The 72089-nt window shown below is 43.1% G+C and overlaps 1 protein-coding gene and 1 pseudogene across 1 annotated transcript; one reads left to right on the forward strand and one right to left on the reverse strand.

The window, feature by feature from the left end:
• Positions 1-10557: 10557 nt before the first annotated feature.
• On the reverse strand, positions 10558-43495 carry LOC147452307 (thioredoxin F-type, chloroplastic-like). Its single transcript, XM_086518056.1, has 3 exons — positions 43038-43495; positions 10957-11056; positions 10558-10851 (listed from the first exon to the last, which is right to left on the reverse strand). Exons 1-3 carry the CDS (start codon positions 43343-43345, stop codon positions 10717-10719), a joined length of 543 nt encoding a protein of 180 aa, XP_086374182.1. The 5' UTR covers positions 43346-43495; the 3' UTR covers positions 10558-10716.
• Positions 43496-44084: 589 nt separating this feature from the next.
• On the forward strand, positions 44085-52947 carry LOC147452308 (uncharacterized; annotated as a pseudogene).
• The last annotated feature ends 19142 nt before the right edge of the window (positions 52948-72089 follow it).

The raw sequence follows: 72089 nt of genomic DNA on the forward strand, positions 1-72089 counted from the left end.
TGTAAGCACCATTAGTTCATTGCAATTAAGCCAATAAGAAGCACAACACCAAGATATTCCACATATACATTTGATCCTAAAATGAACAAGGGACTTATAAGTCCACAACTGGGAAAATTCTTTGAGCCACCAAGTTCTGCTCTTGTGAGATTCCAAGCTTTGGGTATCTAAAGAAGATGTTGTCAAGGCAGCGAGTAGAACTTATTAATGTTAGAAGTATTTTTTCAATTTTTATATATATTACAAGAAGATTCTAGTAAGGAGCTTTGTATGATTATTATTTGAACTCATATGTATAAACTTCCACCCCAAAACAAAAGGAATTTGAATATTTTGATTTCCATATGCATTATAGACATTGTATATATCTAGCACAAGCTTAGTACACAAATGTTGGACCTTAAATATTACCATTACCTTTAAAAATGCTCTCTCTCTCTCTCTCTCTCTCTCTCTCTCTCTCTCTCTCTCTCTCTCTCTCAAGCACACACACACACACACACACACATTGGGAATCCTGCCTTGGAGCTGAGTTGTCAAAGTTGAGCTCTCTCCCTTGCTCTGACAAAGACCTACATATATGGAGAACCAGCATACAACATTATTTCCACTAGCTCTAATGCTAGAAATCGAGGCGCGTTGTAATATGATAGTAAGCAAATTTTGTGGGTATTCCACTCACTCCAAATGAATTCATTCATTTAGTTGATAACATCATTGCATGTTTGGAGCTGATATAATTGGAATTACAGCAACTGTTGACAAATATTAATTTAAGTGATTTCAAGTAAGTAATATATTATGCACGTTTATAGTCCTCAGGAGAAAGAAGAAGGGATCCATTACAAGTAATGAATTACAACTCCTAGGATTCAGCTCTTTCTATTATCAAGAAACATGTGAGAGAAAGAAAGAGTAAAGAGTGGGAGTGCAAGTAGATGAAAGCTGAGCGAGGACATCATGTCATCCGATGATGAGAAAAAGAAAGTCTCCTCCGAGATTGTGAGAGCTTTCAAAAGTAGTACTGAAGGTTTTAGTACAGAAGCAAAGTGGAAAATTTGGAATATTGTTTCTCAACATCTGCTTGTTTGGACAATCCATGATCGGTCTTTAGTGAAGGAGGCTATTGTACAGAGTGCAATTGTCTCCAATGTCTACAACACACTGGCTACCATCAAGCAACAAGATTTTAACAAGGAATTTTTTTTAAAGAATGCAGCATTACAGATGATGTTGAATTCAAAGGAAAACATGCCTATTGCAAAATTCTCTAGGGTCCTAAAAGGCGGCCATTGTGACTTGTTCAAGGAAAAATCATGGTGGGCAAAGCCTAGTGTTGATGGTCTATTGTTTTCATTGGCTGCATGTCACAAGAAACACCATCATAGCCCTATCAGAGATGAAATTAAGGAATTGGTCTACACATTTTGTAGCGGGAGACTCACGTCTCACCCAACAAGAAGGATGTTTGTTGAAAGAGAGTGGGGAGAAAAAGCTACATAAAACACCATGTGCACCTCCTAGACGAGCCTCAAGTGATTGACCAAATACTTATGCCATAACTTATGTGTTCTATGTATTACATCTCTAGTGCATGATAACATGTATATGCTGATCAATAGCATACTCATCTGTAGATTGATACTAGTAACCACACTCTACATGATTATCAGAATCCTTGTCAGCACTCTAGGTAAGATAGGTAGCATTCCATGAGTATGCTAGTTAGCATGCCTAGTAATCTACCTAGCACACAAAGTGTGTTGGTTAACATAATATGTTATTCTAGTTAGCATACCTAGTATGTTGTTAAGCATGATGAGTATGATGTTTAACACAATGTTTATGCTAGTTAGCATTCCTAGTATGATGGCTATGATGTTTAACACAATGAGTATGCTAGTTAGCATGCATAATAATCTACCTAGCATATAGAGTATGCTGGTTAACACAATATGTACGCTAATTAACACCTTTTATACTAGTTAACATACCTAGTATGCTCACTAGCATTATAAGTATGTTGTTTAATACTAGGTTTATGCTAGTTAGCATTGCTAGTATGTTGGGTGTGTTGTTTAGCATAATGAGTATGCTAGTTAGCATGCTTAGTAATCTTACAGAGTATGCTCGTTAACACAATATGTATGCTAATTAACACCCTTTATGCTAGTTAACGTACCTAGTATGCTCACTAGCATTTATGAGTATGTTGTTTAACACATGGTTTATGCTAGTTAGCATTCCTAGTATGTTGGGTATGTTGTTTAGCATAATGAGAATGCTAGTTAGCATACCTAGTAACCTCCTAACATGCAAAGTATGCTAGTTCACACAGTATGTATACTAATTAACACCCTAGTAGTTCTACGGAGTATGTTGGTTAACACAATATATATGCTAATTAACACCCTTTATGCTATGCTATTTAATACAAGATGTATGCTAATTAAGACCCTTTATGCTAGCTAGCATATCTAGTATGCTCACTAGCATGTTAAGTATGTTGTTTAACACAAGGTTTATGCTAGTTAGCATTCCTACTCTGTTGGGTATGCTATTTAGCAAAATGAGTATGCTAGTTAGCATGCCTAGTAATCTACCTAGCATACAAAGTATGCTAGTTAACACAATATGTATGCTAATTAACACCATTTATGCTAGTTAACATACCTAGTATGCTCACCAGCATGGTGCATACGCTTTTTAACATAATGTTTATGCTAGTTAGTGTCCCTAGTATGCAAACTAGCATGTTGAGTATGTTGTTTGACGTAATGAGTATGCTAGCTACGTTTCCTAGTATGCCAACTAGCATAATGGGTATGCTTGTCACAAATTTAAAGAAAAACATCCAAATTGCAAGATTGGCATGAGATTGTTTGAGATGTTGAAGCCATTCTTTTGCAGGCAGCCGAAGGATAGATACACATGATGTTGTGAATACCATGTGTAAATGTCTTTTCTAAAGGACTCACTGAACCACATACGTTGTCGTGCCTTTGGGCTGCATGATGCGTGTTGCCAATGTCCAAAGCATGCAGTATCTGTGCCACAGGCAAGAACGTTAGCAAGTGTTTCTTGGCTTCACATCACAATTTCAAAGGTGTCACGCAAATGTGGGAGTTGGTTCTCTGTCCAAAGCCAACATATGCACTTTTCCATAGAAGAGAATGCCTGATGCGAGACTGTAAGATGTAGAGTCAAGAGGTTAGAATTATGTTGCTTGGAGATAGCAAAGTCGAGTAAGAGTATTACTGTGAAAGTATTTGCATATGTAGAAGAAAAAGACAAGCATGGAAACATTAGAAAAAGAAAAAAAAATGCACAAAGAAATACAGTGATGGGAGTTTTTGCAACTCTTGAAGACCAAGTTGAAGCTCTTCATCACTCATGACTATGTAGCTCGATGGCAAGGACGGATTGTCTACTTTGGGAGTTTTTGCAACTCTTGAAGACCAAGTTGAAGCTCTTCATCACTCTCATGACTATGTAGCTCGATGGCAAGGACAACAATTGAAGGATTGTCTATTTTGGTTTTTGGATGATGTTGTCTCAGTTGTTGATTTTGCAAGAATTACACCTTCAAGGAGAAAAATGAGATTCAGCCAATTCTTCATACTACACCTTAACTGGTTACAGCAAGAGCGTGTCACTCCTACGCAACATAGGGTGTGGTATGATGGTGTGGCCTTGCAGTTCAAGGGAGCCATGCCTATCTATTTTGTAACCAGATATTGTGGACTCACAGGTATTGGGATGAGTTGGTTCTTCTTTGGATCAGGGCACGGCAAGGGTGAGCATGATGGTGCAAGAGGATTTGTGAAAAGAACCTTAACTCATGATCACTTAAAACCATATGGAGCTATTTTGCGGTGTGCATCAGATGTGGTTGCTTATTGCCAAGACAACCTATCGTAAGGAGCACATGCATCATATCCTTCAAAAGAAAGGGAATGTATCCGTGTGTTCTGGGAGGTTAGAGAGGGGGATGGTGAATAGGGAAGTCAAGTGGAATTGTGCCATTGTGGCAAAATCTTGCTCTCTCTATGCTTTCTGTGGTCACAACCCGCATGATCCAACTGCCCTTGCAACAAAACTTGGCATGCTTTCATGATGCATGCATGCATTGAAGGTGGAATCGTTGCATCATGGTCAATTTTTCATTGAAGGTGGAATCGTTGCATTGAAGGTGGAATCGTTGCATCATGGTCAATTTTTCACCAAAAGTGTATATCCACTAATTTGAAACCTCATTGGACCCTCTGGTATCAGTTTCTGCCTGAAATGACACACGGGGTCATGGATCGTGATCCATGTTCCTGCACAAATTAGCTTGAAACTTTTCAAATCAGCTCTCCCTGGCTTGGTTTACCCCTTGCACTTATTTTTGGGTTTGCATCAACTTGAGTTCTAACCATTTAATTTTCAAAATTTCACAATTTATGGTCTCAGCTACCAAAATATGGTTTTGACAAACTTTCCCCTAATCTTTAATGCCCAATTTGATACTTTTAGATGTTACCTAACCTACTCCTAAGTACTAAAGTGAATCCTATGAATAAAAACCAACAAATGGTGTAAAATTGAAAGGAAAACGGATGGTGGAACAGTACTTTCAAAGCATTAAAAAAAATGCCGAATGAAAAGCTTTTGTATCTCACTCACAACTCCCAATACCTCTCAATAATAGACCTAGCAAGTCCTCGACTTCTAGCCTCTACCAAGTACTAAGCCACGTCCCATTTCTAGCTGCCCGACTGCTAAAGTGTAAATGGAATGGAAATCAAAATCAAAGGTCTTTAAAGTAAAAGCTACGACTAGGTCACTCACCACCTAAGGATCACTATCCCCAGCAATGGCGCCAATGTTGGCAGTTCGTAACAAGGCTCAATCCACCGACATAATGTCAAACCGATGGATCAAAACTCGGCTAGTGCATGGAGGCATGGAGTCAAAGAATGTGCAAGAAGCAGACCCTAATCAAGAGAGAGAAGAAGAAGGGAATGCAATGATAATAGCGTAATACTCAATGCCTACTCTATAATCTCACAATCAAGAGGACAACGGTGTACACGCTCATTAATCACTCACACACATAGATCAAAAGCTCAAAGAGCTCACAAATCAAGCGAAGGAGAAGAGAAATGAGAGCGGGAAGCAATAATTAGAGACTAATTAACACTTAATCACACACCATTAACACAAATGACAAAGAGATAGAAGAAGAAGATCACTTAACTTTAAATTGCATGCCATCAAAAGAGAGGAAACACAAGAGGAAGCTCCACTACACGCATCACCATATCCACCTTCCTCCCAAGCTTTCCATGAAAACTCTACTTTCAAAAGGACAAGCGAAAAATGATCTAATTTTCACCTAGGCATACAAAATATCTCTGGCCATCCATGAGATGCATAAAATTGTGTGCATCTCTACAACTCTTAGGCATCATGGTAGCGTCAAATATAAAATCTGGAACTCATGTAGAGCCTGTAATTACATCAAAAGTGCATATACAAATGATATGTATGTCAAACAATTAGCATTGTATGCTAAAAATAGCCTCACTGAATGGTTTTCACTGTGTACTGCTAACAGTAGGTTTATGCACTCATATTTGCACCAAAAATTGCTTGATTTTTCTCTCCAATTGACGCTTCCATTGAGGGGGAGGTTAGTTAGAGAAAAATTATACACCTAAATCTACTCGTAAACACTCATTCTTGCTCAAAAAATCTCTAACTCAAGCTACCATTCTTGACAATGGTGTCAAAATGTTAGCTCCACTTGTAGCATAGCTTCAATGAATCAACAAAAATGTCAATCCGGAGATAGTAGCACCCCAGCTAGGGCATGGAAGCATCGTACATGGGTGAGTGTGTGAGAGCTATGAGTTAGGAAAGACTAGGAATATCATTGGAGGTCATTTGAAATAAGAAGAAGAGAGAACCAATGAAGGAGATTAGTGGTCACACACATGTTAACCCTTATACTAATCACACAATGCTAATTGTGCATTCTCTACTAATCCTTGGGGTGGGCACATCTCACAAGCTCACCCAAGCTCATGGGGTTCTAAATATGCACAAATCCTACTCTACACACTCTTCCAATCATGCACACAACACCATAGTCAAACACCCAATACACAATCAAGAGATTACAAAGAGATTATTTCTTACCTACACACATTAAGACAAAATACGCAACTTAATGAAAAGAAATAAAAAAGAAAGAGAATTAACTTTATAGCATGCATTAATCGATTCATGAAGCAAGTACATGAGGCTCCAAGCTTCCACCTCCATAGCCTCCTCCTTCTCTTTCTCCACTCTAGATTATCCTCACAAAATGATATCTCCCCTTTCACATGACCTACACTTCACTTATATGTATAGAGTTTTAAAAATAAATGGCCGTCCACCCAAGGCACATAGAGTAAATAGAAGATACAAATTGGAACTCATGAAAAAGCTATCAATCTATACATATTGAATAGAAAATGTGCTTTATGGAGAAGGTGTCACAAGAAGAATATGATTTACAATAAAAAATCTACCATCAAAATAAGCTATAAGACCAATTCAAATTGTTGCTTAACTAATCTACATCAATGCAAACAGGAAAATCCAAATATTTGCACTTGCCAAACTAGTGAAGTGATCACGCGTTCCCAATTGATGATCTTACTCAAGTCAAATTGAATAGCTTGTGTCATTCGATAAGAACAACACTATCCATTGTCATCTAAGATGATATAAAGTCACTCTATACCCATTAGTGATCTAAAATGTGCAAACCACTATGAAGATAAGTTGTCATCAGGGTTATCACTAGTGTGCACCTTGAAAAGGTGGATATGCTTATCCTCTAGCACCACTTCGGATGAAAATATATATAAGCTCAATATGCTTTGTCTTTGCATGGGAGACAAATTTATGCCATTTCTATGACCCTCTAGCTATCCTAATGCAAAATAGAAAAATCTATAGCCATGCCAATGTCTCCCACTAGCCACGAGAGCCATAGGGCCTCTTTGGTGGCATCCGTGTTAGCCGTGTACTCAGCCTCTATATAGGCAATGTGCATCCCCACATCCACCACTTGACCATTCTAAACAAGTTATGGAATGGTGGATCCATTCTAGATTTGCAACTTGGTCCTCCTAAACAAGTGGAACAGAACATAAGGCACCCCTAGATCCACCATTGTCCAAACTCACCGCTTGGCTAATCTAAACAAGATGTGGGGTGATAGGTGCATCCCAAATTCACCACTTGGCCATTTTTAACAAGTTGTGTGGAATGGGTGAATGCTAGGTCCACCACTTAGACATTCTCAACAAGATTTTGAAGGTGGGTGCATCCTAGTTCCACCACTTGGCTTATCAAAACAAGTTGGAAAATGGTGGTTGTATCCAAGGTCATCCACTTGGCTATTTTAAACAACTTTGTGGGGGGTGGGTGAAACTAGACCTACCATTTGATCATTCTAAACAAGTTTTAGTCCACCACTTGGTTGTTCAAAATAAGTTTAGACAAGCAATGTACATCTCTCAAATCCACCACTTGGCCATTCAATAAATTAAAAAAATCAAATGTGGATGCAATCCAAATCCACCACTTGGTCATTTTCCAGATGTTTTGGAAGCTGGGTACATCTCAAATCCACCACTTGGTCATTTTGAACAAGTGAAAGAAAGATTGGTGAATCCTAGATCCACCACTTAGCCATTCTGAACACTTTAGAAGAAAAGTGTATCTTAAATTAACCGCTTGGCCATTCTAAACTAGATGGAAGGCAATGTGAATATAAATCCACCATTTGGCGACTCTAAACAAGTCTTGGAAGGTGGGTGCATCCCAGATCTACTAGTTTATTTATTTAAACAAGTTGTGACATGGTGGGTGAATTGAAGATCCACCACTTAGCCAATATGAACAAGTTGTAGACGGTGGCTACATCCAAGATCCACCACTTGGCAGTTAGCGAATCAAGAAGGGTAGTGGCTCATTGGTATTCCCAAGAGCATGCCCATGCTCAAGTAGTGATTAAAGGCGGAGATAACACAAAATAAACTAGCTTTGCATTAGAGATAGAAGTGTCTACACGCTTTCTTGTTATATATAAGAGACAAATGGCCTATAGGAGTATTATATGAGATGACATACAAGGGAATAATGTCCCCTACAAATGTGGGTCAAACCCTACAAGAAAGGAGTCCATTTGGCCTCATGTACAACTAGGCATTGTCACATAAGCATCACATTGACAGCCACATAAGCTCCATTTAGACAAGAGGGGTAAGTCTAAGATAACCAAGGGAAGGGTCATAGGACAAAGCAACAACAAAGACTTCTATGTGCCTAAATTTACACCTAATTATTATATTTTTTAAAGAGTGTCTATATCCTCTCTTAACTCCAACACTCCACTAGCGTAAGTGCTTGGTGATTGCTAGCATTAAAGCACCACATGAGCACCAACCCAAGCTAGCAGACACTCAACTCGAGCATCGTTTTCTACAATTGGTGCACAACGCATTGCAAAGGATGTGGAATCCACAAGCATAATCATCGTCTTGCCTCCACTAATTTGCAAGACTTCCATAGGTGGATTCAACAAGCCATGTCCCCAATGGCATGCTCCAACAACAACTACCACCCAAACCATGCTTATTAGTGTCCCACAACTAAGAGTTCCCTATGTTTTACTATAAAGGATATAGCAAGATATCATCAATGCCCCTAGTGCATTCTTCAAATTATGAACATCATAACAGCATAATTTAGGATATACCACAAGTCCCCATGGCGCTATCAGTGACTAATTTACCATCAAAGCTCTCTCAAAACATGTAACACCACCAAGTTAGGGGTTACTACCTTTGGTCAAAGTTTATGAGTCCCAATAGAGTGCAGTTGTATATTGAATCCAGCTTACACCCTTGTAGGAAAATGTTACAAGGTTTTTTAAAGGGATACGCCAGGTTTGCAAAATAATCATGGCATCAATCAACAAGGCTATGGGACAAACGGCCAGTATTTGCCATGAATAATTGGAACTTGCACCTTGAGGCATTTGTAAGGGGGGTAACTTCATACTCTTGCCACAAAGAGGGAGGGGTGTTGGGAAGAAGAGGGGGGGGGGGGGATATATTGCTTCCAACCCTCTGGCTACAAATTTCTTTCATTAAGCATAACCATCACAAAAATGCATATTCCACTCCCTTTCTTTCTGTCTACCCTCCTCGTGTCAACACCTTCAATGTGGTCATGTACATATGAGTGGCATCCCACTTAAGCCTTTGCTAAAAGAGTAGACCCTCCCTTTGAAAAGACACCTAACAATGTATTAGTGTACCTTAGGTGGTTATTGCCCACATGTCAAACAAGGCGTCCGGAGACGAGCACCTGCACCGCCTTTCAATCCACACACACACACACACACACACACACACACACACACATATGAGAGTGACTCTCACAGAAAATAGGCTAGAGAGGGAGAAAATCATACCTTTAAAATAGCAAGGGTTCTCTATTGTACACAAACATACACCCTCCATTTACACCAAAAGGCAATGGCAATAAATTAAGGTTGTAAGAGAATATCCTAGTGTAAATGTAGTATTTGACAAATAATTGTTACAAGAAACTCTTCCATCTCATTCATGGAAATCTTTTATGTACCAAAGTCCCCATAACCATTAGCTATGGGAATAGAATACTCGCATTATACTCTCATGCAGTGTTTGAGAATGTGGAGCCTGTGACCATTAAAAGAATGAGTGCCCTAAGCAAGAGTAGAAACTCATTCATCCTTCTGCTTACCCCAAAAACTGCATGACAACACTGTCTCAATTGTGCCACTTGAAAATTCAATAATGCCGGTTAAGAGCAAGGAGAAAGAAAATGTTCCGCCTCACATTTGACAAAACTAGGGTAAAGCTTAGAATCATTCAAAAGTTAGTTCAAAAATCACAATTTCCTCTTTGGAAAAGCACAGAGAGAATTTGTGTTTGGTTTAGGACACTGAATTTCCCGAACATTGCTCTCATGGTTATAGAAAACCTGAATCACCACATCCAAATAAGAAACTGGACTGCTAACACGTCTGTAAAAGCCCAAACCACCCTTTACTATACCACACAGGCATATTCAAATGGGATAATGTTGGAGTAAAAATCAGGGTGCACGTAGAACATGGGCCATCTCATCAGGAGACCCAAATTTACAAATCCACCCACATTTACAATAAGACACCCAAATTCCCTACGTTTAATAATCACATGCGGGCATAATGGTTACGGCACGTGGCTTGCTAGGGAGAGGTCGCAGGTTCAAGACGGTGGGATACAAAATTACCCGAATTTACTTTTAGCCCCAAATTGACAAAGTTTCCCGAGTTTACAAACGTGCATCGGATGGCCCACATACTCCCAACTGTAGATCCCTTTGAAAGATACCCATGTAAAATAGTGTAGAAAACTGTCGAGGCTGGCCCACCCTTGACACATGGTGCTCGGCAGTAACAGTCTTTAACAACATGCGAAACTTCAATCAGCTCATGAATTAAGCCTAAAAAGTACACTGTACAGATTTTTATGGTAAGCCAAATAGAACAAACATCATGAACTGAGAACTGGTATAACATTCGTCCTCTGAACAGTTGATGCCTAAGGGAGGGCCAGACGGTAGCAAAGATCGAAGTCAGCTCGTCCTTGCCTCGATAATGCTTTGTACAAGCTCATCAAATTTTGCACCTTTCACCTCAGCAATTTCTTCCCGATTCCGGAACAACTTGAATGTTGGAACCACCTTCACTCCAAGCTTCTTTGCTAATGCCTGAAGTGAATATTTATTTTAAAATATATATATATATATATATAAAAAGAGACCTGTAAAACTTCCGCACCATTAGGACACAAATAGTCCTCACAAAAAAGGTACCTTGTTCTCTTGATTGCAATCAAGCTTTAGGAACAAAACATCTGCATACTTCTGTGATAACTCCACTATCTTGGGATACATAATCTTGCAAGGGCCACACCTGTAGAAGAACAAAAGACCAATCATGCTCTCTCTCTCTCTCAAAAGAAAGATGGGCTTGTACATATACTACAAAGGCCAAAGTGGCAATTATAAAACACAGCCGACACCAGATTTCAACACCCAAAACTACGGAAAAACCCCTCAAGATCTTCAGAGATTGAAAATTTAGGGATCAGTATGGGATAAAAACTACATGCAAATGGGGTGAAGGAGGAAGTCGAGAGATGAAGACATCCAGACAAAACACTTAATACTACGACCTAAGGAGTTTCCCAGCTTAACCAATGGCCGCACCACTAGGACAGCTCTTGGGCTGAATCTCCATCCACAACTCGAAGAGCAGCTAATACTGAAGATTTTTGAGAGAACCGAGGAGAGAAATCTTCCTCAGGGACCATCCCTTGTAGAAATCAACATGGCTATGATACTCCTGTAGCTTCCCAAAACGAAAGGCATCGAAGAGAAGCAAGTTGAGGGCGAAGGAGATTCTTCTTTTTTTTTTGGAATTGGGGGGCCAGGGAGGGGGAGGGGTGTGTGTGTGTGTGCCACATGCGCACCCGCCCGCGTGTATGTTCTCCACACCACCAGCTACAAACCTGCAGCAGTCCACAGCGGTGGCGGCGGCAGCAGAGGGCATGTGGCAAAATGTTTGGCAATAGGCAGACAGGTCACAAGGGAGATGCAGGGTGCTGATATCTGGCTTTGGCTGTGTGTTACACGACCAAAGTGGCAATTATATCTAAGGCAATGTGTCAATTACAAAAAGTGACCAAAGCCACATTACAAGATACAACCACAGGTGAACAAACCCCAGGAGAAATACAGAAGGATCAGGACAAAGGGAAAAATACATGTAAGTGGGGCCGAAATGGAAAACCACAGTCCAAGAACCACAAACAACCACATAAATCTACCTAGAAACCTCTCCAGCAAGCGCTGCAGCACTCTAAAGAAGACTATCGCAATAGATCGGACCCGTTCCAGAGAGGAGGTTTGCTCGACGTTGCAGAGGAGATCATCACCCTATTCACCCTTTTCCGCTACACTTTGACATGGCCACCTTACAAAGCAAGCAAGGCCCAGAATGAGCAACCAAGTACTTCGCCTTCATGTTCTGCAGTGCTTGTTTTGAAGAACGATGGATATTGAAGAATGTGCAATGACTACAGGGCTCTCAACAAAATCACCATCAAGAACAGGTTTCCAATACCCAAGATTAATGACATACTTGATAAGTTGTAAGGTTCTTTGTGCTTTAGCAGAATCAACTTGAAAAGTGGCTATCATTATATTAGAATTGCTCAAGGACATATGTACAAGACCGCGTTCAGGACATCCTTCAAAATTTATGAGTCATTCAGCAAGATGATCGCCCAAATTTTCTGAGATCATAGATAGTTTGGTGACACTTTCTTTGACAACATCAATGTATTCTCCAAGAATGAAGAGGAACACAAGAAACATCTCTTAAAGGTTTTTGAGGCACTGCGGAAACAGAGGTTGGTCATCAACAGGAAGAAGAGTGAGTTCTTCTGGCACATCGTCTCAACAGAAGGTGTACACATGGACCCAACAAAAGATGAGACTATTCGGGATTGGCCAACACTAAAGAATGTACATGAAGTTACAAGTATTTCTTGTCCTATAAAGAGCTTTCAAATAAATAGATGAAATATCAGGTGCACCGGAATTGAAATGGTGACAAGATCTAGACTTTACACTTCCACAAATCTTTACTTCTTTCCTTGCTTGAATGTGTAGTAGTTAGCACGAGAGATAGTTCCTTTTATTTCCTTATCGAGAGAGAGAGAGAGAGAGAGAGAGAGAGAGAGAGAGAGAGAGAGAGAAGGAAAATGACACCCGACGGGGTCCCAACCAACCCTCTCAAGTGCCCCCCACACCATTGCCGATGTGGTATTTGCTTTTAATTGCGCAAATGGAATGTACACACATACAATACCACGACGCCGATTCTACCGACTCCAATGGGGATGTCGCCACGGTAACTCTTCAAAATGAAGCACCTCCAAGGCTGATTTGATGCACCTTCCATCTCGATGAGGGGTTGTTGATGGCCACCAAGGGGTTGATCTGCGCTCCCAATGTGAGAGGAAACAAGGGCTGAAAGCTGGTGCAAAAACGTAAGGACTGAAAACGCAGATGATGATGGTGCCGATGATGGACAGCGATGCGAGCACTTGATGCGGCGAGGGAATGACCGAGAAGAGGCTCAATGGGCTGCCAAAGTACCGGGCTGCAGCAAAGAGGCTAGCGTTAGCAAATCAGGCCGTATCCGGCCAGCAGAAGGGCTGAAAACTGAAAACACTGGGCTGATCTGCTGCTAACTAAAAATGCTGGACTAATCTACGTAGTTGGATGCGAAAAAACGCGAGGGACAATTGTTGCAAAACGCTTGGCTGAATTTTGGCACTCCCAAATCTTACGCAAAAACGCTAGGTATGCTGCTCCTTTTATAGAACTTTTTGAGGTACCAGGTCGGGGAAAATTGTGCAAATGTGTGCACATCTGAGTTTTCAAGTGATAACTCACTACTCTGTAAACCATTTCACGAGCCGACTGGACCGACACGTTCCTCTAGCCTAGGCCTACATGCTCGTCATGTCAAATGCCCACCAAAGTGTGATAACATTTGTCAAAACGCTTGTGCAAACCATTTATCCAAGAGGGTTCCAAAACTAGAAAACCTAATCTAATAAACTCATGCAGGGATGCAGGTCCTCCAAATAGGCTCACAAAATTGCCAATACTAATCCTCCTAGGATTCTAGACACTCCTATCCAAGGATAGGTACAAAATTGGCCCTGGAAGTCGATGTAACATGTCCACTTGGCGCACACAACCATGTGCACGTAACATCTCCTCTTGTTTAAGGTGAGGTACGGGTACCAAACTCCATGCAGGTCATATGATGATCATGAATGAATGGCCTTCTAGATGATGTCCTCCACAGCTATGTTAGAGAGAGGCTCCCCCGGGTGATGTGGAAATGTCGAATAGACAAGGATGGTGATGATACATCTATTCACAAGCACTGGACTACCTCCTAGATCAACAATTCTCTTGTTGGTTGCCAGCCAGCCTTTGCTGCCCCAACTCGGATGGTTGTGAACCAAACTGCAAACCGGATGGATACTCATAGAGTGAATGGCTGGATATGCAAACGTTGATGCGCACGAAAATTACCAGCCAACCTATGTTGCCCCTACGCGGAAAGATTGGCAAGAGCAACACCAGATGGGAGATGAAGATGCATATGTCCTTTGGAATGCCCACGAACCAAAGACAGTCCTCTGTATAAAGTCTTATGAAACCGCCAAATAACTCCTCAAAGATAGTGGCTCCTCTTGGGGCTTCGACTAGATTGTTGTATGATGGAAGCACTGGATGAATCTTCATCTCTACAACGGATGTGGCTGCAAATGTAGGCTTACGATGTCTACGAACTCTCACGGTAGTTGCATCTGATTGGAACCATTTGGCTCCGGATTGATGGCCACCGATTGCTAAGGAGATGCAGATGGTGTGGACTTAATGTGCTGCCAAAGATGTGCACAGATCAATGATGCAATGCCTCTTCTGGAATGATGGGATTCTCAGATGTGGCTGCAAATGTAGGCTTATGATGTCTACGAACTCTCATGGTAGTTACATATGATTGGAACCCTTTGGCTCCGGATTGATGGCCACCGATTGGTAAGGAGATGCAGATGGTGGACCCAATGTGCTACCAAAGATGTGCACAGATCAATGATGCAATGCCTCTTCTGGAATGATGGGATTCTCCAAGCAGATGGGAGAGATGGTTGTCCAAACAATGCCAAGACTCCAAAGCTAATAGGCTGATGTGGATGGTGCCTTTCTTTGTCGTTAAAGGCCGCTAACAAATCCTAATACTCGCAATCAACATCTTCATGTTTCCAGTGCATGTCTTCAATGATACCATATGTTATGTCGAAGAAGTTATGATTGCAAATATCCATGATAGGATTTCGTTATGTCGAGGTGTCGAGCGTGCACACAGAATCAACTACCCTCTCGCAGGCACATCACAATTGTAACTCCTGATTTCCTACACTCAAGGGGAATGGTTGTTGGGTGCAGCAAAAGTGTTTATGGATTTAGCTCAGATCTAATACTCCGTACAAACACAAGGGACACTTTACTTCCCTTGAAGAAATTGAGCTGAAAGAAAGAGAGAGGCACAAGAGAGAAGAGAGAGAAAAGAAACGACACAGGGATGTCGGGTCCCAAACCCTCAAGGGTCCCCCTTGCTCTATTGTCAAAGCAAGTACTTTCTTTATTCTTGCACAATGTTGATATAATGACTAAATGCTGAGATGTTGATGCTAATGGGTACTCGTGCTACTGATGCTAGCAACTAGAGTGATGCTATTGATGCTGGGTACGATTGAGTACTAAGGTACTGAGAGGTTCTATGTCTACGATGATGATGATGACGACGACGAAGTACTGCTGGCGTCTATGTCGACGACGACGATGTCGACGGCGAGATACTGATGGGGTCTATGTCAACAGCAATGACTGTGAAGAACACCTTGCTATGTGTGTTTATTCATGACTGAACTTAGAAAAAAATTGAAATTGAACTTATAACTAGAGACAAAGACTCAAGAGACTGAATGTGTGTTGATTAATTGAAATGTGTTACAAGGGCGTTCTTATATAGAAATTGAAAAGACACGATGAAGAGACATGATCATAGGTCAAAACACATGACTCTAGGCCAATAGTCGTGTCCCTCTGCTGGAGAGTCATGACCCTTCGGTGTAAAGGTGCAGCCGTTCGTTGAAGAGGCATGGCTATTCGCTGAACAGATGCGACTCTTAGACGAAGATACGCATCCTTTGGAGAATCGGGAGTCTCGGATCTGGTGCATCTTCGTATCTGCAAAAGAATCAAGTGAAGAAGGTAATACCAAGACAGAATACGTCACAATCATCACATTCCCTCCCATTTAAAATAAAACCTTCTAAGTTAAATGATTGTCATGCGTTCATCAAAAAATTCTTGTAGGAGGTTAGGGTATTGTTGCATTTCTTCGTCCGCTTGCCAAGTAGAGTCGAATTCCTCAAGATCCATCCACTTGACTAGGAATTCTGTAATAATCTTCCGTCTTGTCTCCTTCTGACGAACATCAAGTATAAGTTCTGGGACTAAAATCAAGCGCTCTTCTTCAATTTCTAGGAGATATGATCAGACATATGGAATAATTGAATCTCTTGGAATATATTTCTTTAGCCAAGAAATATGAAATGTTGAATGAATTTTTTCCCATGCTGGTGGAAGTTCAAGTCTGTAATTGATTGTAGAACACTTCTTCAAAATCTTGAAAGGACCATAATATTTGGGCCGTAACTTCACAAAGACAGACTTTACCTTATATCATGCAAAGGAACATATAATAACACAAAGTCTCCTTCTTGAAACTCTGTATGGCGACGATGTTTATTTGTTCGCTTTTGAGAAGTTTGTCGAACATGTGTCAATTTGTCCTTGATCTGAATAAGAATATCTTGCATCTCATTTACCAACTAATATGCCAAAGCAACCTTATGTTGTATCACAAAGTTTGTAGGAATCAATGGATATATTTGAAGGCTGCTTGGAAGGGAGTCATGCCAATTGCTGAGTGAAAGGAATTATTATAAGCAAACTCCGCCAATAGCAAATATTCTTCCCAGGAATTAAGGCGAGTCTGTATGTACTGTCGCAACATTTCCTCTAATATTTGATTCACTCATTCAGTTTGCCCATCAGCTCAACTTAATAAAAGATTCATAACCCAATGATTTGAATAAGGAGGTCCAAAAATGTCCTGTGAACTTTGGATCTCGGTCTGAAATAATTGATTTTGGCAATTCATGGATTCAAAATATATGTTGCACGAATAACGAGGCAATATCTGGTGCTGAAGTGATAGTTCTGCAAGGTATAAATGTGCCATTTTGGAAAATCGATCCACTATCACCAATATCTCAATATTGTCTTTTGAAGATTTGGGCAACGTTGTAATGAAGTCCATGCTAAAGCTTTCCCAACGTTCAATTGGAATTGGTAAAGGCTCTAACAATCCTTGTGGTAATTGTCTTGATGCCTTCATAGTTTGACAAGAGTGACAAGCTTTAACAAAGGTCACAATATCTTGCTTCATTTGTGGTAAATAATATAAAGTTGTGCCAACAATTTATACGTTTTGTGGATGCCAGGATGAGCAGCATTAGGCACGTCATGATGTTCTTCAATAATCATCTTTCTCAAGCGCAAATTGTGTGGTACGCAAATTCTATCTTCATAATAAAACAGATCATCGTGTATTGTATATGATGTTAGACTTACACCACTCTGCTGCTTCACAGGTCTAGGGCATACATGTACGGCTAGTATGTCTCGGGCTGGCCACCCATAGTCTAGGTTATACCTGGTCCGACCACCCGACTTTGGGGCCGGCCGCCACTTTTGTCCGGGCGCCCACATAGATTTTCATATATCATTTTTCTGTTGGGTCATGGGGATTTTTATCAAGCCTTGCCCTACCTCCCCTTGGGCACCTATTTAGGGGGCCAAGGAGGTACCCACTTCCACATCTCTCATCTCACAGAGATCACACATCTGATTATTGTGTAATGGGTCTTTTGCTCATGGTAGTCATGAGGGGCTGATCGCCCCATCTTCACCATCTCTAGCGTTTGTGCTCTACTCTCTCTCTCTCTCTCTCTCTCTCTCTCTCTCTCTCTCACACGCGCACTCTCACATGGTATCAGTAGCTTAGGCTTTCCATGGCCTGGGACAGCACATCTCAGCATACCGTTCTCATCCCAAGATCAATATAACCAACGTTTTCATGCAAAATCTGCCAGCGTTTTGCAAACAACCAGGCGCGCGATGAGATCTGCATTTTTTCGTCGCGGAGGATCCCCCTCCACCTGCGTTTTTGCAGATCAGGCTGCTAGCACTTCACTTCTGGGAACATTTCATCGCCGGAAACCTTCTCTACTATATCTGCGTTTTTGGGTTTTCAACCCATTTTTGGCGGTTTTATTGGTCACTTTGTGTTTCCACAAGTTGCTAGGTACCTAGGGTACCCATCAAGCCTTTGTTTTTTCAGCAAACAGAAGGTTTTTGGTGCCAAAAAGTGCAGCAAAAGTGGGCTGTAAATTGACCTACGTTTTTGCAACAGGAGGGCGGCGCTTAGCTTCTGGACCCCGGATCTCGCCACCACCTATTTGGCCTTGCATCTGGTGCATTGCTTGCGAGTATCCTCTCCGTCTTCATCAAATTTCAGCCATTACCCCTTGCTGTTTTCTCTGTTTTCAGCCCATCAGGGGCAGTGACAGTGATTCACCACCCTTCCCATACTCCTCTGCACCGCTCCAGACCATGCCGAGAGCGTACGAGCACGCTGAAATTCGATGGACAGCAGCGTTTGCAACACCTCGCAGTTGCGTTTTTTGGGTGGACAGCAGCGACATGGTTTGTGTTTTTCACAGAGGATGAAGTTATGCCAGGACACCATCCGATGGTGGTCCATGCGGTCTCTCAGTGAGACTGGTGCAGTACACGGTATCTTCAACATCACGAGCATACGATGTTAGACTTACCCCACTCTGCTGCTTCACAAGTCTAGGGCATACATGTACAGCTAGTATGTCTCCAGGCTGGCCACCCGTAGTCTAGGTTGCTCCTAGTCGCTGCCCTTGTTTGGGGCCGGCCGCCCCCTTTTTCCAAGCACCCTCATATTTTTCCATATATCATTTTTATGTTGGGTCGAGGGGGATTTTTATCAGGCCTTGCCCTACCTCCCCTTGGGCACCTATTTATAGGGCAAGAGGGGTACCCACTTCCACATCTCACAGAGATCACACATTTGATTGTAATGGGTCTTCTGTTCATGGCAGTCATGGGGGCTGATCGCCCCCTCTTCACCCTCTCTTGCGTTTGTGTCTACTGTCTCTCTCTCCTCTCCTCTCTCACGCTTCCGCACATGCGTACTCTCACATGGTATCAGACGCCAGTTCACATGGTATCAACAGATTAGGCTTTCCATGGCCTGGGACACCGCATCTCCGCATCAAGTTCTCCTCCCAAGTTCAACATAACCAGCGTTTTCATGAAAAATTTGCCAACACTTTGCAAACAACCAAACGTGCGGTGAGATCTGCGTTTTTCGTTGCGGAGGATCCCCCTCCCCCTGCGTTTTTGCAGATCAGGTCAACGTTTTTGCATCAAGCTGCTAGCGCTTCACTTTTGGGATCATTTCATCGCCAGAAAGGTTGGATCAACACGTACGTAGTACGGATCGGTTCCGTACTTACCGTACGGACGTTCTGTACGGATCCGTGCGTTTTTTTTTTTTTTTGAGCTCGTACGGTGCTGATTTAAAATAAAAATCTAAGTCTCTTGCAATAGTTACACAGTATGTGGTTGTCTTGTAAAACGTGTCTTTGAATGTCTCTATAAGTTGTTGGCTTCTCTCTTGTTTTTTATTGGAAATGTCCTAGATTACCCTAAAGCACTAAAATTACCCTAGATATGGCCATGCTCATGGCATATGGGATTCCGACATTACCAGAGAAGACACCACCATGTTGGGTGGACAGACACTTACCACTTGATCTCGACACGTCAAAACACTTGCTTACACAAGAGCATCTACATGGCCTTAGGGAGAGGATCTTGAATCTCTTCTTGGACAGGTTCATTGCTTGGATCTACAGACTGGAGTGGGACTTCAGTGCTTTGGACTTTCTTGGAGAGTTTACCCGCGAGATACGGGAGATCAGGCATCCCGCGACTACATCCGGAGTCACCCAGAGCTTGGCTTGGATGGTAGCGCAGTTGCTCTTCTACACTCCTGATCATTTGGATTGCTACCTTCTGAGTTGCTTACACTCACCCTTGGTAACCTTACAGCAGAAATCCCCCAACCTACAGTAGCCCATGCCAAGCTCATTCACATTGAGAGCCACACCGACTTGCGGTTGGTGGCGTTGTTGGCGAGGATTCTGTTTTGGTTGACACCGGAGGATTGGAGGCAGGAGATACAGGCAAGACGGTGCAGACAGATTGGTCTAGCCTTTCCTCTTCTCATAGGATATTCACAGTGCAGACTCTCAGTCTGGCTTCCCTACTTCATACAGGATGATTATAGTCTGACCACACCTCTTCTCAGAGGCCCTTCACAACACACACTGTTGAGTCTAGCTTTTCTTTCATCTTGGATTACCCTACCTACTGACAGGACACCATCCGGTGGTGGTCCGTGCAGTCTCCCGGTGACTGTTGCAGCTTACGGTAGCTTCTACAGTGCAGACTGCTTAGTTTGGCTTTCCTTGATTCGGAGGAGTTTATGGCGCAGATTACTACATCTGGCCTTCCTGGAGTTTTTCACAACTTAGCCACCTTGCCACACTAGGTTACAGGTTCATGCATTGACAGGCTTCCGGTCATGCTCGTGACGGTTCCTGGGTTTCCCCATTTACTCCAAACGGTTTGACTATAGACACCACAGATCCTATTGGACAGGACACTTGCAGGCCTATTGGCACTTCTTTTACGACAAGGAGTTGTTTTCACACTCAGTTCGGGACCTTCACATAGTATCTTCACCTTGTATAGACGGAGTACAGCAGTTTACTACACTGCTCGTGACGGCACCACACCATGGAGATTTCTTGGCGGTCCGGACACCCTAGACTGTTGCTACACTCGTGGAGTTCGCCGGAGTATTGTCCTTCACTGGACATCGCAGCAGACATCTTCATCATTTGCCTCACATCTTCGGCTTCATGCGGTTTGTTCAGCATCCGGTGTTGAGAGGGGGTGTTAGACTTACACCACTCTGTTGCTTCACAAGTCTAGGGCATACATGTACGGCTAGTATGTCTCCGGGCTGGCCACCCATAGTACCTGGTCCGGCCGCCCGAGTTGGGCCCGCCGGCCGTCCACTTTTGTCCGAGCGCCCACATATATTTCCATATATCATTTTTCTGTTGGGTCGTGGGGATTTTTATCAGGCCTTGCCCTACCTCCCCTTGGGCACCTATTTATGGGGCCAAGGGGGGACCCACTTCCACATCTCTCATCTCACACATCTGATTAGTGTGTATTGGATCTTCTGCTCATGGTAGTCATGAAGGGCTGATCGCCCCCTCTTCACCATCTCTAGAGTTTGTGTTCTCTCTCTCTCTCTCTCTCTCTCTCTCTCTCTCTCTCTCTCTCTCTCTCTCTCTCTCTCTCTCTCTCTCTCTCTCTCTCTCTCTCTCTCTCTCTCTCTCTCTCTCTCTCTCTCTCTCTCTCTCTTTTCCGCACACGCACACTATCACATATGCTACAACCAAGTTCATTTTGCCTGTGTAAGAGTAGCCATTCGAATTATCCATCTTAGAGAAGAGTTCATAAGTCAATCTTAGATTCTCAAGGATTACAAGAAATGAGCCCAAATCTCATATTTAAAGGCCCTTGGCCTAAAAAGCAATTGCAGTGAAGAGCCTTCAAACACAAAAGTATCTGGTCCAAAAGCAAAGCCAAAAAGCTGCCAGCGCAATTTACGAAAATCCGTATAGTCCTGCCACATTAGCACCGTCAACGTGAAAAGCGAAAATCCGTACAGTTCTGCCACGTCATCAGCCAGTGTGATTTTCAAAAATCTACCACATCATCAGCTTGCTTCGCAAGTTCTTGTGTGTGTGTGTGTGTGTGTGTGTGAGAGCCTTGCTTTATTTCATGTTGCTCTGCCTCTTCACTTAGGGTTTAGGCCCCTCGGCTCACATCTGCAAGTTGGCTCCCTTCTTCAGGGCTTTGACACGTCATCAGTTTGTGACACCTAAGCTAGGCTAACTGAACCCCTGTCATGAAGTAGCTTGTCCACACACACATAGGGTTAGATGTGTCACCTGACACCCGTCCCCTAACGCGTCCCTTGTGACTATGTTGCAATTGTCTCCCCACTCTGTATACAGTTAAAGGTTAGAGATGTTTGCAAAATCTGTATCTGAAGCATACTGCTTGAGCATTTCCTCAAAAATCTGATGATGCAGCATCGTGACTGCAGATACTTGTGGCTTTCGAGACAACGCTTTGACCCCTAAATTCTTCTTTTTGGTGATATAAACAATTTGGAAATGGAACTGCGACAATATATTTGACCATCTCATGTCACGTGCACATGGCTGTGTGCACCATGTGGACATGCTTCATCGACTTCCAGAGCCAATTTTGTATCTATCCCTAGATAGAAGTGTCTAGAATCCTAGGAGGATTAATACCGGCACTGGCATGCTTCCTGGAGAAGGTGCAGAGTCTAGAGTACCGGCTTGTACTGTGTTGATGCAATATAAAGAAATACCGAAAGGGGCGCCAAGGTTTGGGGCCAATACTCTCTAGGGTGGAATTCCGCCACTCCGTGTCACGTGTCGTCTCTCTTTCAGTTCAGTTGTTATTGAAGTGCTAAAAGTCTGTTCAGTCTGTTCTTTTCTATTGGCACGTGGTGCCCGTCTTGTGACATTAAGAAGTGATCTAGCACTTTTGTGAGTCTGTTCGCAGACCGTGCATGTCCAGACACTTAGAGTAGATGCATATCCTCTGGTTGCACACAACATGATCATCAGATTACCATCAGATTCCATCAGGCGCATTTTTACAGTGCATAGACCTATTTTCCCTATTTTTGACATTTTTGACTTATTATTTTTAAGTGACTTTTGTTGGGAACTAGGTAGGGCAAATTTACCAAGCATGTATATAAGAAACCTAGCGCTAGCACTTTCTGTCAGAAGAGGCAGCAAGAACCAAAGTGCTCAACGGGCACCTTCTCAGCAGGACCCCAACACCTAGCGTTTTGGAGCAGCAAACCTAGCGTTTTTTGCATCACCAAGCCTAGCGTTTTCAGCCTTGCAGACCTTCCAGCGTTTTGCATTGCAGATACCACCTGGCGACAGCAGTACAGCACACTCCCTAGCATTTTGGCATAAGACAGCAGATCAGCCCTAGAGTTAGCAGAATTCCACAGCATGACAAAAATCAGCCCTAGCGTTTTTCGTTTGCAGATCAGCCCCTAGCGTTTTGCAGATTCATCGCGACAGGACATCAAGAAGCACAAGTGTTTTCAGTTTTCAGCAGTCAGATACCCGCAGTAGAACCCCCGAACCTCGCAGATCTCACCTTCCCGCAGCAGATCCTCACCGCACGATCAGATCCAGCGTAGTTTGCAGATTCAGCCCGGAAAACGCAGATTTCAGCATCTACGTTTTCAGCACGCCGTCGTCGCATCATCGCCATCAACATAGTCACCAACATAGAGTCAGAATTCAGCAAATAAAGATTTGCAGATTTCAGCCATTAGCATTTTCAGATTTCAGCCCGTCTCGTCGTCGTCGTCGTCGTCGTCGACATCGTCGGCAAGTCCAAGCATTGTAGAGATTTGTGCAATCAATAGTAGACCGCTCTCGCCATAGAGAGTGGGGCCTTCGGAGTAGGGTTTTGACAACATTCTGGTGTCGTATTCTTCTCTCTCTATCACTCAGTCTCATGCACCTTCATTCACAGTGTTCACCACTTTGTTTGTGTCCATTGCACTCTCTCACTAAAGGAACGGAAGGCTCTCCCTTCTGTAAGTAAAAGGAACCCTTGAGCACAGTTCGGAGAACTCATCTTGAGCTAAGTTCAACATTCACTTCCGCTGCGCACCTTACAACGGGGGACGGGGCTCAAATGGATTTTTAGTGTAAAAGAGAGGGCGGGACGGCAGGTGGGGATGCAAACGTGGGGACGGGAAGCCCAAAAATGGGCGTCTCCTGTGACTATGAATTGCAAGAAGGAAGGTTATCTGATGCGAAAAAGGTGTTGAAAAAGTGCCACAATCGTCCTTTTGTTGGGCACAGAGGAATCAAGGGTACCTGGTGAAAAAGTATTTCTATTGGCCTCAACTCAAGAAGGACGTGGTCATCACCTGGACGAGTTTGTGCATACTTGTGTAGTGTGTTAGAAGGTAAAGTTTGATAGGCATAAAATCAACAAAGAAATGGAGAAAGAGAGGGACATGCCTCAAGGCTATAAGCGTGGTTTCCATCTAGAGGACATGTAGGCCTCTGCACTTCTACGCCTACACCTAGCACCAGGTGCTCTGAATCTGTATCGAATGCGCATTGGCAAATGGGCTGCCCTCGGGAGGAAGCTTAGAGGGAACGTGTTGTTGCCCATCGCCCTAATAAAGAGACGCTGCTGGAGTCTAAAAACGCAGGTAGCAAGAAAAAAATGCTAGCATACCTGGTACCTACAAGCCTCAAGTTGCAACCCCATTGGAGCACCCAAGAGAGGGCGCCCTCCTCGGGGGCTAAACTATTGTGCTCTAGAGGTCTCGCCCTGGGCCCCTATATAGGCCCATCTACACCCAACCTCCAAGCTCCACAACTAGAAAAAAGGGCCCCAATAAATGGGGGAACAACTAGAAGTGGGAGCTATTGGCCCAAAGGACCTTGGGAAAGCAGGGAAAATTCAAAAAATACCCTGGGGACTGGAGCCTACATGACCATGAAACTAAGCCAAAACCCTAAGCTAAAATTGCCTGGGAAATCTCGGCATGAGAGAGCTCCCTCGCACTCACCAGGCATAGCCACAAAACATCCGACTCCCTAACACCTATCCTTGGGAGAGACTGGAAGTAACGAGGACGGGCATGACGTGCCAACGGAAAAGAATAGCCTGAACAACTTCAAATAACAACTTCTCTTTGGTAGGACCGATATGCCTTCAAAACAGCACACGCCTGAAGCTCTGATACCACTATAACAGGGACGAGCACGACGTGCCAACGGAAAAAAATAGCCTAAACAACTTTAAGTACTTCAAATAACAACTGAACTGAAAGAGAGAGTGTATGACACACAAGACGGGGCATGGCAGAGTTCCACCCCAAGAGAGCACTGGCTGTCACAAGACGGGCACCACGTGCCAATAGAAAAGAACAGACTGAACAGATCTTTAGCACTTCAATAACAACTGAACTAAAAGAGAGAGACGACACGTGACACGGAGTGGCGAAATTCCACCCCAGAGAGTATTGGCCCCAAACCTTGGCACCCCTTTTGGTATTTCTTTATATTGCATCAACACAGTACAAGCCGGTACTCCAGACTCTTCACCTTCTCCAGGAAACATGCCAGAGAATGAGCCCTAATCTCATATTTAAAGGCCCTTGGCCTAAAAAGCAATTACAGTGAAAAGCCTTCAAAACTCAAAAGCTCCTGGTCCAAAAAGCAATGCCAAAAGCTGCCAGCTTTTCAAAAATCGCGCTAGTGTCCGTACAGTAGGCCACGTGTCAGCCCGCCACGTCAGCAAATCAAGGTTAGGGTTAGGGTTAGCGTTAGGGTTAGGATTTCGGACAAATTTAGGGTTTTTTATTTTAGGGTTAGGGTTTCAACAGAATTAGAGTTCAACAGAATTAGGGTTTCAGACAGAATTAGGGTTTCTAATTTTAGGGTTTCGACACGTTAGCAGTTTGTTACATCTCCCTTCTTGAAAGAGAGTAATCGTCCGCGATTACAGCATATCTGCATAAGAACTCGAGTTAGCTCAAAATTTTCCGAGGGTCATTCTGAGGGACAATCAGTTTGCTCTTTTTATTAAGAAGTTAGCTTCTCCTTTCTGCTCTTCTGATCAAGGAGTTAGCTTCTCCTTTCGGTTGTTTAACGAGTTAGCTTCTCCTTTCGTCCAAATCAAAACTCTTGATATTCCGACGTAGTAAATTAGCCATCACACCCAGACTGTACTGATCTTCCACGGGTGTCTTGATGCACTAAAATTACATACCCAAGCACTCTCATCCAATTAGGAATATTCAGTGGTTGGCACATCGCAATGCAACACAAATGCTTACATATGCATGTTACAAGACATAGAAACATAAAGCCACCAATGAACACTCCTCCCGCATAACCTAACAAGGTCCGGGCCGGGAGATATTCAACGACTCCCTCATCGCTCCTCCCGCATAACCTAAAAAGGTCCGGGCCGGGAGATATAGAGGCCTTTTACAACCAAACGCCCCCCAAACCGCAGCCTGCGTCGTTTGGAGGTGCCGAGAGTTACCACTGCTCAGACTTCTTAATACTCCTCTCGCATAACCATCCAGGTCCGGGCCGGGAGTCACAACAACAATTATTTTACAAGCATACAACCAAACGCTCCCCCGGCATCGGCCTGCATCGTTCGGAGGTTTTCAAACATACAACGAAACGCTCCCCAAGCATCGGCATGCGTCGTTCCGAGGTTCAAACAATACCAAAACAATATTTCTCACTTCTCCACTCGGGAATAAAATCACCAATCATTGAAACCAGTATCAAACCAGAGTCAAACAATTCAAATCGGCACCAAAACAGGTTCAAAACAGATTTCAAACAATGTCCAAACAGGATCACCAAACAAGATCAAACAGAACTCAAACTTAAAAAGCAATCTCGATATCAATCGAGCTCGAAAAGTCGACTGACTTTCCATCTTGAAACCTGCACCAAAAATTAGGGTTAGGTTCCTTCCATGAGGTCGTAGCCGAGCACAGCATGGTCCGTCAACTCTTGGACAAACAGTGTTTTCATTGGCGGCGATGGTAGTCCCAAGATAGCAATCGCACTAAACCTCCAAGGTCATCTGCTCGTGAAGAGACATCTATTGAGAGATGTCGAGAAATTTCAAAATATAATCTGCTAGGGTTTCTATGGCAAGCATTTCAGGATACCCCACTGTGCCAGAAGTTGAACTCCAAAGGAAGATGTCAGAAACCATATAACTTCGGGCAAAAAATTTCTTGAAAGCTTGCCAAGTACTTTGAGTATGCTGCTTGGTAGCTATCAACATCTGCATGGCACTGCCTCTGAGATAAACAGTGACTCGAAACAAATCTCGGATCCTTCTTTTGCAAGTGATCTTAATGGCTTATGCCCTGTAAAACATGAGCGATGAAGACGGGAGCGCGCCCGATGCGCGATGAAGTAAGGGTGGGAGTGGCTAACAAGATCCCTCAAATAAAATTCCAATGATCCCTCAAATAAAATTCCAATAGCTCTATCTGCTCTTTTGTAGGACCGATATGCTTTCAGAAAAGCACACGCCTGATGCTCTGATACCACTGTCACAAGACGGGCACCACGTGCCAATAGAAAAGAACAGACTGAACAGACCTTTAGCACTTCAATAACAACTGAATTGAAAGAGAGAGAGAAGACACGCGACACGGAGTGGCGGAATTCCACCCCAGAGAGTATTGGCCCCAAACCTTGGCGCCCCTTTCAGTATTTCTTTATATTGCATCAACACGGTACAAGCCGATACTCCAGACTCTGCACCTTCTCCAGGAAACATGCCAGAGAATGAGCCCTAACTCATATTTAAAGGCCCTTGGCCTAAAAAGCAATTACAATGAAAAGCCTTCAAAACTCAAAAGCTCCTGGTCCAAAAAGCAATGCCAAAAGCTGCCAGCTTTTCATAAACCGCACTGGTGTCTGTACAGCAGGCCACGTGTCAACCCGCCACGTCAACAAATCAGGGTTAGGATTAGGGTTAAGATTTCGGGTAGAATTAGGGTTTTTGATTTTAGGGTTAGGGTTTCAACAAAATTAGGGTTCAACAAAATTAGGATTTTTTATTTTAGGGTTTCGACACGTCAGCAGTTTGTTACACTGGCCCCAAACCTTGGCACCCCTTTCGGTGTTTCTTTATATTGCTTCAACTCAGTATAAGCAGGTACTCCACACTCTACACCTTCACCCGAAAGCATGCCAGAGAATGAGCCCTTGGCTCATATTTAAAGGTGTCACAAACTACTGAGGTGTCAAGCCACTGAAGAACGAAGCCGATTTGCAGATCCTAGCCGAGGGACCTAAACCCTAAGAAGCAGAAGAAGTTGAAGTTCCCACCAACTTATGGAACCTTGTCCGATGGGGCCAAAGTGACGCAAAGGATATAAAATAAGGCAAGATCCACTTTGCGTGGAGAGTTGATGACATGGCAGAGCTATACGGAAAACCCGATTTTTGCGCTAACATGATGACTTGGCAGACTATACGGATTTCCGCATTTTGCGCTGATTGGTGACGTGGCAGTTGTATGGATTTTCGTAAATCACGCTTGCAGCTTTTTGCTGTAGTTGTCTGGACCAATTGCTTTTGAGTTTGAATCTTTTCATTGTAACTGCTTTCCAGGCCAAGGGCCTTAACATATGAGGCTAGGGCTCATTCTCTAGCACGCAATAGTGTGAAGGTGCATGGATTGGAGTACCGGCATTGTACTCAATTGAAGCAATATAAAGAAATACCGAAAGGCGAAACGTTTTGAGGTCAATACTCTCTAGGGTGGAATTCCGCCACTCCATGTCACGTGGTGCTCTCTCTCTCTCTCTCTCTATCAATTTAGTTGTGATTGAAGTGCTAAAAGTCTGTTCAGTCTGTTCTTTGCTATTAGCACGTGGTGCCCGTCTTGTGACAAAAGGCCCTTGGCCTCTAAAAAGCAGTTTACATGAAAAGCTATAAACTCAAAGGCATCTGGTCCAAAAGCATCTTGCCCAAAAGCTGTCAACACGTATGATGGAAATCTGTACACTTGCCACGTCAGCAACGCAATTCACGGAAGTCCGTACAAGCTGCCACGTCATCAGTGCAAATTGTGGGTGTCCTTACTAGCTACCACATCATCAAGTTTTTATGCAAGCTTCTGGGAGCTTTATTTTGATGCCTTTAATCACTTGGGCCCCATCAGACGGGGTCCCTTGAGTTGGTAGGAACACTTCTTTAAAATAAGGCCTCTCGGCAAGACTTTGCAAGTTGGTAAAACTTGTTCTGCTGCTTCTTCTTCTGCTACTGTTTCTTCTAGGATAAAGTTTAGGCTCCTCAGCCGTGATTTGCATGTTGGCTCCGTTCTTCAGTGGCTTGACACGTCAACAGTTTGTGACATTGGAACCGCCTGGACGAATCCAGAGAGATACCAAAACTCTTAACAAAGAGCAGCGTTCTGAGTACTTCAAAGAAAGCAAGTGTTATGGCTGTGGTGAACAAGGACACATCTTCGCGAAATGCCAAAGAAAACAGCTGATTATCTGTCACAAATGGGTGACGTGAGCATGACCCGACACACTCCTAGATTGGGGCAGCAGACCCGGTGCAGTAAGACAGTCTCGTGAAACGCGGAAATTTGCTAACGTGGCAATATCATACGGACCTCCGTGATTTGCGGCGCAAAAAGCAGAAATCTGTTGACGTGGCAAAGTTGTACGGACGCATGCTTTTGCGCTGGCTAGCTGAATTGGCAGCTTTCGGAATAGTTGCTTTATTTTACAAGCTTTTAAAATTGGAAGCTTTTGGGGCTCTGCTTTTGGGCATCCCTTGTAAGCTTTAAATACGTGGGCAGGGCCCTCACAACTCAGAGCATCTGGACGCAAAGTATGAGAGTGAGAACCCTCCCACTCTCTTGTACTTTGAACACAGATTAATACAAAAAGAAATACCGAAAGGGGCGCCAATCTTTGGGGCCAATATCTCTAGGCACGGAACTTTGTCGGGCCGTGTCAAATCAATTGTGAACTGTGAACTGTTTTGAAGTGAATCTCTGCTGTGTCACGGTAGAATCTTGACTTGGAGTGTCCAAGTTTGTTACAGTGGTATCAGAGCACAGAAAGATTCTTCTTCTACGGAGAGGATCCGATCCTTTTTGCAGCGCACACAACTTTTGGGAAAGAATAGTCGTGCCCCGACCCCAGACTTATTAGCGATCATACATCACGCGTCGGGCACGCTCCCGTCTTCATCGCTCTGTCTTACAGGGCATAAAGCCATTAAGAATCCCAAATTACACATGGGTTCTCGTGAAGAATCTGACAGAGATGACACCTCTCAATGGGAAGGCATAGAAAAGTTGAAAATCTGGCGCGGGAATTGAAGAAAAGAATGCAGATTTGGGCAAAAAATAAAATCAGACAAGTTTGCCAGAAAGGAGTACAAATGTCAATTGCAGATTGACATATGTGTGAACAGATTGATTAAGTACTCCAGGGATCCGAGATTGGCAAAACACCTAAAGAATTACCGGAGTGATAAGATTTAATGGAGATGGCGTGTGGCCTCTCAAGTAGGGAGGAAAACCGAAAAGGCAGACGAGTACAGAAAGCCAGAACCTGTACTCGCCGAAAGACATGGACAAGCGAAGCAAAAAGCAAAGCTTCGGAAAGGGTAAGAAAAAAGCAAAGAAGCCTAGATTTCGCCCAATTTCTGACAGTTCTACAGAGAAGTCATCCTCAAACACTTCGAACTCCGCCAATCACATGTTTCATACAAAGAAGGAACTTTTTTTTTTAATTATAAAGCCAACCAATATGACTTTCTCGAAGATAAAAGCAAAAGAGCAAAAGAATTAAAAGAAGGTGGACAATCAATTTGAATCCTTTTCTCGGTTCCGAGATGCTCGAACATGGTGGTCCACTCTTCTGCTCAGAAAGGAAGCTCCGGTTAAATGGTTAAACTTCAAAAGGCTTTTTCTTTCTTCTTGGCTGACTCAGGAGTACGAACGAGACATACGAACCACTTGGAATCATCTTCGGATGACCAAGGGAGATTCTTTGGACGCTGATTGCGAGAGATTTTGGAGCTCTTTTCTACCAGCTTCTTCATTTAAGAAGGTCTCGTTTAAAGAACAGATTGAGCGGTTTTGCTGCGGACTTCCTACAGAGATCCGAGAATACTGCTTGGAACAAACATCAAATTCTATTCAAGAATTGATGGGTCATGCAAAAATGAAAACGCGAAGCAGAAGGTACCAGTAGGTGTCGCGATGTAGTGCAGGATTGGGGCAAGAAGCAGGAGGCGGAGTGCAGCAGAGAGGAAGCGCTAGGGATCGAAGCACAGAGAGAGAGAGAGAGAGAGAGAGAGAGAGAGAGAGAGAGAGAGAGAGCTCACGTTTTTGGGGAAAACTCAATAGGTAAGTTTGGGTTTTCCCACTTTTATTATAAGTGACTTTAAAAAAATGTGTCAAGGTTCAATATTATTGAACCTGGACAATGTATAAAAATGTACAAAAAGGGGTTATTTAGGCCTTTAACCCAACAACCTCCCACTTAAAGACATGAATGACGCCTTTAAGTTAACCAACTCCGACCAGCTGTATGCAATGCTCATGTTGAGCCTTAGCAAGACTCTTGGTGAGAACATCTGCAGGGCTAACCTGTGTATGGATCTTAGTCAAGGTGACTAGACCATCCTCCAATACCTGTCGTATGAAGTGGTACCACACTTCTATGTGTTTGGTACACGCATGAAACATGGCATTTTTTGCTAAATAGACAGCACTCTGGCTATCACAACCCAACACGGATCTATGAGCAGGCATGCCAAGTTCTTTTGCAAGTTTGCCCAACCAAATGGCCTCTTTTGAAGCCTCTGTGGCTGAAATATATTCAGCCTCAGTAGTACTCAATGCCACAATTTTCTGTAACCTAGAACACCAAGAGACTGCACCACCAGCAATGGCAAATACATATCCACTAGTAGATTTCCTGGTATCCATATCACCTGCCATGTCTGCATCACAATATCCTTGCAACTTTAAGTCGCTTTTGCCATTACAGTTACACTTTGATTGTGTACCTTTCAAATATCTCAGAATGCATTTGACAGCTTCCCAATGTTCTTTGCCAGGATTCGACATGTATCAACTAACAACTCCCACTGCATAAGCAATGCCAGGACGAGTGGCAACCATAGCATACATAAGAGAACCACAAGCTGATGCATATGGGATTCCCTTCATTGCTTTCAATGCCACCTCATCCTTTGGGCAATCTGCTTTGCTAAGCTTAGTGTATGGAGGTAAAGGTACGCCAAGAGGCTTAGCATCAACCATATTAAATCTGTCAAGTACTTTTGCAATGTACCTTTCTTGAGATAAAAACAACAAATTCACATTTCTTTCTCTTTTAATACGCATGCCCAAAATATGCTTTGCATCACCCAAATCCTTCATAGCAAATGTTGAATTTAGCTTACGTTTCAGAGCATCAAGACTAGTCTTATGTTTCCGTGCAAGCAGCATGTCATCAACATAGAGAACAAGTATGATGGGACTACCATCTTCATCCCTTTTCGTATACAAACAATGATATGCATGGCTGCGTTTGAAGCCTTGAGACAGCATAAAAGTGTCAAACTTCTTATACCACTGTCGTGATGATTGTCTCAAACCATTCAGAGCCCTTTTCAGTTTGCGTACAAGTTCCTCACGTGTAGGAACTACAAAACCTTCAAGCTGTTTCATGTATATATCCTCTTCAATGTCACCATGCAAAAACGTTGTCTTTACATCCATTTGATTCAATTCCAAATCAAGCACCGCAATGAGAGCAAAAAGGACACGTAAAGTCAAGCTTTACAACAGGAGAAAAGATTTCTTGAAAATCAATTCCTTCTTTCTGTGCATATCCTTTTGCAACCAATCTTGCCTTGTACTTGGGTTTTTCATCCACTATCTTTATCTTGTATACCCATTTGTTAGGAAGAGCCTTTCTCCCTTTACGCAATGGCACAAGATCCCAACTATCATTTACATACAAGGATTTCATTTCCTCTTGCATCGCAAGCTCCCACTTACTGCTTGACTCACATGATTTGGCCTCTTTATATGTAGGAGGTTCACCCTCATCTGTCAACATTACATGATCCACAGAGGGGTTAAATCTCTGCTGTTGCCTTCTCAAACGAGTTGACCTGCGTATCCAATGATATACATTCTGAGGCAACGGTTCTACATCATAAGGCAACTCATTTTCAGCTCTATCATACTGCTGAAAATCATTTTCAGCCAATTCAGATGGCTGTCCATCCTCATTAGAAGCATCAAAATCATGTCCTACCTCTTCTGGCTCAAGGTTAACCAGCTACTTATCAATTTCAGCTTGCGGTAATGTATCATAAGGCTCTTTTTCAACATCAATGGGTGGCACAGAAGGCTAAAATATGACTGTTTTCTTGTCAGCATCAGATTTTGTAGCATTCTTAAACAATTTTGCCTCATTGAACACTACATCTCGGCTGCGTATTACCTTTCTAAACTGTGGTAGCCACACTCTATAGCCCATTTCACCTTCTTCTCCATAACCTAAGAAGACTCCTTTAATGGACTTCATATCAAGCTTTGTTCTCAAGTCATTACATACATGAACAAAAGCTTCGCAGCCAAATACTCTCAAATGATCACTGTGGTAACCACACTCTATAGCCCATTTCACCTTCTTCCCCATAACCTAAGAAGACTTCTTCAATGGACTTCATATCAAGCTTTGTTCTCGAGTCATTACGTACATAAACAAAAGCTTCGCAGCCAAATACTCTCAAATGATCATAAGAGGCAGGTTTGCCAGATCAAACCTCCTCTGGAATGTCATTTTTCAACGTACTATTAGGAGAGCGATTGCAAATATGAACTGCAATTTTCAATGCCTCCCCCCAAAACTCTTAAGAAAGATTAGCGGTGGACAACATGCAACGCACTCTCTCGCATAAAGTACGATTATACCTCTCAGCCACACCGTTAGAGACGGATTATAAGGGGCTGTCAACTCCCTTTTAATCCCATTTTCATCACAAAAACGTTGAAATTCAGCAGATACATACTCTCCTCCATTATCAGATCTGAGACATTTAAGCTTAGTACTCTTTTACGTAGGGACAAAAGCATGAAACTTCTTAAAAGCATTAAAAGTCTCACTCTTACTTTTCAACAAATGTACCCATCCTTTCCTAGTGCAGTCATCAATGAATGTAAAAAAATACAATGCACCACCATAAGACTTAACAGGCATAGTGCATACATCGGAGTGAATAAGATCAAGAGGATTAGCTTTGCGAGAGACACCAGAGTAATAAGAAGATTTCTTTTGCTTTCCATACAGACAATCGTAACAAAAATCCAAGTTTTTGCCTTTCACGTCAACTCTCTTCAGAGAGGAAAGCACATCAATACCCTTTTGGCTCATATGGCCAAGTCTCTTATGCCACAATTCCGTGTGTGAAGCAACTTCAGCAATAGCAAGAAACTTGCCAGGCAAAGCTTTGCATCGAAGGTAGTACAAAGTACCTCTTTTAGACCCTTTTGCAACAAGCATAGAGCCCTTAAGCAACTTCCATGAACCCCCAGCAAAGATGGTAGTATAACCATGTGCATCTAACTGACCAACAGATAGCAAACTTTTCTTAATGCCTGGTACAAACCTGACATCATTCAACACAAGCTCTTGACCATTATTAAGAGCCAAACGCATAGTACCCATTCCCTCAATATTGCAAACAAAATTATCACCAAGGTACACCTTGCCATAATTGCTTGCAGCATATGTAGCAAAACACTCCAAAGATGGAGTCACATGGAATGAAGCACCAAAATCCACTATCCATGACTGGGATAGGCCATCGTTAGCACTGAGCAATGCATCAATGACATCTTTCTTCGAGATAAGCATGTCTTCTGCATTAGCTATCACCAAATCTGAGGGGCATGAAGCCGCAACCAAGATTTCCTCAACGTCTGACAACTCCTCAATGACCACACTAGAGGATACATTTGCATTCTTAGCATCCCTGGAGGAATCACCTGTTGATTTTTCCCCTTTCTTCTCATCTTTCTTCTTCTTATCTTGCGTTTCCTTCTGCCTTTCCTGCTCTTTCTTGAAATACCTGCAATCGGGTTTCTTGTGACCCTTTCTGCCACATTGATAACAAGTAACATCCTTCCTTTGTCTTGCTCTTACTTCTATTTTGAGTCTTGTTGCCAGCATTGTAGGCAGAACACCTGCCACCTTCCCCACTAGGCTTGCGTCTAATCTCTTCATTGAGAATAGACCCTCTCACACCGTCATACATGAGGGTGGGAGAGTCTTGTTGCCAGCATTGTAGGCAGAACACCTGCCACCTTCCCCACTAGGCTTACGTCTAATCTCTTCATTGAGACTGGACCCTCTCACACCGTCATACATGAGGGTGGGACTGTTGCTCAAAGAGACAACCAAGGTTTCCCAAGTATCTGGCAATGTCAAGCAAGAAAATAGCTTTCAACTTATCATCGAATTGTTGAAGCCCATTGTTCTGCAACTGACTCAACACACCTGTAAAAGCACTCAAATGCTCAGAAGCTGACTTCGAGTCGTCAAGCTGCATATTCACTAACTTTCGCATCAAATGCACCTGGTTCACAGGCGTTGTGTTTTCATAATTGGACTTTAGCTTTTGCCATATTGCATAAGCAGAGTCCAAACGCTTGATGTCCGTCAAAATGTCATCATTGATAGCCATTTTGATGTAGGCCATAGCCTTCTTATTCAAACTGGTCCACTCTTCGTCAGACAAACCTGGCAGCTTATTCTCTTCCAATGCATCTTCACAATCCTTTAAGAAAAGGATACCTTGCATGCGTTCTTGCCAGAGGTCGAATCCTTGACCATCGAACCGTTTGATTTCCATCAAACTTTTAGTATCAGATGCAGAAGAGAAAGAAGCCATTTTAATTCAACCACAAGTGTGTATATAAGAAAGATGCAATAGGCTGAAAATTTCAGCAAATAGGAGCAACCACAAGACTTTGCATACGATACATGAAACTGTCCAAATCTGAAATTTCAACTGAAAAGTGCAATTTCAAACCCCTATACTTAGCTTTTCACTCAATTTGTCGCGACAAACATCTATACATGTGATCCCACAACTTCGGTACACCTGCGTATTGCTGTTTTGACCTGTTATAACCTGTAAATCACCTGTTTTGACCTAAAAACAGCCTGTTTTGGGCTGTTTTGGCAGTTTTGGTGACCTTTTCGACTCCGGAAGTAAGGGGCTTCGCGATGGAAGCGAAATTGATCATAGGAGAGCAATTTTAACTCGCTGTCCAACAAACTACGCAGGGCTATTTTGAAACCCTAGGGCTCTGATACCAGTTGAAAGCGCGAAGCAGAAGGTACCGGTAGGTGCGCGTCGCGATGTAGTACAGGATTGGGGCAAGAAGCAAGAGGCAGAGTGCAGCAGAGAGAAAGCGCTAGGGATCGAAGCAGGGAGAGAGAGAGAGAGAGAGAGCTCACGTTTTTGGGAAAAACTCAATAAGTGAGTTTGGGTTTTCCCACTTTTATAATAAGTGACTTTAAAAAAATGTGTCCAAGTTCATATTGAATCTGGACAAAGTATAAAAATGTACAAAAAGGGGTTATTTAGGCCTTTAACCCAACACGAAACGGGGTTTTGCCATACACTCGGGAAATCTGATTTACCCCACTGATGAGATCTTGACTCAGAGAACCCAACAGATTTCTAATACTGAAAGTAGAAAGACCAAGACTTCCAAAGAAAAGAAAAGAAAGATACACGTCCCCGACAGACTCTTAGAGAAAGGGCTATCTATCTCAAAGAGGGGAAGTGTTTTGGTTGCGGGGAATTGGGACACACCTCCGCAAAGTGCCCCAAACGGCACAACAAGAACAGACTGAAGACAGGCCTGAGAGTTCTAGAGCAACAGAGGAACGTGGCAAAAAAGGCAAATCAAAGCAGAATTGATACCACATTGCGTGGGACCCGAACCAAATCAGATGAACGAAAATACAAAACTTTGCCGCTTTTGAGGCAAAGTAAAAGATCAGGAAGCCCTCATTTTTTCTTTGATAGAGGAGCCAAGGCCAACTTCTTTTCACTTGAATTGGCGGCTCGATTTGGAATTACGCCCGATAGGCTGAGGCCACAGACGGAGGCAGTTTAGCGGCACCCAGACGGGATGTTGCCATTACACCAAACGTTGGCAAACTTTCTTTGCAATGTCAGGGTGTTTAGGGCACGAGGACTTATACGTAATGCCCTTAGGAGGTTGTGAATTCCTCCTAGGAATCCCTTGGTACCAGAAGAACAACGCCGTGGTTGACTATCGCGGTATGAAAGCGACTTTAACAAATGAAGAGCATAGAGATTGTACTTGATAAAATTCAGTTTCTTTACTCGATCTTCTGGAGAGAGCTGAATAATGATTGAAGGTCGAATATGTTTTGACCTAGAACGCCAAGATTTTCTCCTCACATACTGATTGTTTCTCTGAGGGCTTGCCAAGCGAGTTGCCACCAGCTCGTCTTGAGGATCATACTATTGAGCTGATACTTGGAAGCACACCACCGAACCGGCCACCTTATCGTGTGAGCCAAGCCCAAAATGAAGCGATTATGAACCAAGTGAAAGACCTCTTGGAAAAAGGGTCTTATCCAGCCGAGTACTTCACCCTACTGCTCTCCAATGTTGTTGGTTTTGAAGAAAGACGGATCTTGGAGAATGTGCATTGATTATAGAGCTCTCAATAAAACCACCATCAAGAACAGATTTTCGATTTCGAGGATTGATGATATTCTTGACCGACTACAGGAATCCTCTTGTTTTAGCAAGGTCAAGGTGGAAAGGTACGTAAGGTACGGTACGTGTTCGGTACGTACTGTACGTAGTACCGAATGGATTGAGTGGTAAGGTACGTAAAATTCGTAAGGTTTTTTTCGAAAACGTCAAAAACCTACAATACAGTCCGTACTTGATAATAAATTCATAAGTATCACTTCTAGGATATTAGCTCACTGTTCTACTATCCAAGGCTGTCATAAATAGATAATCCAGACTGGGTTGGGTTTGCAAGGCATGGTGTACCTACAGATTGGTGAACAAAAACATTGATGCTATCGCGAGAAACACACAAGGTATGCGCGAGGGAGACGGGAGAGACTCGCGAGGACGAGCACTTACCTTTACCGCGCACAAGGTTGCTCTGCAGGTGAGTTTGCAGAGCTCTGTCTGCAATAAACAGGCGCCCAAACTCTCTCTGTAGTACTCTGTAGTCAATAGTTTGCAATAAACAGGCGCCCAAACTCACTCTGTCTCAATAACCAAGCGGCCAAACCCCCAAAACAGAGGCGAAATTAAATCCGAAAACGCGAAGGGGAAATTCGTTTTTTTCTTTTTTTCTTTTTTTTCTTTTTTTTTGGTACAGTACGGATCCGTACGGTACCGTACCGTAGTGTACGGACGTACGGTACCATACGGATCCGTACGTACGTACGGATCCTACCTTGAGCAAGGTCGATTTGAAAAGCGGATATCATCATCCGAATCGTGTCGGGAGATGTCTACAAGACGGCTTTTCGGACGAGCTTCGGTTTATATATATTTTTGGTGATGCCTTTTGGCCTTACCAATGCTCCGGGTGAGGCTATTTGGGAGAACATTGGCAAACGGTTGCAGTTCTCGTCATCTTTCCACCGCAGACAGATGGGCAATTTGAGATTGCAAATTCATTCGTACTGAATTTATTGAAGTCTTACATTTCGGATTAGAAGACTCAATGGGAAAAGTATTTGCCCTTGGTGAAATATGCCTACAATAACAGATTCACTCTTCGACGGGTAAGGCACCATTTGAGATTATTGAAGGTGCTACGAAGGTTCCACCCTTCCTAAGCACGAAAGATAAGATTTTAGAAGCCGACCAGTACGCATAAGACTTGGACACTGCTTTTGCCAGGGTCCGGGAGGCTTTGCAGAAATATCAGGAAAGACACAAAAAGGCAGCAGATCGACATCGTCGCGATTTGAAATTAAAGGAGAACGATTGGGTGCTCTTACGTTTTTAGATTTCATGCCTCAGAAAGAAAAAGAAAAGGAGCGGCTTTTTCCAAAGCTTAGCATGAGATACTATGGACCTTTCCAGATAACCGAAAAGATAAATGATGTCTCCTTTAGACTGAAGCTGCCCGATACTTGGAGAATTCACACTGCATTTCATGTGAGTCTCCTGAAGCCTTTTAAAGGCGATGTGCCCGATGATGGGGAGCCAGATGAGCAACCCGGAGATACTATGGACCTTTCCAGATAACCGAAAAGATAAATGATGTCTCCTTTAGACTGAAGCTGCCCGATACTTGGAGAATTCACACTGCATTTCATGTGAGTCTCCTAAAGCCTTTTAAAGGCGATGTGCTCGATCATGGGGAGCCAGATGAGCAACCCGAAGTGGAGGAAAGAGAGGAGATACTCGTTCTAGGACAGATATTGGCACATAAAGATAGAAAGATAAAAGGTAAAGCGATAAGACGGTTCTTGGTTAAATTCAAGAACTATTCCGCATTGGATGCGAAGTGGATGGAGGAGGAGGACCTGGCAAATACTCCTCAGATTGTGAATCTTTACCTTGAAGCATTGGTTTAGCATAGTCTATTCCGATAGACCCCCGATCTCAGCTTGGGCGGAATTTGGTGCAACGGGTATGCACAAGAGGGGAGTTACTCCGCTCCTTTGTCAACAGATTGCCCCGATTTTTTATACTAGAGTCACTGATGTCCCTATCATAGTCACATAAAAACCCGTTTCAACCCTCTGAAACCCCGAAACGACGAAACGGCCAAAACGTTTCTGCGAAACGGGCGAAACGATTTGATTTTTTTTTTGTTTGCCCCCTTATGACCAGTTAACCTCAAACCACCCGTTTGGGGATTTTTTAAGCCATGCATATAGACTGCCTCAAAAAACGATAGATTTTTTGACCCTCACGCACATCGAATAATCTCTCTCTCTCTCTCTCTCTCTCTCTCTCTCTCTCTCTCTCTCTCTCTCTCTCTCTCTCTTTGAACCTTACACATTAGCTTGGTCCCCTCGTCTTTACATGTACGTTGTTGCAGTTGGCTATCGACTTACCTTGTTCACTTTTGACTCAAGTCTCACATATAGATTTTGGTATTTCACATGTTTAGAAAGGTGAATTTGTATGTATATTCAATGTATAATTATACGAACATACATATAAAACGAAACCTGTGTTTCACTTTCTTTGAGCTCCGAAACGAAACGTTTCAGAAACCTCAAAACGCACGAAACCCCGGAACGTTTCATGTCACACTGGTCCCTATTGGATTTCAGGGATGCTGTGGACTAACAGTATTCTGTTGTGATGACTTTAAGATTTGGAATTCCCGATAATATGATACTGATAGATTCGTACTTGACTTGTTTGAGTGCAGGAACTGAAAGATGAAATGACTGCAACATTTTGGTCTCATAAATCTCTATAGACATGATTGGAATATGGATTAGTTAATCGGGCATCTGTGAGGTCCCGACTGGATCTAGATGCGATTGCTAAATATGTTGCCGATTAATCATGGTCTAAGATTGGAATGATTGTTGAATGTGATTTGTCATGTGATGTCCTGTGCTGACAAGTGATGTCCTGTGATGTGACTGTCGATCGGTACAAGTGCTAGGTGTGTTTTTCTTAGTGCGTCGGTACTAACAGTCAGTGTCTGCTAAGGTCGTTTATGGCCTCTGTCTATTTTGCACGCGTAATCGAGGGCGATTACAATGCTTTCAAGAGGGGGGTATGTCACAAATGGGTGACATGGCATGACCCGACACACTCCCAGAGTGGGGCAGCAGACCCGGTGCAGCAGGACAGTCCAGTGAAACGTGGAAATCTGTTGACATAGCAGTATCGTACGGACCTCCGTGATTTGCGGCGCAAAAAGCAAAAATCGATTGACGTGGCAAAGCTGTACGGAAGCCATCTTTTGCGTTGGCTGGCTGAATTGGCAGCTTTCGGAATAGTTGCTTTATTTTACAAGCTTTTAAAATTGGAAGCTTTTGGGGCTCTACTTTTGGGCATCCCTTGTAACCTTTAAATACATGGGTAGGGCCCTCACAACTCAGAGCATCTCGACGCAGAGTATGAGAGTGAGAACCCCCCCCCCCACTCTCTTGTACTTTGAACACAGATTAATACAAAAAGAAATACCGAAAGGGGTGCCAATCTTTGGGGCCAATATCTCTAGGCACGGAACTCTGCCAAGCCGTGTGGAATCAATTGTGAACTGTGAATTGTTTTGAAGTGAATCTCTGCTGTGTCGTGGTAGAATCGGAGTCTCCAAGTTTGTTACATTATCCATTAGGGAGTTCCAAAGATTCAAAATGATGTGCCAAGGCAACAACCATCAGGTTCGAGGGCACAAGAAAAAAGAAACAAAAGGGTATGCTTGTCCATCGATGATTTGGTCAAGGGCAAGTACTATCCGGCTCTCAATGCAAAGTGGATCAGGAGAACTTTGCAGATTCTCCTCAATACTAGAGCTGTACCTTGAGGCTTTTGGTTTTAGCAGTGTATTCCTTAGATACACGTAGAATTAACGGTTTCAATGATCAATCTGATGCAATGTATGCTGCACGAGAGTAGCCACTCCACTCCTTTGTCATAAATTGTGTCACAAACTACCTAGATTGAATAAAGTTACTAATTTCTCTATGAGATTTACATGCTGACAATATTTTGCCTGGATGACTTTATGAAAAGATGTACATTGAATTTCTTCGTGGAGCTTGCAGAGAGGAGGACCCTTGTGGGGGTTGTACTCTTGTGAACAAGCAATAAAGAAAGAAATACCAGAAGGGGTGCCAAACTTTAAGCCTTAAGGCCAATGCATTTGGAAGTGGAGCTCCTCTCTCTCTCTCTCTCTCTCTCTCTCTCTCTCTCTCTCTCTCTCTCTCTCTCTCTTGTTGCAGTTTCTGTTTGTGTGCGGCTATTGGTTTCTCGCTTGGGTGTCCAAGCCTGTTACATATACCTTAAATAATTGACAAATAGCTTTGGAAAAAAGAGGCACCTAACTTAGGGATGATCGGCTCTAATAAATCTTGAACATCATCAATATAGTGACAAGTGGAATAAATGTGCCATGCCACATAAATATATGCCACCTAAGCAGGGCCATTGCGGCCATACAAACAAGATATGTAACTAGAACCATCTGATGATGACATATCTCCAATAGACACACAATCAAGATAACCACTCTGAATCCAAAACAAAAAAGACAACCAAATGTGTCTTCTCGTCAACCTCAGAACAACTATACCAAGTACTCGAAAACTCAAACACAAGGCAATGGAACCAGATTGGATGCAAAATCAGCAAAGAATCTCCTCTGCATAGACACTACACAGACACCAGATTCTCGAATAAAAGACTCTAGAGTCGTCTCAACCCGATCAGAAGTAAAATCAGCCCATGAGTTATCTCTCTAACTCACCAAACAAGCATTAAAACAAGCCACAACACACAGCTCCAAGATCAAATCAAGCCTAGATCTCCAATACTATGCAAGAGAAACGAAAAACAAGGGTGAGATCCCAGCTAAATCCAAGGGGACCTCTTGAGATAGGTTCAAAGCATATTTCCACTAATACCTTCTAGGTGTCCATAGCAAATATGAAAAGCTTCTCTGCAACAAAAACGCAGCTGCGTATGCACAGCTGGTACAACCCAGAATGCAATACACCTCTCAGATCCAACACCTAGCCTCGTGAGAGATCGTCTAGGTGAAGGAGAGAGAGGGAAGAGAGGATCCGGCACAAGGTTACGATGGTACAAATACACGCAGCCCTTACACCACACCCACCCATGTACCAAACACGCAGCCCTTACACCACCAGATTTTACACCCCTAGTTTGGAGCTAGTCAGCTTGACGCACTTCATGATTGTACTTCCATGAGCATATAGATGTGCTCCCATTTCCCCTAGAGATAGAGCTCCACCCCCCAACCCTCAGCTTTCCCCCCCCCCCCCCCTCCCCCCCCCAAAAAAAAAACCATGTACCTCGTATCCTAGCCTCCAATGGATCACCCTACCACAAGACCACATTTTGTTACTCTAGCCTCCAATGGATCACCCTACCACAAGACCACATTTTGTTACTCTGTATTTTGTCCTTTCCCGATAGATGGAGGACAAACACATGAATATTTAATTTGTCTTATAGGCCGACTTTGGCCTCTCTCTCTCTCTCTCTCTCTCTCTCTCTCTCTCTCTCTAAAGTATCCATCCATGCATCTTTATGTGCATACAGAACGAAAGGAATTACCACTGCGTGTACAGGTCTATAACAACAAGCTTATCTCCAGCGGCTTCCAAAATGGGCCAAAATGTCTCTTGGGTAACCTCCACTACTCCACCTACACTGGTAGAGGCAGCCTGCTCGACAGCTCGGGCAACAAAGGTAGACAAGCTCCCATCTCTCCACTTGATGGGGGATTGGCTCCATTCAGGTGCGCAGAGCTTAAGACTGAGGTCTTTTCTGACAGAAAAAGGCGTGAAGGGGGTCTGTGGATCCAGCGACGGCGAGCAAGCAGGGGCTGCAGTGGATGGGATGCAAGCCATCCGCAGAGCCATGGGGTATAAAGCCTGGGCCGAAGGGGCTAGACGATGAAAAGAAAATGGTCGATGGCGAGATCACAGGTCTTGAATAGACGGATCGTCTTGGCAGACACTGAACTCAAGACGACTCCGAGTTCATGCTGTGGCGCACTCTTGACCAATGGCTGCTCAGCCACCACACGATGTAAAAGGCACTGTAGTCTGCCAATCGAAGAGCTTGGAATTTGGTGGACTATGATGGCATGTGAGCTGCTGCTCGTACGCAATTTTGACGCATAGTGATTACTTCGTTAGCGGAGGAGGCCAAAACGCAATTTTGGCTCCACGTTAACCCACGTGACTGTTGTCTTCGCTATTTTTACTTCGTTAAATGTAGCAAGATTTAACTAACGAAGTAAACATCTACGCAGCCTCCTTGCGCCCAACACTTATGGCGACTCCCTCATGGCTTGGCGTTTCCTCTTCTGTAGTGCCCAAAGGTCCGGCTCGGCTTAAACTCCCCAGGCCCGTACTCCCCTTTCTACTTTTGGTAGCTCTGCAAAGTAGTCCTCCTATGTTCTTCACTGGCGGCTTCTCACCTCCCTTTCTCAGGATCAGCCCGACACACTCTTCCTTTATCTCCAGCAGCATCTTGCGGCTTTCACTGCCCTCCCTTCTGGTCATCCACTCGGCCATGCTTGCCACACACGAGGTCTCAGCCTCCCACTTTTCCCCTACTCTAGCGACCCCCCTTCCCTACTTCCTCCCTGCACAGATGCCCGTACCTTCTTATTGCAGTGCTCTTTCAACTCAAGCCGTTGCCCCCTTGGCCCTCTTTTTAACTGTGCACGTAATGGCTCCAAAGTGAGCCTCTCAACTCACTCTCTCCCTGGCCTTCGAGCTCCTCCCCTCTGGAATATAACGCTAACGGCTCCCTCCTTTCCAGTGCTCTCCCTCATATTGCTCCTGGAGACCCATTATTCATGCATGCCTTGCCGGCCCTGCTCGCACCACTTGTTGCTTTCCCCTCCATGCAAGCCGTGAAGTAGCGACTGTACCGCCCTTCTTGCTCGCAGTTGACTCCAACAACGTTTTCCTTTTTGATGCATTTATGTATTCGACCTTAACTCCAGCTCTTTAAAAAAAAAACTTGCTTGACTCCGCTTCCCATGCCGCCAATTGCCTTCGCCTATCGACCTTTTTTACACGAGAAAAGAACTTCTCTTTTGTCTCCTTTCCCTCCTCTACGCAATGTCCACCAAAACCCAAGGCAAACGAAACATTGCCATGCACAACATCATCCCAACCAAGGTATTCCTAAGCACAATATGTTCTACCAGAGCTCGTCGCAATCAAGGCAATTCAAGTGATGAAATTTTGGATATAAAGCACCACATTAAGCATATATACGGAACAAAGCTTTGCTTAACACAATATGTTCCTTTGATAGTCCCCATCGAGCTAGCAATATCCTCGCTTGCCCATGTCATCGGCTTCGTAAAGCTGCTTTCCTTCAAGACACAAGCATAAATAAAGCCTCTGGAGAAGGTCCTTTCCATCGCATATCATTATAATAGTATGTAGCTCCTCTATCATGTCTAAACCTAGTATATCAATTGAAGCATTGTCAGGCTGTCAATTTGGCCGAAATATTGACTAAAGCAGTGCCATTCTCCATACTTGGCCTGCATACCAACAAAGGCAATGCTGAGCATATCAATTTTTCCCTGCTCTTCAAATTGACGTGGTCTACATCCTTTGGCCCTATTTCCTACCCTGGAAGAAGAGCAACATGACAACCCCCCCCCCCCCCCCTACACGCCCCCCTCTGAACCTGCTCGACATGTGCCAATTGTTATGTGTACTTGCAAGCTTACACATATAGCCACCTAATCACTGCCCCTCTATAGGTATGCTCTAAAAAATTCTTTGAACCTACTTCTTTGTAAGTATATGTCCATCTCAAATAAAGAAAATGGAACGAATGAAGCATATGTCTCATGTCCGTAATATGGTCCCTATGGCGTGGCACATAGACATACCCTTACCCCAAGTCAGAGAGATCATCTGGCCCTCCTGGATCAAATGCAAAAATAAGAAACGTGTCAAGTATTGGAGCTTCATAAAACACTGCCAACATTTGCTGCTGCAAAAGTCTACGATGTGTGTACACGTTGTAAACTTCACACAAAATAATATCATAGCTCGGTCCCAATAACATGCATCCGTATGGAATCTGGTTCCAAAACTTTTTGGATCCACTTGATTCAAACTTTATACTAAGCATATGCCACCTGTAATCTTTGCAAGGTACGAAAATGTGTCCGAATTAAGAGAAAGATCCCAAAACCTGTTGGTGATTGGTAATTAAGACAATCTGACCTTTAGCATGCATACAAGAGCATCTACTCCCTTTTTCTGGTAACCATAAACTCCCTGACATAATCAATGAAAATAAAAATGCAATAAAAAATCCATATTGTGCATACCCCTTGAAGAAGATAGCAAGCATTTGGTTATCTTGCCACCTTGGTTGACAACATGGCATACCATCTGCACCCTCTGTAACCACATAGTTAGCATGAACCTTTTCCCAATTTGTACTTGTATCAGAGATATTCTTGATTAGAATTCCAAATCTGCATCTGCATCCACAACACACTCCATTAAACAGGCACAGCCATGAAAATATGCATCATCTACCACTAAGAGAATTCTTTAAAGATGGAACATAAAATATAATTGAGCAAAGTTGTTGTTGGCATGGTAGTGTTGCTTCTGTGAGCTAAGAGCTCGAGGGTGCATGGGCTACGCTACTATAAAGGAGCCACTAAGGTTTGCATGAAGGAAGCCGCTAGTTGCATGGAATGCTCTTATTTTAGTGGGGTACCCTCAACATGAAGGTGATGAGGATACATTCAATTGTTTCTATAGGATGCGAGCTCAGAGTGTCCCTCCAAATGTTGTCAGAGGCTATTGGAAAAAGATGTAGTGCTTGGCACAATCTTGGTCGATATGTACGCCAAATGTGGTGCGCTTGAGAAAGCACAAAAAGTCCTTGAGGAGATTCTTATCCAGAATGTCGCCTCTTCAAATGCATTGATTGCGGGATGTGCACAACGAGAATAGAGCCAAAAAGCTCTAGACTATTTCCAGCAGATGCGAAATGTAGTGCCATCGCAATAGCACAAGAATTTTTTGATGGGTATCCTCTCTAGGCTGTCATCTCACTCCAGAAGCATTGCAGGCAAAGCAACATACCCAAAAGCGTGATATCCACTTGCTGTTACAGTCGGAAGCCTAGCTGCCCTGCAAAATACTCGAAAATAGCACATAGCGAGACATAAACGACTAAATCTGCATACCTCGAATCACACGACGCCTAATCCACGTTGTACACGAACAGAGAGAGAAAGAGAGCGTGATAGAACGAGAGAGCACGTGCAAGCGCACCTCCTAGAGCGGGAGTGCTACGCTGGCACGGCGAGAGAGAAGAGGGGAGAGGGGAGAAGAAGTACACAGACACTGGGTGCAATCTCCCCCCGTGCAAGAGTGACCATTTCCCTCTTGCACGTATTTCATTTATAGATTTCTTCAATGGTCAATGTGAGTACAAACTGGCCGGCCGGTCATAAATGGCCAAAGCTCATAAAGAGCACTTGAATAATAAAATGTACAATATATATTTCCAGTCACATAGGCCTAGCTCGGTCTAGTCTTTTCCACCTGTTGACTGCAATAAATCATAAAATATCATTTCTATAACATACCTCTCCGTTGGAAAGCAACTGTCCTCAGTTGCGAAGATAAAAATCTGCAAACAGTACTTGTCAAAAACAATGATTAGAAATCTGTATCAAATAGTAAAAGAAAAAATCCATAAAATTAAACACATTGGTTATGCCTGCCGTCATCCACATACTACCTATTCTAGTGTCCCATACCACTAGAATAAGCAGTATATGTCATACCCTGATGAATCAGGATATCATTGGTCACGCTCATCGTCAATCTCATAATGTCAAGTCTCATCACATAAACACTGCTAAATAATCACCAGATACCAAATCCCAATCCAATTCCAATTCCACAATATAAGTAAAAATCCAAATCACTTTTCAGTTTGTACCCGGGTAACAAAATCATACCAGTTACAGTGGTGGCCAGCCACTGCAGCATGATTGTGTGATTGGTGTTGCCTCATCCGGTGGGTCTACACCAATAAAACGTGCTGCCTAAATCGGCGAATCTGCACTAATGCTGCCTAAATCGGAGAATCTGCATTTGGTATAAGTGTAAAAATCATGAATCTGCAATTTATCAATGTGCTGCCTAAATCGGCGAATCTGCACTAAGATGAGCATTTACACACTGCCTAAACCGGCGAATCGGTGTGCTTGTGACCAATGGACTAGACAAGGCATAAAGGAGAAAAAGTATATTTACTACGTTGTCAACATCACAGTGTAGTATATCACCAAAGGACTTACAAGTGGTTGTGCACTATCCCAGAGCACCTTAGCTCGCATGAGTAGCTAGCTACATAGTGTACTGACAAATCATCTCAATAAAAATTTCTTTCAATACAATTAGAGGGCATGACCTTAGCAGTGTAAGAGGGTATCATAAAATTGGGTAAAATATGGTTAGTTAGGAGATTAGTATAAAAGCTGTAGAAATGAGTTTGCAAAATAAAATAAAGAGATTACTTATCTGATGTCCTCGCATTATGGTCTGCATAGGTTTTGGTGAATCCTTAAATGAGTTAGAGAAATGTAAAAAAAACAAGTGAAGATCCTGATAAAAACCATTTGAGTAAGGTCAATCAAGATGGCGACTTTTATTTCCTTCAAATTGTGGTAAACGAAATAAAGGTAACGGTGTGTGGTAGTGCTATTGTATAGCAACTAGTAAAATAACATTGAGTCATACGAAGACGAGAAAACCCCAAAAATCTTCAGAATTTTACAAGTGCAATAATTTCAAGGCCCACATATGAATGCTTGATATTGGACAACCGGAATTGATGAGCTGAATCATAGAGAAGATCATGTGATATAGAACATTGCTTGTGGAAGTTGACCTTAATGTCACTGAAAAAGGAAAAGACATTGGATAATAAATATGGTGAATGGGTGGGAACTTGGAATAGTCATGAGTAGATATGGGACTTGTTTCAAAGTGTTATCTATCTTCTAGATATACAAGAGTAATCATACTAATTGTAGTTTGGAACTATTGTTCTTACTGCACGTGTTTCATGCTAGGAATTGTCTTCTAAGGTGTGTTCGAGAACAAATAAAAAAGTATATAAAAAAATCTAATGAAATTCAATCCTATTATAGTTTGAAGAATCGGGAAATGATAATGCATGACAAATAGATTGTCTTGTGATAATTTTAAAACTTCATATCTCACGTACCGTGAAACCCTAAACATTTCTTAATGTTATCCTTGCAGTCTTACATAAACATGAAGAAGTGGATTACAATGTGCATATTTTGAAGTAACAAAGAATCCGACAAAGTTACCCTTCTTGAACCAGCTTTCTTTTGAGAAATAAATTGAGTTATCTTAAAATAATGAAGATAGACAACAATCAATCAACAATTTCTCAATCCACGATAAAGCAAATTGGTGATATAAACTAAAAAAACTCCGACATAATGGGATGAATAATTGATATATAGGGATTCCGTTGAGTGTATTTTTTTTTATCTTAGGAGAAGGCCCCTCGGGAGATTCCATCCCGGAAGAGGATGCCGGCCAAAGTCTGTGAAGACAATTGTGGCGAAGCATCATCATCATGGACTTACGTATGTTGAGAGTATTCCCCCACATGGAGCCGCTTGATATAAGCAATTATACAAGCAAATTGTGAGGTGTGCATTACCCACAAAGTCTTCCTTGACAAGTAAACACCAACGCAGTCTATTGTTGTGTCGTGTTTTGAGATGGTCTCGAGGGCAGACGATATGATTGCTAGTAGCATGACAAAGTTAGTGGCCCTGATGACATAAGGTAGTCAGGACTACTCACAAGCTAAGCTATTGAGAGAGAGTGAAACGAAATAAAATGTTATATTACGCGTCTTCAAAGTCCTATGGGAGCAAACTCAAATAATCTTTATGGAGTTAATACAATGTCTAAATACAAAATAAAATGAAGTAAAGTAAAAAAATAAAATAAAATTTTTAAGGCTGAAATCATCGTCGTCGTCGTCGTCATGACTGGGAAAGTATTGAGTCCGTCACAGAAGAGCTTTGTCAATATCCGTGTCTGTAGGCAATCGTCCTCCAGGGGGAGAGAGGAATAGTCGGGGGAGCACGGGGACGGGGGGGCTCTTTTGTAGAGAGACAAAGAGTTGTGAGAGTTGATTGACCTTCATTATCAGTGAGATCCTCATCAACAACCTCAAGGAAAACACTACACTCGAGTGCCGGCTCTCTCTGGAAGCCCAGAACCATGCACTGATGGCCCTTCAACTCGTCGCCATGCATGCCTGGTCACAACATGGCTACATCTTTGAATGAAGGTAGTTCGATTCTGCAGGGTGGTTGCCAAAAGGCTGAGGTCTGTGTGTAGTTGCAGGTGTGCGCTACAACCCAGAATGAAGGTCTTTATGTGAGTATTGTGGCTGGTCTGGGCGTCAGTTGCAGACGAAGGGAAGAGATAGTGATCACTAGATGGGGAGGGAGGAGAGCGAATGCAAACTGTTGTAGGGGTGTCAGTTTCGATGAGAGGGAGACTAGAGAGAGATGTAGTTGGAGTGTGAGCGCCACATGTAGACTGGGAAGGTGCATCTGCCCTGTGCCATGCAAGAACGAGAGAGAGAAATCTGCTGACGAGGGTGTGTGTGTGGTTGAGTGGGGGAGAGAGAGAGAATACATGCAGACTGTAGACAGAAAGCAATGGTATAGAGGATACAGATCGTGTGCACAACTGGAGAGAGGGAGATAAAATGAGACGGCTACATGCGCATGTTTATGCAGGGCCGAAAAAGTAGGGAGAGGGAACCGGAGTTAGCTGCAGCGGTTGGTGCCGCCATGCAAGAGGGAAAGCACACTGTGTGTGTGTGTGTGTGTGCGCATCAACTATGAGAGAAAAATAGAGCCAAGCTGCAATCAAAACTGGCCGATGACGGCTCCAGTGCATGTGTGTGAGAATGGGAGAGAAGAGAGTGATAATTAGACGACTGCATGGCATCGCCCATGCTCAACCACTCAAACTTGGGGGTAGCCTGAGTTGATGGCGATGGTAGAGATAATTGCTTGTTTGACACAGCGGCAAAGGCTGCATGCAGCCCACCTAAAGTTGTAGGTGTGGTAGGCAGTGAGCCAGAGAAAGATAAGAGTGACATGGGGGGTTGAGCCGCTGCATGGCATCGGTGGCGGCTGGAAACTGAGAGAGAGAGAGAGAGTGTGTGTGTGTGTGTGAGAGAGAGAGAGCTAGTGGGTGTGTCACAGCACGAGGCTGCTGCAACTTACGAGCTGGAGCGAGAGAGAGAGAGAGAATGGTCGAGGTTGTGCGCCAGTGGTTGGCTGAGAGAAAAAGGGTCGACTGAAAAGTTGGTTGATAGAGAGAGAGAGAGAGAGAGGTTGACGGCCGTGAGAGAAAGAGAGAGAGAGAGAGAAAGAGAAAATCCAGAATTGCATGGCTAACTGAGTTAATGCCGCTATTCGGCAAAGAGGGAGAGATGCTGAGGTGATAAGAAAGTGCTGGACTACACGTTCGGCCGCTCCTTGCTCAGTTTTTTGCATGGCATCTAGTGGTCTACGCACTCAGATGTGCATGAGATTCTGTTGGCGTCAATGGACACATCCTATCGGGCAAGGGGTAGCGAGGTTCTCACGAGAAACTGATGCAACACTGTATGTCAATGCCTGCACTACCATGCTTTCGCCTACTTAATGCCTTAGCACACGCCAAATATGCCCTGGCCTTTATGGTGACATGATGACGATGATGATGCGCACAGAGAAGGGAGGTTGGGGCATGCTGCCGATTTCGAGCACATGTAGCAAAGCCACGATATCTTTTGTTGTCGAGAGCAGTAGACTTAATTGATTAATGTATTTATTTATTTATTTTTTTGCAGGTTTGAATTGTTGACCCTATGTCGGGGTTGGTTCCCGCTATGATTTGATGCCAAAGCCGGCTCAAAAGTTTTTCAATCTAAGTGGTCATCAATCCATTCTCTCGAACTTCCTCAAGCCCTTGAACTCAATTTCGTTAAGGTCTCTTTGGATTACTCAGATTTTGCTAAAATCTCTCTACTACCTTCTTCTTCTTCTACAAATCCCAAACAAGGACTATATACATCCGCCTTTCTATATTGTACATCTTCAGTTGATTAATTTTCTCTAAAATTCGTAGAAGTCATAACACGAACTACTTTCAACATCAGATGCTTCATATGCTTCATTAACATGAATACTCTAATTTTCATACTGGCTCTAATCATTAAAGTTAATAGTGAGCATGTACAATCACAGTTCAATGAATCGTAAACATATGTAAGTAGAATAAATAGATAATTAAAAAATTTGATTTGCTTAGCTTTTGATTATCGAGATCCTTAATCTTTGGAGCGTAGCCTGGGCTCTGATACCACTGTTACAGTCGGAAGCCTGGCTGCCCTGCAAAATACTCGAAAATAGCACATAGCGAGACATAAACGACTAAATCTGCATACCTCGAATCACACGACGCCTAATCCACGTTGTACACGAGCAGAGAGAGAAAGAGAGCATGATAGAACGAGAGAGCACGTGCAAGCGCACCTCCTAGAGCGGAGTGCTACGCTGGCACGACGAGAGAGAAGAGGGGAGAGGGGAGAAGAAGTACATAGACACTAGGTGCAATCTCCCCCCGTGCAAGAGTGACCATTTCCCTCTTGCACGTATTTCATTTATAGATTTCTTCAATGGTCAATGTGAGTACAAACTGGCCGGCCGGTCATAAATGGCCAAAGCTCATAAAGAGCACTTGAATAATAAAATGTACAATATATATTTCCAGTCGCATAGGCCTAGCTCGGTCTAGTCTTTTCCACCTGTCAACTACAATAAATCATAAAATATCATTTCTATAACACTTGCCATGTGCATCCATCTCAAGCTTCGACAACTCGATAGTGGCGATGGCAAATGCCAGTTCATGTTGGATTCAAAAAGAGCACGCTGGGGTCTTCTCCTCTCCTTAACCAATGGACTCGTTTACGCAAGTGCTAGAGTTGCAAAGAAACTTACACCAGGGAGTTGCAAGGAAACTTACAGCAGGGAAAAAAAGAAATATGATGAGGGAGAGGAGGGAGAGCAGCTTCACTTTGAGGGCAGTGACAAACTTTACTTAGTTGAAGGATGGAAGCACAATCAGGACTTTGCTTTCTCCTCAGTTGGTTGGAGAATCCGATGCTAGACGATGGTGTGGGCTGCAGACTTGCACATCAACCACTGGATTTTCCTCGCTCTAAGGGGTTGTCTTCCCGCCATCCCCAATCGGATTGAGGCACAAACGTGCTGCGTGTGCGCTTCTATCAGTGACAAGCCGTTGCGCATTGTACATTAATTTTCTGGGTCAAAATTGAGCATCTTATAACTGTTGGTCACACACAGGATTATGTCAACTTAAGATGATAGGATCTGTGGAATACAAAGCACAATCTCTCTCTCTCTCTCTCTCTCTCTCTCAAGCTTCTCTCTTCTGGGTTCTCGTTTTCTCCTACCCTTGGGCTCACTTCAATCCAATACAAATGCGGCTAACAAACCACTCTAGTTAATGGCTAGAATCATCAAGGCGCGTGAACTCTTCAGCAAACTAGGAGGCGGGGTAGAAAACGAGGTTTACCCACAAGGCCGAAATTGGCAGAGTTGGGTCTTGCAAGCTTCTCTTGCTGATGTTCTCAAGCGGGGGTGGAACTACTGTGTGAAAAATTGCCCTAAGAGATGGCCATGGCCCTAGAGGGCTCCCCTATAAGCTAAATAAGTTGGACGGCCCCTCAATTTCAAAGAGCTCAAATTCAAGTTGCACATATGCCCATGAACACCTCATCAAGACTTGGTTTACTCACTTGTAGCTACACATCGTCCCTTGTTTGTCAACTCCCAACTCAAGTTTCATGGAATGAAAACCGAATACAACAAGTTGTAAAGGTGAAAGGTCGATGTAGGGGGTTGGTTGAAGCATCCCCTAGTGAACAAGCATGGTCACTTCCACATTCTCAACATGAGGGTGCTTTATCTTGATCATAGGTCATAGGGCACATATACATTTTAAATAGGCCCCCCTAAAGACACTTTAGATGGGGCCTATGGGGGAGCCCTCTTAGTATGATCCTCAAATTGTTCAGAGCAATAGTGGGACCATTGGATTAAGCATGTTGAAGAAGGTCACATCGCAAAGTCATCAATGTTCTTTACTACTTTTGATGGAGTGTTTTAAGAGAGGAATTAACTAGGGCCCTCTCTCATGATCGTATTTGTGCTTAACAAGGGCATTTACTTGGGGACCACATGAATTGTAAGGCCAAGGGCAAACCCAAGGGGGGTCATGGATCCAGGGCCAAGGGCCGGCTGCTAGATGAGGACAAGGGATTCTACATAATGGATGGCCAAGGGCCTCTATAAAGGGTGGTAGGGCGGTGAATCCTCAAGGCAGTTACCATGCGTCTCATATTGGTATCAGAGCTCAAGGGAGAGCAGCGATGGAGGAGGGGGAAGAGAATCGAAGCTTCATGGAGGCTTTTAGGCCAAGGGCAAACCCAAGGGGGGTCATGGATCCAGGCCAAGGGCCGGCTGCTAGATGAGGACAAGGGATTCTACATAATGGATGGCCAAGGGGCTCTATAAAGGGTGGTAGGGCTGTGAATCCTCAAGGCAGTTACCATGGGTCTCATATTGGTATCAGAGCTCAAGGGAGAGCAGCGATGGAGGAGGGGGAAGAGCATCGAAGCTTCATGGAGGCTTCTCTCTCTCTCTCTCTCTCTCTCTCTCTCTCTCTCTCTCTCTCACACACACACACACACACACACACACACGCTTCTCTCTCTCTCTCTCTCTCTCTCTCTCTCTCTCTCTCTCTCTCTCACACACACACACACACACACACACACACACACACACACACACACACACACACACATACACGCACACGCACACGCACACACAAGACGGAGGAAAGGGATGGAGAAACATGCAAATTCGAGGCCTGTTGAAGGTGCATGAAGCATGCAAGGTTGGTGGGCCTCTTGCAACATGCAACTCAAGCTTCTATGGCGTGCTTGTCGAGGGGAAGGAGGTGGGAACCACCGCCTAACACACACACACACACACACACACACCTGATTACAGGAGTAGCACTAATCGAAAGGCAAGCAGGCTTAATGGGAGCTCGATGGCGAGCCAAGGAAAATGCATTTCTGCAACACTCCAAAACGAGCCATGCATGCGATGCTTGCGTGCTCGTCGATGGCCTCTGTAGTAGCAGCCATAAGCAGGTTCTTTTTCTTTCATATTGAGTCAAATTTGGGCGTCCAAGGGGTAGCCTCAAGGCCATCCTAAGAGCACCTAACCACCAACGTTCAAGACCTCTTGTGGCGGTGCTCACCCGAAGGCCAAGTTGAAGCATGCATGCTAGTTGACGGTTGAGCCGATGGCCACGGGTTGCTCCAGCATTATGAAGGTTCTCTTGCACATAGACACATGCAAGGACTCTATCAAACAACATGCAATAAATCCCAACTCTTCATCAACGGACTAAAATTCCCGTTGCGTAGTTGGAATCAAACTCAGATGCATTGCCCTCCTTTGTTCGAAGGGGATTTACCACCTGCCTATAACGCGAATCACAAGGTTCTCGAAAGGAGTTTCGGCACGGCCATATTCTCCAAGCATATATGGCATGCATGGCCATCATGGGGCTTGGTCCTTGGTAGTCTAAGGCCTCAAGCAATAGCCAAGGGAAGAACCTAGGCAAAGAGTCTCAGCAAGGACGATCACGGTAAAGGACCATTCTAGCAAGGAAACCCCGGCAAGCCTATATCGGCATGACTCAAAATTGGCACAAAGTCCACTCGAAGGAACAAGGTTAATTAATGCAAGAAGGATCTCCCAGCAAGGGTTGCAATGGGTATTATGTTCCAGCTTGATTTGGAGATCGGTATGGGCCAAGAAAAGGGGCCCTTGAGCTCAAATTCCGCGGGTGCAACTCTCAAGGAGGGTGAAGGCCCTCAAAGTTATTTTCTCCTACATACAAGGCATTGATGCATCCGACAAGCTTCCAGGTACTCATTATCTAATTTCAATTTCAAATTCAAATTGGTTCTGCAATGATTACCACCCAAGGAGTATGCATAAGCTTCTCAAGCCCGGTTTGCTCGTTGTTACAACAAGGCTGTGACTAGATTTATTAGCAACTTCCATTTATCTGTATGGATTTGCAAGTACTAATGATCGTTATTTTTATAATTGCACATGCATATGAATTATGCATCTGCAGTATACTTGAAGTTTGCAAAAGTGGATTTCTACATACCATCATGCATTGTTATTTTTTAGTTTGCAAAATATTAAGGCAAGCATGGCTTGCATTGAGTTACTACATGGTTGTAAGTGGATTGGGCCATAGATTTCATTGATTTATCTCTTTTGATATGTCCTCTTTGTACTAGCAAGAGGAGGGGATAACCAAGGCTTCCAAGAGCACGGCTCCATATATATGTATATGCATTGGCTACATGGTTACTCCAAAGCAGTTATAGCTTGTGGTCAAGATAAGTATACAAAGCACATTGACAACTAGATTGCATGAGCAAAGTCACACCAAGTGGTGCTACGACTTTTGATACCATGGGTAAAGATCCCAAAAAGTTGGTAAGCATGTTAAATCTAAATTTCATTTTTGAACTTATTTCTTTTGCTGAGTATTCTACAATGAAACTTGACAAGCAAATGTTGCTTTGGTCAAGCACAACGGGTAGTAGATGACATCCAATTGCTAAGTTTCAAGAGATATCTCTTTTAATATATGGGCAATCTCATGATCTCAATAAGCTGCATGATTTGGCAATGTCGTTTCTCTATGAAAGTTTGGAAAGATTGATTCTCTTTTGGTTTTGACATGAGCACCTATTAGCTATGCGCACTTAGGCTGCATTTTGTCTCGTATTTTTGATGTGAAGCAAGGCTTTACTTTAAGACATATTCCCTAAAAGCTTCTAAAGTTTGAAATATGCTAGTAGCATACAAACTTGGGGAAACTTGGAAACATGTCTATCTGTTGGTTTTTATTGGAGGAGGGTATGAACCAAGCCAATGATTCTAAATAAATAGAAACCATGGAGACTAAAATTGCCACCATAAGGGAGAAAATCGATGAGGACCACCACGAGAGGGAATCGAGCAAAGACAGGATTAGGGGAGGACATAAGGAAACCGCTCCCATATCATCAATGACGCAACCAGTGTCTTCAAGGCTAACCAAATCATGTGATAACCTCCAAGAGAAGCCACAAGGACCAAAACCCAAGGGAACCATGAAGAAAATTGGGACTTACCCAAACCCTGTAGAGGAGAAGGAGTGAGTTAAGCATTTAAGGAATTTGGTAGAGGAGCCCAAAGGGGGCTTGAGCCAGAACCTAGACAGATTAGGATTATGGATACAGTGTTCCCCCACAACCGCAACCTCAAGGAGATCCCAATCCGTTGGCCATACCTAGTATCATCTGGGAGGAAAGTGAGATCAAAACATCAAAAAGTGAGCATAATCCTTTCTTGATTGAAAGAATGTTTAGTGAGGGAGTACCTTGTTGGAATTAGGGTTGCAGAGAAACACACACAGCTTGGAGAAGATGAAGGAAGCTCAAGGCACACAATACAGAGTGTGTTACTTAGTGTGTAATGGAAAGATAGATAGCCCTAGAGTGATGGGTGTATATACAATTCTCGGGGGAAAAAACCTCCTAAAGAGGGAAAAAATGCCCCGACGGTCCTACTGTGTTCACACACATCACTACCACATGTATATGGTAACAAACCCCCCCTGGAGTGATGCGGTGAACGAGAGCTGGCACATGAGTAAAGGGAAGTGCCATGCCCTGAGGACATGATCAGTCCACAAAGGGGAGTAAGCCCAAAGCTTTGCGGAAAGCTTCAAGCTTCTCACGAGACAATGCCTTTGTGAAAAGATCTGCAAGGCTGTCCTGTGTTGGCACATAAGCCAAGCTGATCTCTCCTACTGAGAGCCTCTCCCTGACATAGTGGTAATGCACCTCAATGTGCTTTGTGCGAGCATGGGTTCCTCGCAAGTGCCAATGCGCTCTGACTATCAGTGTAGATAGTGTTGGCAGTGTCCTATCCAACACCCACATCAGCCATAAGGCGTCTGAGCCATACACACTCAACCGTAGCTGTGAAGACTTCCCTGTACTCAGCCTCACAACTTGAAGTGGCCACAGTAGGTTGCTTTTTGCTCAACCATGATATACATGAATTGCCAAGCATGAAACAAAAACCACTTGTGGACACTCGTGTGTCAAAACAACCAGCCCAATCTGAGTCCGAAAAAGCATGTAAGTCTAACAGCAATGATCCCCCCGTGGGATAAAACAAGCCAAGATGTAAAGTGCCACTAAGGTAGTGAAAAATCCTCTTGACAGCCTGCCAATGCTTAGACCCTGGGCTATGCATAAATCTGCTGACTTGTGAGACTGCAAACTGAATATTCGGCCTCATGTTGCATACATAAATGAGGTAGCCAACAGTAGTTTGGTAAAGAGTGACATCAGCAGGATCGCCAGCATCATGTAGACTCAACTTCAAACCTGTTTCCATGGGAGTGGCAATAGGTTTGCAATCCTCAAGTCCAAACTTACATAGCAATGTCTCTATGTAACTTTTCTGACACAAGGAAATACCACCATCACACTGCTTAAACTGTATACCCAAGTAATGATGCAACAGCCCCAAATCTTTCATCTTGAAGGTAGCATTCAAATCAGCCTTAAATTCAGCAATATGTCTCTCATTTGGTCCAGTGATCAACAAATCATCAACATAAAGAACCACAATGAGAAGTACATCACCCTCACGCTTTACATACAATGTGCTTTCTGTTGGACTGTTACGAAAGCCTTGTTTGACCAAATGAGTGTCAGCTTTCTCATACCAAGCACGAGGAGATTGCTTCAACCCATACAAAGCCTTGTTACATCTGCACACTTTGTCCTCTTGTCCTTTTATGACAAAACCGCGAGGCTGCGTTACATAAACTTCCTCAAATATGTCACCATTCAAAAAAGCAGTAACAATGTCTGATTGATGTACATCCCAACCAAAATGAGCTGCCAATGCACATAGAAAACGCACAGTAGTCATACGACAAGTGGGAGCAAAGGTCTCTTCATAATCTATGCCTTTTTGTTGTGCATAACCCTTTGCAACAAGTCGAGCCTTATGGCGATCGATCTCACCATCCGGCTTGCGTTTCAACTTGTAACCCACTTCGTACCAATGGCCTTTTTGCCAGGAGGCAAATCACATAAAGTCCATGTGTCATTTTCTATAAGTGCATCATATTCTGATTGCATGGCAGCCATCCAATTTTCTGAATTCTGTGCTTCATCAAAAGACAGAGGCTCCTCAACATCATGTAACTAGACACAACCAAAGCATAACAATCTGATGCATAAGATGCATGGCGAGAGCCTGAACGAGTACAACTAGACAAAGGTGCATCCAATTTACTGTCACGCAAAGTGTGCACCAGCCATTTTGGCGTACCTCTAGCCTGCTCATTTTCAGCCCTTTCCTCATCAAGTACATCATGTACATCTGCATCAGTAATAGGCTGATCTGTAACATTTTCAGAAACCCCCATAGGCTGTACATTTGCCTCATTGGAACTTACATTCGTATTTCCACCACTGAAAAGAGGCAACAAAGTGTCATAAATGTCCTGTGAGCTTATATTACTGTCTCTAGTACATGACAACAAGGGCTGAACATAATCTTCCACAAACACTACATCATGTGAAACCAGAATACGTTTTGTTTGCGGATGATACAACCTGTAACCTTTGCTTTCAGCACTATAACCAACAAAAATACATTTGACAGCCTTATCATCCAATTTTTGCGCTGTGTTTGTGGCACCAAAGCATATGCCAAACAGCCAAAAACACGCATGTGCTCAATAGAAGGCTTTCTATCATGCCATGCTTCATATGGAGTAATAGACTGCAAAGCTTTTGTAGGACACCTGCTAAAAACATGAGTGGCACACATGATGGCCTCAAGCCAAAAAGAATGCGGCAAAGCTTGACTTTTGACCATACATCGTGCCATTTCCGTCAGTGACCTGTTTTTCCTCTCAGCAACACCATTTTGCTGAGGTGTATAAGGCACTGTACATTGGTGTTTTATCCCACGACTAGCCAAAAATGCATTAAATTCATGAGACATATACTCCCCCCCTCGATCGGAACGGAGGGTTCCCATAATACATTTCGAGACATTTTCAGCCATAGGCAGAAATTGTTTGAAGCACATAAAAACTTTGAACTTCGCTTTAAGCGGAAATACCCATGCATGCCTGGAGTAATCATCAATGAAAGTCACGAAGTACAGGTAATTGCCCAAGGACGGAGTTTGCATGGGTCCACAAACATCACTATGCACAAGCTGCAACCTGCATGTGGCCCGAACTGAACCATCCTTTGGAAACTTAGAACGCTGCATCTTACCCAAAATACAGCCTTCACAAACATCTTTGACAGGTGCTTCAAGAGGCGGCAAAGAAGCAACCATATCAGATTTCTACAAACGCAGAAAACTGGCAAAATTCAGATGACCAAAACGTGCATGCCAAAGTTTTGCATCTGAAATAGCCCTTGAATCTGGAATAGCATTTGCAAAATTTTGTCCACACTTGTCATACAAAGTGAGCTTATATAGCCCACGGCACAAAAGGCCAGATGCAACAATTTCATCACCAAAACTGAGATCATGAACTGTACATCTGTCATCCACAAATTTGACTACAAGTCCAAGTCTAACAAGTGCGGATATAGACAAGAGATTCTTCTTGATCCCAGGTACATAAAGTGCATCAACAAGTGTGAAAGAACTGCCATTAGAAGCAGTAAGCACAATCTTTCCAACTCCCTGAAGTGGATAAGAGGCATTGTTGGCACAAGTGACTGAATTCCTATGAGGGACAGACTCGAGAGAGGTAAACAATTCACGATGTGAGGTAATGTGCTTTGTAGCACCACTGTCGAAATACCACACATGTGAATCTGCAGCAACTGACAAGCATGCATCATGGACAGCAGGATTGTAAGTGCACTCTGCTCTAAAAGCCCATTCTGCATCAACATCAGCATTACAGTCTCCTTTCACAGAAGACTCAACAATGGCTGCATTTGTAGTGGAAGCATTTGCAGTGGAACCACCCTCTTTATTCTTAGCCTCTTTGGCCTTCAACTTAGGACACGACTTGATCAAGTGATCATTAGCTTTACAATAATGGCAACGCATCTTCTTTTTGCCCTTATCACTAGAATTTCCAGACGAATTGCTGCCAGCAGAAGCATTAGGAACAGAATTTTTGCCACTCGTAGCAGAACCATAAGAAGTGGGTGCATTATTGTTACCACCCTTTCTTTGAGAAGCAATAAAATCCTGTTCAATTGCACGCTGCCTAGTCATGTTTTTTCTAGAAAGTGACTCTTACAACAGCAACGTGCATAATGCATCAAACTTGACAACTTCAGGATTTCCTTGGGTCATCAGTCTCCAAGTACTAGCAAAAGTCTGGTAGGAATCTGGTAAGGCATCAAGAACAGTGTGCACAAGGGAACTGTCTGAAATGACTTCACCTGCCGAAATAAGTTGCTCATTGATATCCTTGACAATAGCAAGAATCTTCCTCATGCATAATCTTCGACTCCAGCTCTTTACACAGCAAAGCAATTTTAGCCTCATTGTGACTTGCATAAAGACCTGCTAGAATATCCCAAGCCTGTTTTGCACATTCAGCTGAACGGATGTGAGGAACAATGGTGCGCTTCACAGACAACGCAATCAATGCATGAGCCTGCGTATCCTTTACATCCCAACGAGCTTGTTCTACCGTAGGCAAAACAACTCTAACAGTAGCAATCCTTGCAGCAAGACCTGCAACATCCTCAGAACCAGGACGTACATCAATGCCCTGCACAATATTCTAGACGCCCTTTGACACAAGAACATGTTGCATCATATAAGCCCACATAGGGTAATTGTCCCCATCCAACATGTCCTCAACAGCAAACATCTTGAACACATCTGTGTTATTGTTCTCAGCCATGGTAAATGCTGCCGAAATGAGCCCTAATCAAAAATCTGAGCAGACCAAGCTCTTCGAGTCTCCCTGAAGTATTTGTCGACCTGTGAACGCTCGCCAAAGCTCACTCAAATCGGAGAAAGTGAGCAGGCGTGTACTGGAGTAGCTGGCGACTAAGCCCGGGAGGACGCAACCTGCTCTGATACCAATTGTTGGAATTAGGGTTGCAAAGAAACACACACAGCTTGGAGAAGACGAAGGAAGCTCAAGGCACACAATACAGAGAGTGTTACTTAGTGTGTAATGGAAAGATAGATAGCCCTAGAGTGATGGGTGTATATACAATGCTCGGGGAAAAAAACCTCCTAAAGAGGGAAAAAATGCCTCGGCGGTCCTAGTGTGTTCACACACATCACTACCACATGTATACGGTAACATACCTAACCCCATCAAAGAAATGGAGATCTCATCTTCATCAGCCTTAGTTCATGGACTAGAATCTCAAAAAGTACCCTTGAACATTGCCAAATTAATGAATTTCATGGCCTCTAAAGTCAGAACCACTATCATGTCTAAATTGTACGGGATCCGAAGCTATTTTTGGCTCTTTGTACATTTCTCAATGGAGGACTAAAAGTCGGCCTACCACAAGCACAAATGAGTAGGCCTAATGAAATCCGAATCGAGGAGGAATGCTTGGACCCAACCCTACCAGTCTCACTACTAAAGGATTAAATGTGAAAGGAATCCTTGATGGTGGTGCAGGAGTGAGCATTGTAACAAAAAGCTATTGGGAATCTATGGGAAGACCTCATCTTGAAGTCACGAATGTAGTGGTAAAAATGGCCAATGGATCTATCGTTACACCTATTGGAATGCTAAAGATCTCAAGATCAAGGTCCTTGGAAACAACGTAAGGCATACCTTCATCGTTATAAACTTCTTCAAGCATCCTATGTCATTTGAGATGATCTTAGGGCGTCCTTTCATGAGGGAATAAAAAATGGTGCATGACTAGTCTAGAAATCACGTCTACTTTCAGTTCCAAGACTCCATCATCCGAGTTGATCTTGTAAGCAATAAAGTGCACCCTTTAGGGAACAGGTTTATAATTGACAATTGATCAGACACCACAATTCAATCATCTCCATTGGATTATAATTACACATGTAGAAAGGACACAGATATCGGGGAAGACTCTCCTTTTATGGATGTCCTACCTGGAGTGGCTGAGACAATGTTGATTGGGTACACCTCGCAACAACCATGGACACTTGGGGCAATAGAGGAACAACTTGGACACTTGAGGGTGAAGAAATATTGCAGGTTTCACCAATGAATATGTTAAGTGCCATGCATATGTCTTCAGAGGATACAAAGAGTGAAGACCTGAATGACATCCAAGCTACCAGTACCTCGGGAGGTTGTGATCAATGTGACTCAGATATTTAATCATTGACAGCAACTGATTCTAAGCTTGAAAGGGAATCTGACTTGCATATGAGCTCAAGTCAAGAAACAAAATCCTCAAGGCCAAGCACGACGTCCTATAAGGATGTATCATGGAAAGGGGACACAAATGAGGACAAATCCAGTGATTCTACGCCAGAAGCAACCCAAAATTTGAAAATTAGACAAGAGGAGTAAGAGATGTAAGAGGCGACAATATTGAGTGAATGTACGTGCTAGGATAAACGAAAAGAGATCTATAGCGGAATGGCTCAGTTATGTGGGGGCATGTGATGCTCATCAAAGTTGGTAGATAATTGGGGTGAATACTACAGTGTAATGTGGTGTAGTCCACAACCCTTTGACATTGCACAGTTAGAGGTTACAGAGAAGCCAAAGTTAAGTCATATTATAAGGAGATGCCAAAACTGGAAGTTAGATCAATGACAAATTGAAGCAGAAGTGAAATCACAATCCATGGCACAATAAGGTCCCACAGACTTACACCATGTACCTGAGCATTTCAAATCCTACACCACGGAGGGCCGTAAGGTTGTATACATGAAGGCCCAAAGAACACCTGCCAATGGAATTAATGGAGTCTATGATGGTTCGATGATAGTTGAGGAAATAGAACTAGCAGAACCAGGTGAGGAGTCCAAACCTGTTTTCATTGCCCAAAACCTTACTGAGACTAAAGAGGCTATACTTAAAGAGCTTCTCAATTTGCTTGGACTTATCATGATATGAAGGGCGTTCCACCTTTCGTGGTACAACATACAACTCCCAAATTAGCATTGCTAGACCAGTCTAGCAACAACCCTACCAATGAATCCTAAGTATGCAAAGGTTGTTCAAAAAGAGATTGAAAAACTTATCCAATGTGGATTCACATACCCTATTGAGCACTCGGAATGGGTTTCTTTGATAATCATTGTGCCAAAAAAGAATGGGAAACTTCGAGTATGCGTGGACCTCAAGAAGGTTAATGCAACCACTAGGAGAGATCATTATTCCTTTCCATATTCGGAACATGTGCCTGAAAGAGTTGTAGGAAAGGAAGCTTATAACCTTTAAGATTGATACTCTCGTTATAATCAAATCATGATTGCACTAGATAACCAAGCTAAAACTACATTATTATAACCAAATTTGGAGTGTTTGCATTTCGTGTTATGGCCTTTGGCTTGATAAATGCCCCTGCTACATTCCAATGGTTAATAAACACCACGTTCAAAGAATATTTAAGGGAGTTTGTGAAGCTTTCCTAGACAACCTTTGTGTTTATTCCTCTTGGGAGAATCATCTATCATGTTAATAAAAAGTGTTTGAAAAAAGTACATTGTGTTGCATCTCATTGAACCCTTTCAAATGCCAATTCTGGGTTGAGCGTGGAGTCATTTTACGGCATATAGTGTCCAAGAATGAAATTTTCACAAACGAGAAAAAAATTCAAGCCATTGCCAATTTGCCACCACCTACAAACTATAAGGCAGCTCAAAGATTCATGGGCCATGCTGGTTATTATCGACAATTTATTTTCAACTTTGTTGAAATAGCTCATCCATTGTATAACCTTCTTATCAAGTTTCATTGGATCGAGGAGTGTGACCATGCTTACGAGTTATTAAAAAAGCCTTGACAAGTGTCCCAATCCTACGAGTGTTTGATTAGAACGTAATTTTCCATGTGCATATCGATGAATCAAAACTTTCTATTGGGTGTGTTCTAACTCAACAAGGAGAACAGAAATTAAACTACCCTGTTAGCTTTGCAAGTCGCCAATTAAATGATGCTGAGATGAACTACACCACTATAGAACGAGAAAATTTAGCTATGATTATTGTAAAGAAATTTTGATATTACCTTCTTGCTACGAAGTTTGTGTTTTATATGGATCATCAAGTGTTGTCGTATTTAATAAACAATCCATGTTCCATGGGTATGTGATGTTTGTTAATTCTGCTTGGGTTTGATTTCACTTTTGTTGTAAAACCTGGCAAGAAACATGTTATGGAAAATCATTTGTCTCACATACCCAATGGTGAAGCCCCTTTTGGAGGTGATGATGAATTGCCCGACACTTCCCTATTTATAGTAGAGACAATGCCTAAATGGAGTGAAAAGATTGTCAACCTTTTAGTTGATGGGTTTCTCCCCAAAGAGCTTCGAAAGGATTTAGCGCAAAAGTTAATAAAGGAATGAGAACCTTATTGCTTGATTGCAGGAACTCTCTATAAGCAAGGAAAAAATGACATTCTTAGACGTTGTGCTTGTGAGGATGAATATTTGTACATTTTGCAAGAAGCACACATGGGCGTAGTTGGTGGTCACTTTTCAGGAGAATCGACTGCTAGAAAAGTATTACAATTAGGCTATTGGTGGCCCACTTTATTTAAAGATGCATCGCTCTTTATGAAAAAATGTGATGAATGCCAACGTTATACAAAACGACAAAGAAATGCATCTGCATCCTATTAAGGTGACCCAACCATTTGAAAAGTGGGGCTTGGATTTTGTAGGGCCAATTAGTCTGGCAGCTCGTAATGCTCAATCCCAATATATCATTGTGGCTACTAATTATGTGACAAAATGGGTTGAAGCTAAAGCTACACGCAAGGCCAATGCAAAGACAACAACTAAGTTTCTCTTTGAAAACATTATTGCATGATTCGGATGTCCCTTTGAGATTGTGAGTGACAATAGTACCCATTTTATAAATGAGCTAGACTTTGAGTAGCTTCTCAAGAAGGTTGTGATGGTAACCCCTTAGTCGAAAGGCTAGAGAAAGAGACCAATTTGCTGTGCGGAATGCCCTTGTGGAGAAAGATAGGAGAAAGAAGTGGTTTGATTGCCGTTTAAAGAACAAGGACATCAAAGTCAGTGATAAAGTTCTTATGTATGGAGTGCGTAACGAGAAGAAAAAATTGAAATACATTGGCAAAGGGCCATGTAGAGTATGTGAAATTACCCCACTAGGTACCCTTCATGTGGAGACTCTAGATGGAGTTGAAACCATTGGATTTCTCAATGGAGAGAAGCGGAGTGGGGCAGTCAACATGCATGGAGAGAAGCGGGACGCAGGGGCCAGAGGTAAGAGGGGCGCAGGGGCCAGATGTAAGAGAGAACCAAAAACAAAGTCGAGGGCTGAACTTTCTACTGCTTCTTCTCCGCCCCGAAAAAGGGTGAAGCTCTCTGATTCCCCAGCATCCCCAATGGCAAAGACCTTGCATACAAAGGGGAAGGATGACTCAGGTACTCTCTCTCTCTCTCTACCTCATTATGATTTGCGAGGATAGTTGCTGGTGCTGTCTTGGCTGGAGAGTTGTCCCTTGATGTCGGCTTTAGCAGTAGGACATCTTGTGAATAGTCACTTGAAATACAATCGCTCAAGTCGAAGTCTGGCTCAAGAAGCACAAACCAGTGTTTGATTTGAACCTTGAAATTGGAAGGAAGTGCTCAATACTGCACTTTCCTATTGGTAATCTTGTGACATTGGGGGTGTGCAGGCCGATGGAAAGCTCCAAAGTTTACAGTCCCAGTACAGAGCAAGTTTTGTATTACAGCAGAAGAGTTCAATGATGTTCATGGCCAACCCCAAACTAGTGAGGTGGGATCAGATCAGTGATGTGGAGTGGTTCAGTGTTTTCAGAGAGTCAAAGAATCGTAGTCACTATCGCATTAAATGCAGTTGTTTGCGTGCTGATATGTTCGACCAGGTGATGCAGCTGCATTACAAGGTGTACCAGAAGCCCCCAACAAACATGGAGATCAACTCTGCATTCGCCAAGGGGTTTGTAAAAGAATTCAGCCCAGTGGCAATTGCAAGTAGCTCAGCTATGCAATTCAATTGGGCTGAATTTGTTGTCTAGCATTTGCAGGACCTCCGAGAGAAAGGGTACTACGAGGCCCATGTCGAAAAGTGGAAGATGTGCAATGTATGTCTAAACATCGAGGAGGCACAAGCTGAAATGAAGGAGGATACCAAGGAGACACCCATCTCTCGCCACAGCACTCACCAGTAGGCTGAAAGCCTGTCATTTTTTGGGGTTGAGAATTTGCAGCACATAAAGGCTGCCTCTAAAATTCTCAGCAAACAACTGCAAGATGCTAAAGAACATCTTCTAACTACAAAATCAAAATTTGAAGCTGTGAGGGTTGTCCAAGCAAGCAATGCTAGGGTCACCCCAATTGTGCTTGCTATGAGACAAAAGCTTCACGACGTTGAAAATGAATTACAGAGGTTACTACAGAGCGACAACGTGGATGCAAAGAGGGAAATAGAGTGTAAAGTAAAAATAGAGACTTTTAAAGAGACATTGGAAGGTTTGGCATTTCCTGACAGTGAGGACACTCTTGCTGCTGACTCAACTTGTCAGCGTGTAAGTGCGTGGCTTTTATGCTTCTACCGTATGATTGGAATATGTGCACAACAAACCTATGTACTTACCATGCTCCTCTTTTTTTTGGTGTGCAGATTAATGTGGAGGTTATGGAAGCAAAAGTGAATGCATGTGAAGGTCAACTGCAGCTCCTAATGCACATGAGCAAGATGCTACAAGGCTCCTCCATTCCCACTGCCCTGTGTAATATGGCTATGGGCACTTTTATAGAAAGTATAGAAGGGGTATGCGATGGGACAATGATCAACCCGTGCAGTGGCTGCAATTTTCCACTTGAAGTAAAGGGAATCTCCACCACGGTCAAGATGCCCTGTGGGCATAGCTACCACTTTCTCTGCTTTGCAGCTGCATGCTCCTTGTCGACAAAATGTAGAGCTGTGACCTGCTAGCAAAGGATACCACAAGAATGGTGTTGGAAACCCACAGGGCAAAGACATCCAATCACACCAACATCTGGTAAGATTGTACAGGGTGTGCTAATTAGCATAGCCAGTGTGTTAATTAGAATATTTATTGTGTTAACTGGATATGCTAATTAGCATATCTTGTATGCTAATTAGCATAATGGGTATGCTAATTTATATAATGGGTATGCTAATTAGCATACTGGGTATGCTAATTAGCATACAAGATATGCTAATTAGCATACCGAGTGAGAATATTGAGTGTGTTAACTGGATATGCTAATTAGCATATCTTGTATGCTAATTAGCATACCTTGTGCTCAGTGTACAGATTAGAGTAAGTTTGGCATATTAGCAAATCTAGTAAGTTAACTACCATATCCAAATGCTAACTAGCAAATTGTATATGCTGATTAGCATACTGGGTATGCTGATTAGCGTACTGGGTATGCTGATTAGCATACTGGATAAGCTGATTAGCATATTGGATATGCTAATTAGCATACTGGATATGCTAAATAGAATACTGGGTATGCTAATTAGCATAGTGGGAATGCTCATTAGCATACTGGGTATGCTGATTCACGTACTGATTATGCTAATTAGCATACTGGATATGCTTATTAGCATATTGGATATGCTAATTAGCATACTGGATATGCTAAATAGCATACTGGGTATGCTAATTAGCATACTGGGAATACTAAATAGCATACTGGGTATGCTAATTAGCATACTGGATATGCTAATTAGCATACTAAAGACAGTCCTTGTATGCTAGCTACTAGCAGTCCCAGTATGCTAATTAGCATACCCAGTATGCTCATTAGTATACCCAATATGATCATTAGCATATCTAGTGTGCTAATTAGCATATCTTGTATGCTAATTAGCATACTTGTGCTCAGTGTACAAACTAGAGTAAGTTTGTCATAATGGCAAATCTAGTAAGTAAGCTACCATCTCCAGATGCAAACTAGCATATTTGATATGCTAGTTAGCATACTCAACAATTTGAATTAGCATACTTGGCTTATCAACATAATGGATTCCAATGTATGCCAGGCCGCACACATAGTCACAGCATATCAAACATTTTCTAGCATACATGACATGCTTATATGAGTCTTAATCCACGTTTTTTGTTGCAGGCCTGGGGTAGTCCCTCTGTGATGTGGGCAGTGTGCATGACACAAAGGGCAAGGGAAAGGCTGTAATGGAGGACCTTTCGATCGAGGAGAGTGATGAGATGGATACAGGTGAGAACCCTTCGACGGAGAAGGGTGTTGAGCTGGATGCAAGGAGTGAAGGGGTGGATGAGGGCTCCCAGCAGATGCCAAATGAAAGCATGAAAACAACGGAGGAAGGCGGTGATGTGAGCAGGAACTCAGAAGATGAAAAAGAAGATGATTTTTTTGTCATGGCTCCTCGTGTGCCTCGTGTGCCAGTGATGCCTACTGCAACTGACAAATCAGAAGCTTCTCAGCAGTGGCTAGTGGCTCAGGGGAAACTTTGAAGAATGACAACATAGAAGATGAGCAAGAAGTTAGTGACAATAGCCCTCTTGAGGGTTTTTTGTGTAAAGCTCAGCTGAAAAGAAAAGTTGGCCTTGAAGAGGTACCCGAAGACATTGCAAGCACAACCTGTGGTTTGGACAAGGCTGAAAGCTCCAAAGGTGAAAAGAAAGCCACCCGCTCAAGAGCTTGCAAAAAATTGTGTTAAGACTTATTGCTCCCTACCCAGTTGTGCCCTTCACTGTATATGCTAGACCATTTTGAAACCCAAATGCGTATTGTAACTGACATGCATTTTGTTTTCCAATGAAAATGTATTTTTGTGCAATATAAATCTGAGCAGCAGTTCATTGTAATAGTTCATTGTAATTTTTGCGGTTTTTCTTTTTTAAACTTGTTCATTTCGTATAGCGGTTTCCCTGCAGAGGAAGAGAAACAGGCATTAATCGTCATGCCTTATGCAACTGCGAACATGCAATGGCAGAAATTACGAAGATGGCGAGTCCACAAAGCCAGGCAGTTAAGGAGACAGAAAATGGAGATTGAAAAACGCCTTGAACGATATTCACAGCTTGCCCGTAGTATTATTGAGCGCCTAAATTATGTGCACCCAAGTGGGCCGGTTATTTTTGCTGAATGGTATCCTCTACCAGACCTAATATGGGTGCCTAAGCGTTTATGTGATGGAAAAAGGGCTCTGGTGCTGGACCTGAACGGTCTTTTGGTGGCAGTGGTAGAGCCTCGCTTTGGTGAAAAGCCCCCGGCATATGCAGATGAAATGCTAAAATACGATGTACTTGATAAGCAGGTGTTTTGTCGCAAGGACATCCATTTTTTTTTGGACTAGTGCCTACAGTTCTTTAATGTGTTTATATGGAGCACAAGCCTCCATAGTAAAGTCATGAGTATTTGCCGTACTGTTTTTAAAGAGCAGGTGCCAAAGATTACTGGGTTTTTTGCTCAAGCGCATTGTGCAAAGCAATCCTGGCAGATCCAAAGAAAACCTATGTTTATGAAAGACTTATCCTTGTTCTGGAAACACACTCCGGGGTACAATGCCCAAAACACACTTATAATCGATAATAGCTTCTACAAAGTGTTTCAGAACCCACCACAAACTTGGCTTGTTACTCCCAGTCTAGAGCACCAGAGTGTTGAGCAGAGGGAAAAGTTCCTTATAGAAACTTTGAAGTCCTGGCTTTTTCTTTGGCTGCAAACAGATGATCGGAAAGCATATGTTGCTGATAATGTGTTTGAGACAGGCTCAGATGAGTTTTTTGATGTAGTCGTCAAACGTTTGCTTGAAATTCAAAAGAGGGATATAGAGGCTAAAAGACTGGAAGAAATTCGTCGCAAACAGCGAGAAGCTGACCTAGAAGCAGAAAGAGAGAAAGAAAAGCTGGAGAGGGAAAGAAGAGAAAGTGAGTAGCATAGTGCCAACCTAGAAGTAGAGGAGGAAGCAGAGAGAAAAGAAAAGAGGTAGCTGGAAGAAGACAAACAGCGAGGACAGCCCGGTCACTACAAGCACCCTTCGAGGAGGCCTTAAGGGTTTTTGGGGTAGTGACTGTCATTGTAAAATTGAACCCTATGTAAATAATTTGATGCTGGCAATTAATGTAAACAGTTTGATAGTTAGCATGCTGACACAAGATGTAAACAGTTTGATAGTTAGCATGCTGGCAATTAATGTAAACAGTTTGATAGTTAGCATGCTGACCAACTTTATAATAAAACTGCATACCCTTACAACAAAGTGGTATATAGAAAATCCAGTGGATACAACTTAAAAGCTGAAGGGCATGCTATTACAGATTGCTTCATAGCTTTCTAGAGTGATTGTGTACACCTGCCTTCTCCTTGGGACGTGCTCCATGGGTATTTTGATACATCGCACCAGATGTGAAAGTAGGTGGACGATAGGCTGCTTGTGGTCTAGCTTGAAGGTGTATGCATCCAATTGCTTGTAATATAGTCCTTGCACAACATATGAGCCTCTGTCAATTACATTGCTCCATTCATCAATGTTCCCCTTCTCCACCTTCTCCTTTTCTGCAACACACTTGACTAGATAGAAATCCACATCTTCGGCGTTGGTTAAAGCATCTGGATTTACAGCAAATGTGTCTCCAGAACATAGAGCGCTACTCAACACATCATGATGACCTTCATATGTGAAGTCATCATAGCCAACGACTTCCTCTGTCGAAACTTCATCTGTTTGCTCAAGTAATGGCTGCAGAATCTGATAATCCCAAGCCTTCACGTGAGCTTTATTGATGCAGCGATTCCACCTTCCGTTCATGCATGCATCACAGAAGCATGCAAACTTTCTTGTTGCAAGGGCAGTTGGATCCTACGGGTTGTGACCACGAATAGCATGCAAAGAGCGAGTTTTTGCCACAGTGGCACAATTCCACTTAACTTCCCTGTTAACATCTCCCTCTTTAACCTCCCAGAACACATGAGCACATTCCCTTTCTTTTGAAGGATATGATGCAGGTTCTCCATGCGATAGGTTGGCTTGGCAATAAGCAACCACATCTGCTGCACACTGCAATATAGCTCCATTAGGTTTTAGTTGTTCATGGGTCAAGGTTCTTTTCACAACTGCTCCTGCACCATCATGCTCGCCCTTGCCATGCCCTGATCCAAAGAAGAACCAGCTCATCCCAATCCCTGTGAGTCC

Source organism: Adiantum capillus-veneris, chromosome 8, assembly GCF_014529385.1.
Source record: "Adiantum capillus-veneris isolate H3 chromosome 8, ASM1452938v2, whole genome shotgun sequence".
NCBI classification, from domain to species: Eukaryota; Viridiplantae; Streptophyta; class Polypodiopsida; order Polypodiales; family Pteridaceae; genus Adiantum; species Adiantum capillus-veneris.

Coding starts and splice junctions, on each gene's coding strand:
- LOC147452307 (XM_086518056.1), bottom strand. CDS start 43,345: ATGGCTCTGCGGATGGCTTGCATCCCATCCACTGCAGCCCCTGCTTGC. Junction 11,057..43,037: donor ATAGACCTGTACACGCAGTG/GTAATTCCTTTC, acceptor GTTCTTCTACAG/GTGTGGCCCTTGCAAGATTA. Junction 10,852..10,956: donor ATTGCAATCAAGAGAACAAG/GTACCTTTTTTG, acceptor TATTCACTTCAG/GCATTAGCAAAGAAGCTTGG.